At 44.2% G+C, this 72,089-nt stretch overlaps 1 protein-coding gene across 2 annotated transcripts; it reads left to right on the plus strand.

Annotated features, from left to right (window-relative positions):
• Positions 1 to 3,636: 3,636 nt before the first annotated feature.
• DNAJC15 (DnaJ heat shock protein family (Hsp40) member C15) lies at positions 3,637 to 52,771 on the plus strand. 2 transcript variants are annotated; one of them, XM_065419913.1, is made up of 7 exons: positions 3,637 to 3,801; positions 16,421 to 16,472; positions 18,966 to 19,039; positions 38,856 to 38,932; positions 47,011 to 47,093; positions 48,977 to 49,047; positions 52,532 to 52,609. In XM_065419913.1, exons 1-6 carry the CDS (start codon positions 3,700 to 3,702, stop codon positions 49,024 to 49,026), a joined length of 438 nt encoding a protein of 145 aa, XP_065275985.1. In that variant the 5' UTR covers positions 3,637 to 3,699; the 3' UTR covers positions 49,027 to 49,047; positions 52,532 to 52,609. The 2 variants fall into 2 exon arrangements, with proteins under 2 accessions (XP_065275985.1, XP_065275977.1); XM_065419905.1 differs by lacking the exon at positions 47,011 to 47,093 and having other exon boundaries at positions 52,532 to 52,771.
• Positions 52,772 to 72,089: the final 19,318 nt, after the last annotated feature.

Genomic DNA, 72,089 nt, shown 5'->3' on the forward strand with positions numbered 1-72,089 from the left:
CACGAATTCTGATATAACGCGGTAAAGCAGTGCTCCGGGGGGGCGGGGCTGCACACTCTGGCGGATCAAAGCAAGTTCGATATAACGCGGTTTCACCTATAACACAGTACGATTTTTTGGCTCCCGAGGACAGCGTTGTATCAAGGTAGAGGTGTATTACTAGAATTGGTCTGATAACTACTGAGCTGGGTGTGTGCAGGCGTGGGTTCATTAACATCTGGAGCAGAGATCCCCAATCATGCAGTGCTTCCCTGCTTTTCTGGTCCCAGAGTTCCGTGCAGTTCTTGCCTTGGAATCTCCGTATGCTAATGGAGATGCCTCTTTGTCCCATCTTCAATGCAAACGAGGCTTGAAGAGTTTCCTTAATCCTGTCATCCTTATCCCAGGGGTTTAGGTGTGTCTCCCACTGCCTTTTCATTGCTTTTTGTAAGTCTTTCTTTTGATGCAGATTTGGTTCAAGCAGAGGCTGGGGGGCGGAGGGGGAAGGTCTTTCGTGAGTCAAACAGGCTGGGTTCTGCGCCCTGGTTCTCCAAGAACACAGAGCTGCTAGGTAACACCAGGCAGGCTGTTTTCCATGGCAGTGGACAAATGCTGTGATTTGAGAGACACAGTGTAGTTAGCGCTGTATGTCCATTTCTTTTATTTAATAGGCCTCTTAAATGATTTCAACTTAAAGCTACAGGGGCAAAATTGCAATGTAGTGGATCTCCACAGCAGTGTCTCTTCATTTCAAAACAAACTTAATCTCTTCTAAATTGATTTGAAAACTGGGGAGATGCTGCCTTTCCCAATGTTGCTAAGCTGCCGGGACACTGCAGACGTGAATCAGATGGCATCATCTCTGGACAGGCTTCTTCAACACTTCCAGCAGAGGTTCCAAGAATTTGAAAGTGTTAAAGCCATCTTCCTGTTTGTAAGGCACCCATTTGTTGTACAAGCAAATGGTACTTGGTGTGATCAAGCAAAAGCATACTTTCCAGATGTTGAAAAGCAAAACTACAGCTGGAGTTTACTGAATTACAAGCGGATGAAGTGCTTAAGGTGCGGCACACTGAAACGACATCTGAAACTTTCTGGACAACCCTTGTGCTGGACTCCATGTATCCACACTTGAGGAAGGTGGCATTTAACATTTTGACTATGTTTGGCTCAACATATGTGTGTGAGTCAGCATTCCCAACAACGAACAACAATAAATCGCATAATCGCTCCATTCTGACTGATAATCGTCTGTGCAATTGCCTCCGTCTTATCTTGACTGAACTCACTCCAAATTTCAAGGCCCTTGTACAGCAGAGGACTTTTCCTACTGATGGCAGTAGTATAATTATACATCATTCACACATACTTTATTTTAAATTTGTGTTGCTGTATAAAATTACATTTTCAGTAGTGATACTACAGTAATAACAGGTATGTCACAGTAATTATTTATGATTCTTTTGCTTAATACACATGTAGGTGGGTGTGTATTTGTTATTGGAAAGACTTGAATCATAAAAGATAAAGAGTTCATATGTACTAAGTATTATTTTCTTTCTGATACTGTTATATAAACCACAAGAGGCTGAAAAGTTTTGAATATGTTTATCTATATACAGATATGCCTACAATAATTGTATTTGACAAAACTCATTCAAAACTTAAAAGTTATCTGAAAGTGTTTTAATGCTATTTGACATTTTATCTAAATACTTTTTCAAAGTCTCAGATGTAATTTATTACACCTCTCTTGGGGGTTATTTTCAGGTTACACACAGTGGTTTGATTTTATTTTTCATTTAATGCAATAACATTATAAGCAATAGGCCCTGGGTATATTTCACAGAATTTTAGGTGTTTGTTGAACAGGGGCACTTGCACTGTGAAAAATGTTTCTCTAGAGTCTGGATCTTGACCAAGAAATTTGGACCTTGACAAAAAATAATTGACTAACCCTGGTCTAGATTTACAAGAGACTTGTGAAACTTAAGTATAAAAGTGTATATCATATTTGACTAACTTGAAAGAAACACTCATGCATTTTTAGTCTCTTTCATTGTCTGTGTCTTCCCTCAGACCAGTTTTTCTTGAATTTTTCATATTTATAAATGTTTTTTCTTTTTCTTCATCTTCCTCTGAAATCTTCTATCTAGGCCAAGATTTTTTTTTCCTTCTGATTTGGCCTTTCTCTCCTGATCTCTTTACTTTCAGTGTTCTCTCTCCCCTCTCTGTTCCAGTTTCTACCTACCATTATCTCTCATCCCTTCATTTCTTCCTCTTGATCCTCCTTCCCCTCAATTGTCTTGGGATTTGGGAGAGTGAGCAGCTCATGTTGTGGGAGTGAATTACAGGGAATTTGAGTGTCACCTTCCAAATACAGGTTAATTGCCATCCAGGACACAAACTGCAAAATCCTCCCTGGCCTTAGGAAGGAATTACACCAAACCCTTAAAATCCACTGAGGGAGTCTTCCTGTCCTCATCCACCACAAATTAGTGAGGAGTCAGATAAAGGGTCTGGTAAAGAGAAGACAAACAGTTCCTAGATTTGTGCACATGGGAACAAGGTGTTCTCACTGGGGGGCCTTTTGCTCACGAATTTGCTTTCTGCTCTGGTGTGACATACCCTGAACCTGTTGACCTTCAGAGTGCAACTAGAGGCTTATCTAGGGGTGAAAGTAACTTAAAGGACTTACCGGTACTCCGGAGTCCTGAGCAGGGGGCGTGACCTCAACCAGAAGATTTAAAGGCCCCAGGGCTCTGGCTGCGGCTGGGTGCCCCGGGGCCTTTAAATCACCCCTGGAGCTCCCACTGCTACCACAGCGGAGCTCAGGGCCCTTTAAATCACCATGGGAGCCCTGCCGCCGCTACCCCAGGGCTCCGGCAGTGGGGCTCGGGTGGCACTTTAAAGGGCCTGGGCTCCCCACAGGGGCTGGAGCCCTGGGCCCTTTAAATCCCAGCCCGAGCCCTGGCGCTGCTACCCCGGGGCTCCGGCAGCGGGGCTTGGGCGCCGCTTTAAGGGGCCCGGGAATCCGGCACAGCGTACTGGCTCTTGCCGGTACACCGTACCGGGTCGTACCGGCTTACTTTCACCTCTGGGCCTATCCCTTCTTTTGGGGATTGAGGGGTGGATAGGTAGAAAGGTGATGTAATTTATCATGTGGACATGGGAGTCTTAGCGGTGACAACACTTCACGATGAGCCATGTGTATTATTTTACATTTTTAAAAACATAACGATGTGAAAGGCACATTTTAAGATTGGGGGGCAGGGAGACTCTGTGGGGCCAACCAGCTTGGGAGGGGGCAATAGCTGACTCTGGAAGGCACTAAATGCCCCAGGGGGCTGTGTTCACAGGCCCTGACTACACTAGCAGCCTCTTTCTGTCCCCACCCCAGCCCAGTGACAGGGTCAGAGTGTGTCCTATGAATGCCCCCTTTGGGTGCCCTCCTCCCCCCAGGGACTGGACTAAGTTTAACCCTTTCGGGCACCCCAGCCCCGCCTGGCTGCCTCACGCGCACACTCCACCGCTCTGATTCAGGCGGGGAGGTGCTTGCACAGGCGGCTGACGCCCGCACTTGGCCCCGCCCCTCACAGGAAGGGCGAGTGGGGGAGGGGCTGGCACGGCGCGAATCGCGCTTGTTTAGTGGTCTCCGCCCTCGGAGCTCGCTTGTCCCTAGCGGTGCCCCGTACGGCGCCCTCATTCTTTCGGCCTGTCATGGAAGGTGCCGGGGCCCCCTCGGAGACCCTGCGCTACGTTGAGTACGCGAGGGTCCTCGGCGGCGGCCGGCAGGGTGAGCCCGACATGGACAGGGGGCTGGTAAGTGTGGGGCAGGGAGCCCGCGTCTGTCGCGCTCCTTCCCCTCCCCCAGCCACTAGGCTGGCGGTTACCGCTCCGCGCCCCCATCCCGCGCCCTCAGTCCGGCCCTTCCATGTCCCGCCGCTTTGTGCCGCGGGGAAAGGGGCCCCGAGTGGGACTCGCCGCCCGAGGTCACACGCGCCGCAGCCGTTAGGGCTAAATCCTTGGCGCTGGCTGGAAAATTCCGGGGGGCAAAGGAGCCTGCCTGGTTCCCGGTGCCCGGCGCTGGGCACTGCGGGAAATCACGCTTGTGCGTGGCGGGGAACGCCGGCGTCAGGGGGTGGGAAGGAAAATACACCTGAGAGGGTAAATGGGTTAGTGACGAGTGTCACTCTGGCACGTGTTCTGTGCCACCACTGCTCACACGCTACAGCTCCACCGGTGGGAGCCAAATTGGGAGCCCTGCCCTAGCTGGCTGCTACCGCCAAGATGGTGCTTAAAAGGGGTGACTTGACTTGATTATAGTCTGTGAGCATCTACAAATATTTAATAATAGTTGTTCAGTCTAGCAGAAAGTAACATGATCCAACAGCAGGAAGTTGAAGCAAAACAACTTCAGATTAGAAATAAGGGGTATTTTTTTTTTAACAGTGAGTGATAATTAACCATTGGACCAGTTTATCAAGCATCATGGTGGATTCTCCATCACTGACAATTGTAAAATCAGGATTGGATGTTATACTAAAAGATCTGCTCTAGGAATTATGTTGGGGGAAGTTCTATGGCCTGTGTTATACAGGAGATCAGACTAGATGATCACAATGGTCCCTTCTGGCCTTGGAATCTAGGGGGGAAAAAGCTTGTTTCAACAGTATGGGGCCTGTGTACACAGGAGTTTCCCCCACTTCTATTCCCTAGTAGAGACAGGGCCTAGGATTATTTTATTTGCATACCATAAAAGGCATTATCTGTAAAATTCTCTTCTGATGTTTTAGTTTTATTACTTTAATTCTAAATTTAAATTATTTTCTGAGGTCTGAGAGTTACACTTAGGAAATTTAATTCTCATCAGACAGAGAGCCCATGAAGCACTGGGTAAATTGGGGAGTAAATGGCGGTAAAATGCCTGCTGAATTTTAGGTAATATAGGGTTACCATTCGTCCGGATTCCCCCGGACATGTCCGGTTTTTAGAGTTAAAAATAGCATCCGGGGGGAATTTGTAAATGTCCGGACTCCCCCCCCCCCCCCCCCGCAGAGCACGCGCTGCTGACAGGGCAGCCGGCCGGATGGTGCCACTTACATGGGGCTCCGACAGCCAGAGAGAGCCCCTCCTCCACTTCCCCCTTCTCTCCCCTGCAGCTGAGAGCACTCCCTCCCTCCCTCCCTGCATTCGCAGATCACCAGCTGGCCGTTCGCACCGGCAGTCTGGAGCTCCTCCCCCTGCTCCTCCTCCCTGGCACGCTGGTCTGAGCGGCAGAGTAAGGGGGCCAAGGGGCAGGGAGGTTCTGGAGGGAGCAGTCAAGAGACGGGGGGGGGGGGTCGGGCGTTCGGGGGGGCTTTCTGGGGGGGGTGGATAAGGTTTTGGGCAGTCAGGGTACAGGTAGGGGGTAGGATCCTGGGGGGGCAGTTAGGGTGGGGGGGGTCTCAGGAGGGGTCAGTTAGGGGACAAGGAACAGGGAGGCTTAGGTAGGGGGTGGGGTTCTGGAGGGCAGTTAGGAGCAGGGGTCCCAGGAGGGGTAGTCAGGGGACAAGGAGTGGGGGGGGCTGTCAGGCGGCGGGGGTGGGGAGAGGGATCGGAGCAGTCAGGGGACAGGGAGCAGAGGGGTTTAGATGGGTCGGGAGTTCTGGGGGGGGGCTGTCAGGGGGTGGGGAGTGGTTGGATGGGGCGTGGGCGTCCCGGGGGTCTGTCTGGGGGTGCGGGTGTGGATAAGGGTTGGGGCAGTCAGGGGACAAGGAGCAGGGGGAGGGTTGGGGGTCCTGAGGGGGGCGGGAAGTGGGAGGGAGTGGAAGGGGCGGGGCTAGGGCAGGACTGGGGCGGGGCTAGGGCAGGACTGGGGCGGGGCTCCTCCCATCCTCTTTTTTGCTTGCTGAAATATGGTAACCCTAGGTAATATGGTTTAGTGAAAAGATTTTGTACCCTTATCTTGTGTCTGTTTATGTGCGTTTTGGTGATCAGTTCATGGAACAGTGAAAAATAAAATTGAAGCAACTACATGGATCAGTTTTTAAAACATTGGCCACAGTTGGCATTACTGAAAGTAAACATGCTTCTAGTGCAATGGGGAAACTTTCACCACTTAAAATATGCCCTGTGATATGTTTTGCTCATGTCATTATTTGTGTTGCTGTAGCGCAAAGAATTTTTCTACTATGAAGGGACACTATCAATTTTTTAAAAATCACTTCTGTATGAATTTTTCATCCACTGTTGTTACAAGTTAAGATTACTATAATTTTAGAGCTTCTCCTCCCCCCCCCAACCTCTTCATTTCTTCAGTAGATTCATTTTGTGTGCTTTTGACAGCACTTCATGTATAGTTAGGTTCACTGTTTTCTGTGTAGTCTCTCTTAGGGTTTTATAACACTGCCATCCATCATTGTAGTAGCTGAGTGTCTTCCACATAAAGTGAATAGCAATAGTAAAACTCCTAGTGGATTTGGTAGTCTCTGAGTAGCAGCCGTGTTAGTCTGTATCCGCAAAAATAACAGGAGTACTTGTGGCACCTTAGAGACTAACAAATTTATTAGAGCATAAGCTTTCGTGGGCTACAACCCACTTCTTCGGATGCATCCGAAGAAGTGGGTTGTAGCCCACGAAAGCTTATGCTCTAATAAATTTGTTAGTCTCTAAGGTGCCACAAGTACTCCTGTTATTTTTGGTAGTCTCTGGTTCTTCTCCCCTTTCTGGAGAGGGGAGACCAAACTCCACTTCGGGTATTGTGTGTTGTGCTTGTGTTGTTTCATTGTGTGTGGGTTTTTTGTGGGGGGGGGGGGAGGATGATGTGAATGTCTTTCTTGCTATGGTAAAACAAAGAGGCAAGTTCTGCAGTATTTTCTAGAGAGGGTCAGACTCAGGATTCACCTAATCCCCTTTAGAAGTTCATTCCATAGAGTCTATGCCAGGGGTCGGCAACCTCTGGCACACAGCTCGCCAGGGTAAGCACCCTGGTGGGCCGGGACAGTTTGTTTACCTGCCGCGTCAGCAGGTTCGGCCGATTGCGGCTCCCATTGGCCACGGTTCGCCGTCCCAGGCCAATGGGGGCGGCGGGAAGCCGCGGCCAGCACATCCCTCGCCCGTGCCGCTTCCGACAGCCCCCATTGGCCTGAGACAGCGAACCGCGACCAGTGGGAGCCGCGATCGGCCAAACCTGCCGACGCAGCAGGTAAACAAACTGGCCCGGCCCGAGCCACGTGCCAGAGGTTGCCGACCCCTGGCATAGACGGTTCCCCTCAGCTGAGGATCCCTTTGTTCCCAGCTCTCATGTGCTTCATCCTGGGTTTTGTGATCTGCATTGTCCTTGCACTGCTGTCAGAGTGGTTCATAGATAGAAATTGCTTTGACGATTAGCAGCCGAGCCTTAAAGTGGCATCTGAAACTGAGTAGGTGCGAGTGTAGGGATTTGAATTCAGGCCTTACGTGCTCATGGTGATCTAGAACCTGGAGAAAGCGGGCAGCCACGTTTTGTACTATTTGAAGCCAATCCATTGTCTTCACATTCAGCCATAGGTGCTGAAACTAGGAGTGCTGGGGGTGCTGCTGTAGCTCTTGTCTTGAAATAGTAACCAAAATACATGGTTTCAGTCTTCAGTATCCACACTATAAAAATTGTTCCAGTATCACTGCATTTTGCTCCAGTGAATGGCAGTATTCCAGCCTAGAGCTGAAAAATGAATGGATCACTGTGGCCAGGTCCTTGTTGGAAAGGAAGGGTGGAAGTTTCCTAGAGTGCTGGAGGTGAAAGAAGGCATTTTTATTCACTGATGCTACCTGATCATCCAAGCTTAGTGAGAAGTCAGATTTTAGAAGGTGGCTTTGCAGTGATTCAATGAATAGGGGTTGCATGCCTTCAATGGATGGTGTCAACTGTATCTCAGCTAGTTCTTCAAAAAGTTTCATCATTTTCAGTCTTGCTTGGCATTGGTTTGAATCAACTACACTTAATCCAAGAGCTGATGTTCTGTAGGCTTTGTGATATCTTAGTGAGGATGGTTGCATCAGTGGTGAAAAATCTTGTAGCTGAGTGTCATCAATAGGGCCCAAATTCACAGTCCATTTTGATCAATTTCATGGCCAGGGGATTTTAAAATTAGTCATTTTCTGTTTACATCTGAAATTTCACAGTGTTGTAACCGTGGGAGTCCAAACCCAAAAGGCGGTCAGGGTCGGGGGAGGCTGGGTCACAAGGTTATTGTAGGGGTGTAGTGGGATTGCCACCCTTACTTCTGCCCTCCTGCCTTCAGAACTGGGCAGCTAGCTCTAAAGCCAGTGCCACCAGCACAGAAGTGTGGGTCATCAGATCTGGGGGCTGGGTTACCATATGTCTGGTTTTCCTGACAGTCTTCCTGACAGTCTTCCGCCCCAGTGTTTGGAGGGGTGACAGCTGGAGATGCAGCCTCACCATGTAGGGGGTTGACTGCTGCAGCCAGGGGAGGTTCCTGGAGGTATGTCTGACCCGCCCTGAGAGCAGCCCCTGCCAGGGAAGAGAAAGTCTTGTCCCGCCTCATCCCCAGCTGGGACTAACAGCTGGAGCCCTGCACAGGGTAGGAGCCCCCGACTGAACACCAGATTTCATGGAGAAAATCAGATTCGTGGTTCATGAGGCGTTTTTCACAGCCATGAATTTGGTAGGGCTCTAGTCATCCGCATATTATTGGCAGCTGAGCCGACAGTATGTCACTATTTCTCCCAGTGGTTTTGTATATATTGAAAAGCAGACAGGGGTGATCTGAATCTCTCTGGGATTCAGCAGGTGAGGGCATATGGAGAGAAGGAGTAATAGACATCACTATTCTGAGGTCTGTTGGAGAGGAATGATTCGAGTGACTGTAGTGCTGTACCATCTACTCCTGTTATGCCAGTTAGGCAGGTTAGCATTATCTTGTGGTCTGGTGTGTAGCAGAGAAACCCAGCAATATGAACATGGGCATTGTGCCTGTGTACGTACCATGTCCATCTTTTAGGGCCACTAGGACTGTCTCTGTGCCCTAGCTTGAATCTGACTGAAGCATCCAGGATGCTGGCCATCACATTATGTAGGAGATTCTGTTGTGGGTGAGTCAGCTTCTGTGGCCTGCATCATGCGGGAGGTCAGACTAGATGACCATATTGGTCCCTTCTGACCTTAAAGTCTATGAGTCTATGAGTCTATGAGCTTGATGGTTACTACTTTCTGAATTATTTTGTCCAGGAATGGGATTTTGGAGACAGGATGAGGTCTCCAGGGTTGAGTGATGACTTCTTGAGGATTGAGCTAGTTATTCATTTTTCAAAGAGTTTGACTGATACTGCTCTCTAAAAGAGGTATTAACAGAATATATTGGTCAGCTTCCCCTGTTTCAGCATGAAAGACGCACACAAATGTGTGAGAGAGATGTTTCTAAAAATAGGAAAATGTGATTGTAGAATTACAGAAATTGGCATGGGACTTGCCAGATGGGGTACCTGAAACTACTTCTCTTTCACTTTTTGAAACTGATTAGATTTCAAGTTTATTTCTTTTACAGTTAATTAAAAATCAAACTAAGGGACATGCCTAAGTCAACTTTGATTTCAAAGGGACTACTTACATATTTTAAAGTTAAGCACATGCTTAAGTAACTTGCTGAACTGGGTCCTAAGCCAGTATCAATAGCCAAATCTTATCAGTTCTGATGGGCTAGATAAGTGCTTTCTCTTTCCCTGTCCTTTGCGATAGACTTTAGCCTCTTAAAGTCCTAAAAAACAGTAACACAAGAAGTCCACAGAAGTGAGGGAGGGAGAGGGGAAGTCTGTGAGAGAGTGCCTGCGTGTGTGTGTGTGTGTGTAGGGGTAGTGTGTGAGAGACGGTGTGTGTGTTGGGGGAATGTGTGAGTGGTTGTGTATGTTGGGGGACGTATGTATGTCCGGGGAGTGTGTGTGTGAAAGAGAGAGAGAGAGAGTGTGTGTCGGGTGACTGTGTGTGTTAGCATGCTGTCTCTTTAAGCAGAGCACTCGCCAGCCTGAACACTTGTTCAGATAGTGGTAGGCAGCAGCCACTCCTGAGCCAAAGGCTGGTGCAAAGACAGGCACCCGCCCCTGCTCAGTGTAGACCAGGTTCACCGGCAGGAGGGACGGGGACACCCAAACATTAGCCCTCTGCCCCCCGGCTCTGCGCAGCAGATCAGGAGGCTCCTGAGGCTCCCAATCCGGAGCAGCTTGACTCTCTTTAAGTGTTGCTGCACGTAGCTCTGCGTGGTCCTAGTGCTGGGGAGAGCAGGATGCCACGTTAATATTTCGATTCCATGATTCCGTCCATGTTCTTACTAATGTGAATTTCATAGTGCCCTACTCATAGGATTCAAAGCTCCATGCTTTGACTCTTCTGTGTAAACTGATATGTCCTAAAAAATTAATGTAGAGACTGGTTTTACATTAGTATCAGGTGGTTCTGTTAGTACAGGGCCATTGTTATTCCTGCACAATAGTCCTGCAATAAAACTTTACATGTGGCCGGAAATTCGATATAGTCAATGTTTTACTTTTTCTTTCCTCTAGTCCTCTCATTGAATGGAACATCACAGAATTATGGATTACAGAAATTTTACATTTATAGATCTTTCTTCAATTGTTCTCCATGTCCACTGAGGGGAGGACAAGAAGCGATCTGGCTTAATATGCATCAAGGGACATTTAGGTTAGATATTAGGAAAAACTTTCTAATTACAAGGATAGTTAAATACTGGAATAGGTTACCAACGGAGGATGTGGAATTCCTGTCAATGGAGATTTAGAAGAACAGGTTTGAGAAACATCTGTCACCATAAGTGCCGATGCTGTGGGTGCTCCAGGGCTGGACCACCCACGGGGAAAAAAACAGTGGGTGCTCAGCACTCACTGGGAGCCCTGTGGGTCAGTGCCTGCCCCTTCCCTGCCCAGGGCCTCCTGCCTGCTGGAGGCCCACCAATTAGTGCCTCCCAGTGCCTCCCGCCCGCCGTGGATCAGCTGTTCTGCGGTGTGTAGGAGGGGATGGGGGGAGATGGAGGAGCGAGGACAGGAAGAAGTGGGGAGGGGCATAAAGAGGTGGGGGGTGTAGCCACAGGTAGACCTGGGCGGGCCATGGGCTACCTATTTAGCATCCAACAAGGCCCACCCTAATCGAGGCCGAAGCCCCTTGAATCCACAGGCTGGGACTCCCGACCCTGGCTTGGTGTCTGTTGGCCTGGCTGCGTCCCTCTCCTGCTGGTGCTGCACACTGCTGCCCCAGTCTCTGGCCCCCACGCCTGGAGTGTGCCTTGTTGGGGTGGGTTTGGGCAGGGCTAGCGCTGAGGCCGGAGACTGGGGCAGCAGCGCACGGCGCCGGCAGGAGAGGGAAGTGGCTGGTCGGGCAGACGGACACGGAGCCGGGGTTGGGAGGGGCAGGTGGATGGAGCTCAAGCCCCGGTGGGCCCCTCCCCCCTACCCTATGGGCGCACCCCACAGTCTGTGTGCCCCTGGCAGCCTCATCTTCGGGTGCCTGCTGAGTGCTAAGGGCCAGCTGGAGGGGGTGGGGGGAAATAGGTGCCCCTTCCCTGCTACCACCCCCCCCACCCTTGCCCGCCCACCCAGTTTTCTTGTCCGAGCTATGCTGGGGCTTGGTAGAGGCTTGGAGCAAGGGGTGGAGTGAGGGCTGGGCAACCCCCGGCAACTCAGTAAGTCGGCGCCTATGTCTCTCACATCTGGTCTAGGTATAGTTGTCTCTGCCTCAGCGCAGTGAGATGGACTTCACTAGATGACCTCTTGAGCTCCCTTCCAGCCCTTTGTTTCTGTGATTCGTTACTGCTGTTAATGCAACACAGTAGATTGAGAATTTGTGGAGAGAGGAATTAAATCATTGCATCTTTTTGTTGTGTTATACAATAAAAGCTGTTGAATAATACATCTTTAAAGGGTCATGAGTTGGCCTCTGTACACTTGCAGTATATGAAGTTGTTTGAATTGATATAATGGAAATAACATTTATTTGGGGGGTAAACACTTTTTCATCCTTTATTTATTACCTAGCAGTGTGTTCTGTCATGTCTGAAGCAGCCTTTCTAATCTCTCTTCTGGTCTGCATTTCTTTAAAAAAAATTTTAAAAAAATCCAGCCTTTGCTGATTCAGCAACACTTTCCTTGCTGTTGTCTGAATCCAAAAAGCTTTGTTATTGTACATTGAACTAAATAGTAAGAATAAAAATACTGAGATCAGCACAATAGGATATATCAATGATTAACCCAGGAGAGCTGATGCACTAAAAAAGAAAGAAGTGTTTGTGGGTCAGCTGCTTTTCTCTTCTGTTCCATTACAGCTTCATACATCTTTGACATTAATTTGTTACTTGGCTGTTAAGGGAATACTTTAAATGTAGCTACATCTAAAGCCTATATTTTACAAATTCCTTAACAGTACACTTTTCAAAATGTAAACCTTAAGTAAGCATGCTGTTGAAAGTTAATGACCCTTTATTCATACAGTTTCTACTATGCTGCATGTATAACTTATTTTCAAGCAATGAGAGGAAAAAATAGTTTCGTGGTACTAGTCTCATATAACATAAATCTCTTTGTCCCCTTGAGAGTGCTAGTAAATTGCCTTTTAACATCAACAAGAAATCTGTGAGCTTAATTCAAGATTTGTGCTTTTGATATCAGTAATACTTAGCACATTACAGTTTCAAAGCAGTGTAGAAACTGATTATTCTTTAAAATATCCAGCTGAGATAAGTGGGTACAGATGGGGACACAAAGGGAAGGCTAAACGATTTACTCCAGGCTACTCATTGAGTCATTAGAGGTACTTGGAGTTACTGTTCATTCTACTGGACCTCATGATCTGTCATTTAATGACACAGTATTTTTATGTATAGATTTAGATTCATCTTGGGTCATGTGGAAGAATATAGAATTATCAACTTAGATTTTTAGTGGATTTCTCTACAGTAGAAACTTCAGTTTACACTAAAAATACTGAAATAACAGTTGAGTCCTTGATTAGTATATGGAAGATTTCAATAATATACTTCCATAGTGTGCCTAAACCAGTTCAACTGAATGACTCTTTAATATTTATTTAAGAAATCTGTACCCATTTTTATCCAGCAAACTAAAAAATTATACCATGAGCTGTTTATCAGATTTTTTTCAAGATACAGTTAACCTGGATACTTCTGAACCTCCATTCACAACTTCTGAAAAATGGTAACATTCCACATTAGGACTGGTGGTGTTTATCAGTTATCTGGAAAAGTGAACAGTAAAGTGGCAATTTTACAGATGAAAAAATATTTTGCTTATTCAAGAATAAATAAAACTGAGGAATTTCAGAGGGACCTAAGAAAGTTAGGCCAGTATCCAGCACAATGGCAGGTGAAATTTAATTTTGACAAATACAAAATAATAAACATTGGATGGAATAAAGAGAACTACTCTCACATGTTGCTGGGCTCTTAACTCAGAAAAAAGATGTAGCTGTTACTTGGACAGTTCAATGAAAGTCTTTACTTAGTACACAGCAAAACAAAAAGGATACTAAAAATAGTATAATGCAATTATGTATCAATATGATGCCTTCTCCTGAAATACAGTGTCAAGTTCTGGTCACCTGTCTCAAAAGAGATAGCAGAAATAGAAGAGGTTCAAAAACAGGTGTGAAGTGATTAAAGGCCTGACGAGACTTCCGTGTGACACATGGTTGAAAAGATTGTGACTTACATTTAGAGAGGAGATAAATAAGAGGGAATATAAAAATAATAAATGGTATGGTGAAAGTAAATTGGGTGCTCCTATTTACCCTTTTCCATAGTACAAGGGGAAATTTCATGACACTAAATGGCAACAACTGTAAAACTGATTATAAACTTTTTTTACACAATTAACATGTGAAACTTTATGCTAACATTGAGACCAAGAGCCTAATTACATTCGAAGTAGGATTAGATATTTAAATAGATAATGAGAATGTTGACAATTACAGAAAAACTAAATAAAATATAGGAAGAAAACCTCCTTTAGGACCGATATAGATCCCATGCTTCAAGCAGAATCCAATGACTAATTGATAGAGGTTAGGAAGAAGCCTCTCTTATTGGCGGTTATTAAATATTTGTTTATGAAGTTTAATACACCTTTCTCTGAAGCATCCATTACTGGCCATTGTCAAAGACAGGATACTGTAATAGATGGACCACTGACTTGGTATAGCAGTTTCTATGATTTTCCTCTCTCCTCCCCACCCCCCCCCCAATCCCTCTGTTGCCGGCACAGAGGCCCAAGGACAGCAACAGCGGGGTTCGTTGCCCGGTGTGCTTTGCGCCAATAAACATACCGGGGTGGAGAAGCAAACAAAGTTTATTTGAGATCTTAAAGTGGTGCAAGGAGACAGGCAAGTCTCAGATCAAGCACACCAGCAAAAACAGTTTTTCTTTTTTTATACGTTTTACAACTAAGCCCCCCCCTTCCCCTTTTTACCACCCCCCCCCTTTATTTTTCTCTTTACTTCCCCTTCCCTTTTTACCGAAGGCATGTTTATACATTTAAGCCGTTAAATCATTCTAGGGCTATAAATTTAGCTTGTTAGTAACCTTTTTTTAAACTGTTACCTGGTTTTGTTTACCCTGGGTTTATTACCTTTTCAGCCAGAAACATTCAAACCTTATCATTATCGCTTGGTACCTGGTATGGGGGGGGCGGGGGTTGTAACTGATAATTGGCTGTTTACACATTCCATGCATCTACCTTTTGAGGTCGATTAGAGCTGAACTTTGGTTCACTAGGCCTAGTGTCATCAACACCTCCAATTCTGATCTTTACGGGGGCGGGGGGGAGAAATCCCATCTGTCTCCAAAAGTTTCAGATCTCTAATGACTTGCCTGGGGAGTCAGAAGGAATGGGGTTTCAAGGTATGAAACAAAACAAAGACTGCAGGCTGATGCTTGCCAGGAGGAATAGGAGCCAGGAGGACAAGTCAAGGGCTCCCTTTGAAGCAGGAAGACAAAGGTAGCTGCTTTGGGGAAGAACATCGAGTTTCAAAAATACACCCCCATGAGCTTCCTCTCAGCTGCTGTGCCCCATGTGGAGGTAGTGGGAGGGAAAACAAGGCTTCCGGAACTTTTTGCCTTGATGGGGTCTGTCTTAAGTCTGAGGGACAGAGGACCTAGAAGGCCCTAAGGCAGTATTATACTCCCAGCTGCATTGTAGATCTCCCAGGCTGAATAGACTAACGCACTAGCTCTGTTCAAGCTAGTGTGCTAAAAAGAACAGTGTGCATGTGGCGGCATGGGCTAGCCACCAAAGTACAGACCCAGGGTGGTTGGATCAGCCTTGTACTTGAGAAGCTAGGTCACACCATCTCCCATGCTACAACATTCATGTTGTTTTTTGAATCCGCTAGCTGAAGCACAGATAGTATGTGTTTGTTCAGGCTGGGAGGCTCCCAGCTGCAGGGTAGACATATCCCTGTAGACCCTATTTTACCCCTGTGACCTCAGCTGTAGCTGATGCTGATTGCACTGGGGAAGGAGTACCAAAGGTTGGGAGTTCTCCCAGTTATTACTGTGTAAGTCTAGGGCAGGGATTGGCAACCTTTGGCACGCGGCCCGCCAGGGTAAGCACCCTGGTGGGCCGGGCCAGTTTGTTTACCTGCCGTGTCTGCAGGTTCAGCCGATCGCGGCTCCCAGCGGCCGCGGTTCGCCGCTCCAGGCCAATGGGGGCGGCGGGAAGCGGCGGCCAGCAGATCCCTCAGCCCTTGCTGCTTCCCGCAGCCCCCATTGGCCTGGGACGGCGAACCGCGGCCAGTGGGAGCCGCGATCAGCCGAACCTGCGGACGTGGCAGGTAAACAAACCGGGCCCACCAGGGTGCTTACCCTGGCGAGCCACGTGCCAAAGGTTGCTGATCCCTGGTCTAGGGACTGTGCCTGAGTTAATACTCCCTTTCCTAATCCCAGAAATTCTGTCATGATGAGATTCCTGTGCAAAGCCCTAATGCAAACTTTATTCCATTCATAATCACAATCCAACCACCCAGTTTTTTTAGTTATTATAGGGTTTTCTGTTATCTGTGTCCTTTTAAACTAAATTGGAGTTTTACTGTGTGAATTATTTCAAGTAACCCTAGCAGAATGGTTTGCGTGTCATTTCATTTTCCAGTGTTTTCTGTGTTTCTAATTTCATGCATTAAAACGTATCCAAGATTTTATTACATTTTTACACACTGCACGTATTGCTGCATTCCAAAGTTAAAATACATGGAGAAAAGGTTGTAATTTCCTTTTATAAGAAAATAATAAAATATTAAACCTTATTAGAAGATTCACTAAAGGGTTTACAGAAGTAGACCAAATGGTATGCACATTCAGACTTCAGAAATGCTCGCTGTTGCAACAGATTTACAATTTATTTAAAATCAGAACTTAAATTTTATACTGACTCAATTTTTCTGTTATAGGCCAGAACTATGATGGCAGTTGGCCTGGGTGTTGCAGCTGTTGCATTTGCAGGTAACTGAACAGCCATCTGAACATGCGGTCCCAGTGTGATACTGTGCCCAAAAGGGCTAATGCGATATATAAGCAGGAGCATAAGAAGTTGGAGTAGGGAGGTTCCATGTGCCACTGGTGAGACTATAACTGGAATATTGTGTCCAGTCTTAGTGTCCACCCTTGAAGAGGGATGTAGAAAAATTGGAAAGGTTCCGAAAAGAGCTACAAGAATGGTTTGATGTCTGGAAAACCTGACCTAATGAAGTTGAATGTGTTTAGCCATCAAAGATAATAAGAGGTGACTTCATCACAGTCTACAAGTACCTACACAGAAGGAAGATATGGGATAATAGAGTGCTCTTTAATCTAGTTTACAAAGGCATAACAAGATGCAGTGGCAGAGAAATGATGCGTCTTTTCCCCACTTTGAATTTGTCTAGCAAGTTTTAGCAGTGAAGGTAATTAACCATAGGAACAACCAGTGTTCCCTCTAATTTTTTATGTCCATGTGCGGAATGAATTTTGTTATGTGTACCAATATGGAGGTGATGTGTGACAAATCACCTTCATATTGGTGCACATAACAAAATTAATGTGGTGGGGGTAGGGCCGAAGGGTTTGGAGTGCGAGAGGGGGCTCAGGGCTGGGGCAGAGGGTTGGGATGCGGGGGGGGGGGGGAGAGTGAGGGCTCTGTCTGGGTGGGGCCGGGGATGAGGAATTTGGGGTGCGGGAGGGGGCTGAGGGCTGGGGCAGAGGATTGGGTTCAGGGGGTGAGGGCTCCGGCTAGGGGTGAAAGCTCTGGGGTGGGGCCGGGGATGAGGGGTTTGGGGCGTGGGTGGGGGCTCAGGGCTGTGGCAGAGGGTGGGAGTGCGGGGTGTGTGTGTGCAGGCTTTCGGCTGGGGCCAGGGATGCAGCTCGGGGCCGGGGGAGAGGTGCCTCTCCCCAGTCACAGCAGCTCCAGTGGGGCTGGGCTGGGCTAAGGGAGGGGCTCCTCTCCCCTGGCTGTGGCAAGTCCGGGGCAGGTCCGCACTGGCGCCGGCGGGGAGGGGCGCCTCTCCCCACTGGGGCAGGTCCGCACTGGAGCTGGCGGGGAGGGGCGCCTCTCCCCACCGGGTCAGGTCCACGCTGGGGCCGGCGGGGAGGGGCGCCTCTCCCTGTCGGGGCAGGTACGCACTGGGGGAGAGGCATCTCTCCCCACCGCAGCCCTGAGTCCCTGCGTGGGGCTTAATAGGCAGCTGTGCGGACGTGCAGCTTAGAGGGAACTTAGGGAACAATTTACCGAGGGAAGTGGTAGATTCTCCATCTCTTTAAATCTTTAAATCAAGATGAGATATTAATTTGAAAGATAGATTCTAGTTCAACCACAAATTATTGTGTTTAATTCAAGAATTACAGGTTGAAATTCTATGGCCCATGTTACGTGGGAGGATCAGGGGTTCCTTCTGGCCTTGAAATATACAAATTGATTTCTGTTCACTTCAGGTAATCAAATCAAACCATATTAACTTGATTTCTTTGTAAACCTAAGCACACACTTGCATGATTGAAATGACCTATGTAGACATCTTGATCGTTAAGAATGAAAGCAAAATGCTATCTGGCTAAAGCATTATCTTATTTTAAAAAATAATTAAAATTGCATAATGGTGACTAAATTTTCTAGTATATAGTAAGCAAAAAAACAACCACCACCACCAAACAAAACAACAGCCAAACAAAAAAACTGATAATTCCTACCATGGCTCTGATGCAATTTCAGACACTGAACTTAGTAGACTTACTCCATTCTTTCCCAAATGGAGTAGAATTTACTGACTGATTAATAGAGCTCCATCCAGTCTGTTTTGTATTTAGCGAAGGTCATGGCTATGTTGGGTCTTTAATGGTGCTGGATCCAAAAAGACTCCGTTTTTCACTAAATAAATAAAATAAGAATGCAAAGAATTACCATTCAGTGTGATATTGGTGCAAAGTTGTATGAACACTGTAAGGAGTAGATTTGGAAACAACTTTGAGCTGTACTTATTTTGGTGAATTACATTACAAATACAAGCTATAATTGCTAATTGCAGTATTTCCTACAATTTACAAGGCAAATATCTCAGTTTATCCTAGCCAAACATATCTGAATATATTGGCCTGGGGAAACAAACATTGTGAATCTTGCAATTCATTATTTTCTTTTTAGATAAAAACCAAACTTTCCCCCTCTTCTTAATATAAAGATTGAAAAATGCAACCTATTGCAAACTCATCAGGGAACTGTTCTGGGCCTGACTACAAAACTGACTGCTCAGGGAACATCTTGAAAAGCTGTAAAGTGTTACAGTGCTTGCCAGCAAACAAATGACATGAATAGATTAAAAATGGAGATGGCTTTGATTTTTAGACTAAAAGTCCTGTACTGGTATTATACTTGCAAAATAAGTGTTTGCACAGGTAAACATCTGTAAAGGTTTCTTTTTTTAAGTGAAGTTTGCTTTTTTTAATTGTTATTTAATTGTTTTTCAGGTCGCTATGCTTTCCAGGTCTGGAAACCACTGGAACAAGTATTCACAGAAAGAGCAAAGAAGATTGCAACCGCTGTAAGTTTAGAGGTTATTTTACCATAAAAAAATTAAAATTATATTTAAAATCACAAACATGATTTAAAATTGAAGAGAAACATTTTAGGATATCTAGTTAGGTTTTCCAGTGCAAGATTATTCTCAGTGCTACATGCTCCAGTGCTTTGTTCGGTGTAGTTTTAAATGCTTCCAGATGAATTTTTCCTCGACATAGGGGCAAGTGGACAAGGTTTCTCAGGTGCTATGGGGCAAGGGGTTCTACTCCCGCTATTTCCTAATCCCCAAGGCAAAGCGGGGGTCTCAGACCCATTCTAGACCTGTGAGAGCTCAACAGGTTCATGGTGAAGTTGAAGTTCCGCATGGTCTCCCTCAGCACTATTATCCCTTCCCTGGATCCGGGAGATGTGGTATGCCGCCCTTGACATGAAAGACGCATATTTTCACATAGCTATTCGGCTGGCACACAGACGATTTCTGCAGTTTGTAGCCAGCTACAAATACTCTCAATTCACGGTCCTCCCCTTCGGTCTGTCGACAGCCTTCCGAGTGTTCACCAAGTGTATGTCGGTCGTAGCAGCATTGCTCCGCAGGAGGCAGGTGCAGGTATATTCCTACTTCGACAACTGGCTACTCATGATGCGCACCAGGGAGCTGGTGGAGTCTAAAGTCTGACTAGTCAGAGCTACTTTTGAGAGGCTGGGACTCCACAGCGTGAACAAGTCAACCTTGTCACCGACTCAAAGAATAGAATTCATCGGTGCGGTGCTAGACTTGGTGCAGGCAAGGGCGCTCCTGCCAGAGATCTGATTTCAGACCATGACAGACATTATCCAAAACCTCAGGAGGTAGCTGACCACTACTGCGAGGGGATGCCTGAGTCTCCTCGGCCACATGGCAGCCTGCACTTACGTGGTCCGGCATGCCAGACTGAGGCTCAGACCATTTCAAGCATGGCTCACGTCTGTATACTGCCCGGGGCGCGACAGCCTGGAATCTGTGGTCACGGTGCCAGACCAAGTACTCGAGTCCCTCCAGTGGTGGCTCAACCTTTGCACAGTGTGCAAGGGAGTCCCCTTCAAAAGCCCCCAGCCCTCCTTGTCCCTAGTAATGGACACGTCAGTTCTGGGCTGGGGGGCGCATCTGGGAGAGCTCCAGACACAAGGATTATGGTCGCAGGACGAGCTCTCCCTCCATATCAATATCAGAGAGCTCAGAGCAGTATAGCTAGCATGCCAAATCTTACTATCCCGGCTCCAATTCCAGTGTGAGGCGGTAATGACGGACAACACCTCAGCCATTTTTTACATCAACAAGCAAGGTGTAGCCTGCTCTTCCCCCCTTATGTCGGGAAGCCCATCAGCTATGGGAGTTCTGCATAGAATGCCTCCAGGTGAATGGAGTGGGCTATCTCCCAGGTGTGCAGAACAAACTAGCGGACTATCTCCGCAATCACGAGTGGGCCATGTGTCCGGATGTCATATATTCCATCTTCCAAAGGTGGGGGTTTCCCCAAGTCAATCTGTTTGCTACCAGGAGCAACAGGAGGTGCCCAATGTTCTGTTCCTTTCAGAATCACAGCCCGGGTTCAATCTTGGATGCGTTCCTGCTTCCCTGGGGAGACCGTGTCATGTATGCCTTTCCACCATTCCCACTCGTGCACAGAGTACTACTAAAATTCTGCAGAGACAGAGCTGTAGTAATTCTGCTGGCCCCAGTGTGGCCCCGTCAACATTGGTACACCACGCTTCTGGAGCTGTCAGTGGACACTCCTATCGTGTTACCACTCTATCCCGATCTGATCACACAGGACCACGGTCACCTTCACCACCTGGACCTCCAGGCCCTCCATCTCACAGCTTGGAGCTTTATGGCTAAACCCAGTGAGCTGTGCTCGGAACCTGTAAGAAAGGTCCTGCTCAGCAGCAGAAAACCATCCACCAGGGCCACTTATCTGGCCAAATGAAAGTGGTTCACTTGCTGGTGTGCCCAACATCACACTCCTCCACTCCAGGCGTCTATACCACTCATCCTGGAGTACCTTCTTCACTTCAACCAACAAGGCCTGGCAGCGTCATCCATCAAGGTACACCTCGCTGCTATCTCGGCCTTCCATCCGGTCATGTCTGGACGCTCCATATTTGCTAATCCTATGGCAGGACGTTTCCTTAAGGGCCTGGAACGGCTATATCCTCAGGTTAGACAGCCTCCTCTGGCATGGGACCTTAACCTGGTCCTCTCCAGATTAATGGGACCCCCATTCAAACCGCTAGCAACTTGCTCCCTTCTCTACCTGTCATGGAAGGTAGCCTTCCTGGTGACCATCACATCAGTCAGTAGGATGTCGGAGTTAAAGGCCCTTACCTCCGACCCACCCTACCCGGTCTTCCACAAGAACAAGGTGCAACTCAGACCTCACCTGGCTTTTCTCCCTAAGGTAGTGTCACAATTCCATATTAGCCAAGACATTTTACTACCTATCTTCTATCCCAAGCCCCACAACAGTACCCAAGAGCAAAGGCTGCACTCATTGCATGTTCAGTGCGTGTTAGCATTCTACATCGAGCGCACAAAGCTGTTCAGGAGGTCGAACCAGCTGTTCGTGGCAATGGCAGACTACATGAAAGGACTCCCGGTCTCATCTCAAAGATTATCTTCCTGGATCACAGCCTGTATCCGCACATGTTGTGAGCTGGAAAAGGTCCCAGCCCTGCATCTTAAGGCTCACTCCACAAGGGCACAGGCTTCGTCAGCTGCGTGCTCCTGGCCCAGGTCCCGATACAAGAAATCTGCAGGGCAGCTACTTGATCCTCGGTGCATACATTCACCTCTCACTGTGCCATCACACAGCACGCTAGAGATGATGCAGCTTTCAGCACAGCGGTGCTCTAATCAGCGATTCCTTAACTACGACCCCACCTCTGGGGTAAAGCTTGGAAGTCACCCGATTGTTCACGTCGATTCCAAGCACTCGAAGAAGAAAAAACGGTTACTCACCTTCTTGTAACTTGTTCTTCAAGATGTGTTGTTCACATCCATTCCAATACCCATCCTCCTACCCCTCTGTTGGAGTAGCCAGCAAGAAGGAACTGGGGAGGGGCCAGGTTGGCAGGGTCATACATTGAGCACTATGAAGGCGCTACTCCAGGGGGCTCCACAGCTGACCCGATGGGAGCTACTGGGGGAAAAATTTTCGGCAACTATGCACATGGCGCGCGCACACCTGATTGGAATGGACGTGGACAACACATCTCGAAGTACAACAGTTACAAGAAGGTGAGTAACCGTTTTTTTCCTCCCTTCAAATTCCTTCTTTAAATCTTTATTTTGGTTAGCTTTGCAAGGATAGTCTCCAGTCAGTGCAGTTTCTTTCTTCTGACTTGTCCTACTCTATTTGCAAACTTAAAAATTTCAAGCATCATACTCAGCATCTTTCACATGTTCAGTGTTTATTTGTTATAACCTTCATCCCTCTGTTTTCTTCCTTGTTTGCCATTATTTCCTCTGTGTGTCTTATTTAGATTGTTTGTTTGCCAGGGCAGGAACAATATCTTTTGTGACAAAGTTCCTCCTCTATCTTGGTGGGTCCTGCGCTTATTGGCGGATTTTCTTGCCTCAGAGATTCACCATGTGGGTTGGGGAACAGCCCAGAGACCTTCCCCTCTGGAAGAACCCACAGTCCAGGTCAGTTGGGAGGTTTGTGGGGAACCCGGGCCTGCCCTCTACTCTGGGTTCCAGCCCAGGGCCCTGTGGACTGCAGCTGTCTATAGTGCCTCCTGTAACAGCTGCATGACAGCTACAACTCCCTGGGCTACTTCCCCATGGCCTCCTTCAAACACCTTCCTTATTCTCACCACAGGACCTTCCTCCTGGTGTCTGATAACGCTTGTGCTCCTCAGTCCTCCAGCAGCACACCCTCTCACTCTCAGCTCCTTGCGCCTCTTGCTCCCAGCTCCTCACACTCGCACCACAAACTGAATTGAGCTCCTTTTTAAAACCCAGGTGCCCTGATTAGCCTGCCTTAATTGATTCTAGAAGCTTCTTCTTCATTGGCTCCAGGTGTCCTAATTAGCCTGCCTGCCTTAACTGGTTCTAGCAGGTTCCTGATTACTCTAGTACAGCCCCTGCTCTGGTCACTCAGGGAACAGAAAACTACTCATCCAGTGACCAGTATATTTGCCCTCTACCAGACTCCTGTACCCCACTGGTCTGGGTCTGTCACACTTTGTTTTTCTCTAAAGTGCATTGTAAATTTATGGTCCAGTATGTGTATTAAAAACTGTCCAACAGCAACCAACATTTTTTGGCATTTCTGTTTTACAAGTATCTTCTTTCTCTTGAGTATCGGTGTTGGGATATGTTTTCCCAGAATGTATCAATTTAATTATTTTCTGCCTGTGACTCAGAAGATGTGGGCAAAGCAGAACAAAACTGATATTTCCATCTTCCAACTGTGGAAGGAGATAGCATATAGGGTACCCTTTCCCTAGGATCCTGCAAAAGCCCCTGCTCCCCAAACTCCTTTGTGCTCTATCTGTATGGTTTTTGTGAAGAGGGATTCAAAGCTAGAGAACGTAATCAATAAGAGAGTTCCTTCTAGTACTCTCTGTCTTCAACCTATTGCTTTCCGGACAATGTTGACTACTGAACTAGTAGCTATCACAGCAATCATTACTTCTGCTCATGCTGCTGGAGTATACATTTAATAGTAGCATAGTTGTCTATGGTTAATGTTATCATAGAAGAGACTAGCTGAGCACATGGAAATTTTGGGACCCGTGGGTATGGGCTATAGTTCCCTGTGGTTCACCTCAGGCTCTGTATAATCAGAGACCTCACCCAAATCCTAATTTTATTTATGTTTGCAACAAGTCCCAGTTAATTACAGTCAAAGAGTAAACCACATATTGATTTTCTTCCAGATCACTAACTGAACCCATGCTGAGTGATTATTAAATGGTCATTTAAAATGCCTGTATCTTGTGTCTCTCACCTATTTTTTATGTAAGCAAAAAGCATGAATAGTCAAGAATTCTGGTAAACTTTTAATTAAGATTATTAACTGAAATGTATTGAAATTTACTCTGAATCACTGTAACTTACGGCAGTTCAGTAGTATTTTCACTTATGTATATATACTTAAGTCCAGCCTTCAAGTTTCCACTGTAATATGTTATTTCAGTGAAAGGATTAGAGGAAATATTTTGTGTTTTTTAGGGGATTTAAGTGTTTACCTCACCTACCATCTCCTGTAATGCGGCTTTTCCAGAGAAACACGTCTTTTCCAATTAACTTAGCTTTTCAAAGTGTCATTTGCCACTGATGTCACTAGTGCTGCTTACACTGTTCTGCTAATTCTGTGGTGACATGAGTCTGTTGTCACCAAAAAGAGTGAAACATTAATTAGTCATTGGTTTGCATTACTGAGGTAGATATTACTATTATTATAACTTCAGTCACTTTTAAAATAAGAAATAAATGAAAAAGAGGTATTTTAATGACACTACCTTGTTGAATTATTGATACATATGAAGACTGAGCTGTAACAATATTAATTCTAAGACAAAATGAACGTCCATGACCCTCAGTACTCACAATCATGGAAATTCCCTATTCCATAATGAATATATCCCCTCTTTAGCAAACATGGAGTACTACAATAATTAGTTTGCAATTCTCTCCTTTCCAGTCGGAGTTTGGGATTCTACTCAGTCAGGCTATCATGTGACTGTCAGAGTCTAGGAATGAGATTGGGGGATCACCTCTTCTGTGGTTCATATAACTCAAGTCAGCCGTTCTAACACAATGTATAAAGTAAAGATGTTGAAAAGTCTGGGAAGAGGAAATGAATCTTGGGATTTGCAACATGTGCAGTATTACAGTGGTACCAGAGTGCCACAGTAGGTTGTATCATGACATCTTTTTAAAGGTTGATCTTTCTAAGTTCTCTAAAATTGACTTGCTTAGTTGGATTTCTTTGAAATTTGGCATACTTCAGGGGGATGCATGGTAGAGTTAGTGAGCCAAATTTTGAGTCATTTGAGCATGGGATTCCAGAGAGAGAAGCCCTGAAAAATGCTGCATATTTTTATTTTCTCAGAGCTAGAGATCAAACTTTTGATGATGTGATGTGGGTCAAAATGATTCAAGCTGTCAAGCTTTACGCAAGGTAATGCATGGCACCCGCTAAATCATTTTTACACTGTGAATATGCCAATACAGAAAAACAGCTAGTGGGTTTCCATTCCTGCCATTCTGCATGCTTTTAAAGCTCAGTTCTTATAAGTGCTGTGAAGTCTGAATGGTGAATTGGATTGCTTTGAAATTCGGTGTGCCTTGTGAGGGTGCTGGGGTAGGGTTAGTGATCCAAACTTGGAGTCATTTGACCCATGGGTTCCTGAGTTACAGTCCCCGCCAAAAAAATAGTTTCCTTCTGCTGCCTTTTTCTGTTTCACTGAAAAGTACTGATGACTAGATGAATCACAGACCTCCTTATGGCTGTGAATTCACCCTTCCATTAACGTAACTAAGGATAAGTTCCTCATTTCCCTCCCCTCTATTGTCCCACCCCAGTGACCAAAGACAAAAGGAGTTTTGGACTGAGTGGCTGGAGGTTGGCTACAATTTATGAGTCATGGGTAGTAATTTCATTTTGGGTGGTGGGGTGTGTAATCAAAGTAATCAAGGAAAGAAAATTGTACATGTGAATGCTTCCTGAGAGGGAAGGTGTATTGAGGGGTGGAGGAGTGGGGAAATATGATGAGAGGGGTTGGGGATGCAGTGAAGAGAACAGGGTTATTGGAAGGGGCATGAAGGGGGATGGGTGGTGGTGGAGGGGAAGAGCTTGGGGGCTCGGGCGAGGGAAGTGTGGCACTCCACAGCTCTGCCAGTGCACCCCCACCTAGTGCATGCCACAACTCTGCCATTGCCCACGAACCACCCTGCACCTCCCAAAGCCTTTGGGGAAAATTTAGAGATGTCAGTTCTACCTGAGAGGGAAGGGGTAATTAGGGGGCAGAGAAGTGGGGGGGAAAGGAGGAGAGGGGTTTCGAGCTGCAATCAGGTGAAAGGGGAGGGGGATAGGGGGATGAATGGAGGTGGGTGGTAGGGGAGGGAGGCTTGGGGATTAGGGTAGGAGAGGTGGGATAGTGGGAAGGGGGACAATGGGTTGAGTGGCAGGAGGACTGGAGGAGAATAGAGGCAGGGATTCTTCCTTCCCATGTATGTGCCCCGATATGGGGGGGCTTTTTCCCCTTTAGCGAGTCCTGAGCCTCCCTCCCTGCCCTCCTCATATGAGCCGGGGTCTGGGGCCTTGCCCCTCTGGGAGTGTCAGAGCCCTTATGGCTGCCCCGCCAGGATCTGCGAGGCAGCCAGGATCTTCTCTAAGGGTATGTCTACACTACGAGATTACTCCGAATTTACAGAATTCCATTTTTGGCAACCGATTGTATAAAGTCAAGTGCCTGCGACCACACTAAGCACATTAATTCGGTGGTGTGAGTCCATGTACCGAGGCTAGCGTCGACTTCCGGAGCGTTGCACTGTGGGTAGCTATCCCATAGTTCCTGCAGTCTCCCCCGCCCATTGGAATTCTGGGTTGAGATCCCAAGGCCTGATGGGGCAAAAAACATTGTCGCTGGTGGTTCTGGGTACAGCCTCACCCCTCCCTCCATGAAAGCAACGGCAGACAACCGTTTCGCGCCTTTTTTCCTGGGTGAACACTGCAGACGCCATACCATGGCAAGCATGGAGCCCGCTCAGCTCAAGACAGCAGTCATGAACATTGTAAACACCTCGCGCATTATTGTGCAGTTTATGCTGAACCAGGACCTGAAAAACCAGGCGAGGAGGAGGCGGCGACGGCAGCGCGGTGACGAGAGTGATGAGGACACGGACACAGAATTCTCTCAAACCGTGGGCCCCGGCGCTTTGGAGATCATGTTGTTAATGGGGCAGGTTCTAGCCGTGGAACGCCGATTCTGGGTCCGGGAAACAAGCTCAGACTGGTGGGACCGCATAGTGTTGCAGGTGTGGGACGATTCCCAGTGGCTGCAAAACTTTCGCATGCGTAAGGGCACTTTCATGGAACTTTGTGACTTGCTTTCCCCTGCCCTGAAGCGCCAGAATACCAAGATGAGAGCAGCCCTCACAGTTGAGAAGCGAGTGGTGATAGCCCTGTGGAAGCTTGCAACGCCAGACAGCTACCGGTCAGTCGGGAATCAATTTGGAGTGGGCAAATCTACTGTGGGGGCTGCTGTGATGCAAGTAGCCAAAGCAATCACTGAGCTGCTGCTACCAAAGGTAGTGACTCTGGGAAATGTGCAGGTCATAGTGGATGGCTTTGCTGCAATGGGATTCCCTAACTGTGGTGGGGCGATAGATGGAACCCATATCCCTATCTTGGCACCACAGCACTAGGGCAGCCAGTACATAAACCGCAAGGGGTACTTTTCAATGGTACTGCAAGCACTGGTGGATCACAAGGGACGTTTCACCAACATCAATGTGGGTTGGCCGGGAAGCATTCATGACGCTCGCATCTTCAGGAACACTACTCTGTTTAAACGGCTGCAGCAAGGGATTTACTTCCCAGACCAGAAAATAACCATTGGGGATGTTGAAATGCCTATAGTTATCCTTGGGGACCCAGCCTACCCCTTAATGCCATGGCTCATGAAGCCATACACAGGCAGCCTGGACAGTAGTCAGGAGCTGTTCAACTACAGGCTGAGAAAGTGCAGCATGGTTGTAGAATGTGCATTTGGACGTTTAAAGGGTTGCTGGCGCACTTTACTGACTCGCTCAGACCTCAGCCAAACCAATATTCCCATTGTTATTGCTCCTTGCTGTGTGCTCCACAATCTGTGTGAGAGTAAGGGGGAGACGTTTATGGCGGGGTGGGAAGCTGAGGCAAATCGCCTGGCCGCTGGTTACGCGCAGCCAGACACCAGGGCGATTAGAAGAGCACACCAGGAAGTCTCAAAGGGGCGATTAAGAAAAAACAGAAAGCATACAAAGAATGGAAGAGGGGAGGGATCAGCAAGGAAACCTACCTTATTGAGGTCAGAGCATGTAGGGATGCAGTGAGAAAGGCCAAAAGCCGTGTAGAGTTGGACCTCGCGAGGGGAATTAAATCCAATAGTAAGAGGTTTTATAGCCATATAAATAGGAAGAAAACAAAGAAAGAGGAAGTGGGACCGCTGAAGAATGTAGATGGAGTGGAGATTAAGGATAATCTAGGCATGGCACAATATCTAAATGAATATTTTGCATCGGTCTTTAATAAGGCTAATGAAGGGCTTAGGAATAGAGGGAGCAGGACAGAGGGGAATAAAGGAGGGGCGATTGACATTACAGTATCAGAGGTGGAAGCCAAACTTGACCAGCTAAATGGGACTAAATCGGGCGGACCGGATGATCTTCATCCGAGAATATTGAAGGAACTGGCGCGAGAAATTGCAAGCCCCTTAGTGATAATTTTTAATGAATCTGTAAACTCGGGGGTGGTACCGTTGGACTGGAAAATAGCTAATGTGGTTCCTATTTTCAAGAAGGGGGAAAAAAGTGACCCGGGTAACTACAGGCCTGTTAGTTTAACTTCTGTAGTATGCAAGGTCTTGGAAAAAATTTTGAAGGAGAAAGTAGTTAAGGACCTTGAGGTGAATGGCAATTGGGACAAATTACAACATGGGTTTACGAAAGGCAGATCGTGCCAAACCAACCTGATCTCCTTCTTTGAGAAAGTAACAGACCTTCTAGATAAAGGAAATGCGGTGGATCTAATATACCTCGATTTTAGTAAAGCGTTTGATACTGTGCCTCATGAGGAATTATTGGTTAAATTAGAAAAGATGGGGATCGATATGAAAATCCAGAGGTGGATAAAGAACTGGTTAAAGGGGAGACTGCAGCGGGTAGTACTGAAAGGTGAACTGTCAGGTTGGAAGGAGGTCACCAGTGGGGTTCCTCAAGGTTCGATTTTGGGTCCGATTTTATTTAATCTATTCATTACTGACCTCGGAACCGAATGTAGGAGTGGGCTGATAAAGTTTGCGGATGACACAAAGTTGGGAGGAATTGCCAATTCGGAGAAGGATCGGGATATTCTGCAGGGAGACTTGGATGACCTTGTAAACTGGAGTAACAATAATAGGATGAGATTTAATAGTGAGAAGTGTAAGGTGATGCATTTAGGGATGACTAACAAGAACTTTAGTTATAAGCTGGGGACGCATCGGTTGGAAGTGACGGAGGAGGAGAAGGACCTCGGAGTCCTGGTTGATCGCAGAATGACTATGAGTCGGCAATGTGACGTGGCTGTGAAAAAAGCTAATGCGATCTTGGGATGCGTTAGGCGAGGTATTTCTAGTAGGGACAAGGAGGTGCTGCTTCCGTTATACAAGGCGCTGGTGAGACCTCATTTGGAGTACTGTGTGCAGTTCTGGTCTCCTATGTTTAAAAAGGATGAACTCAAACTGGAACGGGTACAGAGAAGGGCCACTAAGATGATCCGAGGAATGGAAAACCTTTCCTATGAAAGGAGACTTGAGGAGCTCGGTTTGTTTAGCCTAACCAAAAGAAGGCTGAGGGGGGATATGATTGCTCTCTTTAAATATATCAAAGGGATAAATACCAAGGAGGGAGAGGAATTATTTCAGCTCAGTACTAATGTGGACACGAGAACAAATGGATATAAACTGGCCATGGGGAAGTTTAAGCTTGAAATTAGACGAAGGTTTCTAACTGTCAGAGGGGTGAAATTTTGGAACAGCCTTCCGAGGGAAACGGTGGGGGCGAAAGACCTCTCTGGCTTCAAGAGTAGGCTAGATAAATTTATGGAGGGAATGGTTTGATGGGATAACGTGATTTTAGTCAATTGGGCATTAACGAGCCATCGCTGGTAAAATAAGGGTCCGGCTGTAGAATCTTGCCTGTATGCTCGGGGTTCTACTTATCGCCATATTTGGGGTCGGGAAGGAATTTTCCTCCAGGGTAGATTGGCAGAGGCCCTGGAGGTTTTTCGCCTTCCTCCGCAGCATAGGGCAGGGGTCGCAGGCTGGAGGATTCTCTGCGACTTAATTTAAAGACTTCAAGGGAAAGTGGGTGGGTCAGCTTTTGTGGCCTGCATCATGCGGGGGGTCAGATTAGATGACCATATTGGTCCCTTCTGACCTTAAAGTCTATGAGTCTAAGCGCTGCGCATCAGAGAAGCTTTGAAAACCAGTTTCATGCAGGGCCAGCTCTGGCTTTTTGGCCGCCTCAAGCATTAAAAAAAAAAAAAACAAACCTGCGGCGCGGCCGGAGCGCGGGTGCAGGGGGTCTGGCTGGGGAGGGGGAGGGAGCGGGCGGGAGAGAGAGGGAAGGGGGTGGCCAGGGCTACAGCAGGGGCGCTGCCATGCGGCCCCTCCCGCTGAGCCGCTGCCTGCCGCGAGGGCTCCGCTCCGGTCGGCGGGGAGGGAAGGAAGAGGACTGCCCTGCAGGGCGCTCTGGTTCTCCGTGCCGCCGCCCCCTACAGGGTGGCCGGAGCGGAACAAAAAAAAAAGCGGCCTTGTCGCCCTCGGATTGGGCAGAATGCCGCCTCGAACAATCTGCCGCCCCAAGCACCAGCTTGCTCAGCTGGTGCCTGGAGCCGGCCCTGGTTTCATGACTGGCCAGGCTACGGTGTAAAAGTTCTGTTTGTTTCTCCTTGATGAAAACCTGCCCCCTTGATTGACTCATTCTCTGTAAGCAACCCACCCTCCCCCTTCGATCACAGCTTGCTTTCAAAGGAAATAAAATCACTATCGTTTAAAAATCATGTATTCTTTATTAATTGATTATAAAAAGAGGGAGAGAACTGACAAGGTAGCCCAGGTGGGGTTTGGGAGTAGGATAGGAGGGAAGGAAAAGGCCACTAAAAAAGTTCAAAATAATGACAGCCTTTTGCTTGGGCTGTCCACTGGGGTGGAGTGGGAGGGTGCACGGAGCCTCCTCTCCCCCCGCGTTCTTACACATCTGGGTGAGGAGGCTATGGAATATGGTGAGGGGGGAGGGTGGTTATACAGGGGCTGCAGCGGCACTCTGTGATCCTATTCAGATTACATAGCACATGTGATTTTGGTACAAGGTCGTATTTTGCATCTTAATATTGAGTGCCTGCGGCTTTGGTGTTAGAGATCACAGACGCAGGTCTGGGCAGCAGAATTCGGCTTGCATGCGGCCATGGTAAGCCATTGTCTTTCGGCTTCTGCAGCCTTCCTAAAGGCAGCACCCTCCTTTCCCACATACCAAGCAAAGCCCGTTGAGTGCTGCGGTTTTCCTGTTAACGTGCAGCAGCAGAAACCAAACTACCCCCCCCCCCCACCTATCCAATTCTCTGGGATGATCGCTTTACCCCTCCCCCCACCGTGTGGCTGGTATCAGGGAAGATCCCTGCTAGCCAAACGCGAAAAGCTCAGTGTCAATGATTCCCGCCTCTCTCTCCCCCCCTCCCCCCCCCACTTGGCTAACTGCAGGGAAGGATTTCTTTTCAGCCACAGGCGAACAGCCCAGTAGGAATGGCCACCTCTGTCCCCTTCAGTAAATTCCCATATTTTAACCGGGTTACCATGAACAATATCACTTTCCTGAGGATAACACAGCGAGATAAAGAACGGATGTTGCTTGAATGCCAGCAAACACTGGGACCATACGCTGCCAGGCTTTGTCATGCAATGATACCAGATTACTTGCTACTAGCATGACGTGGTCAAGTGTCCTACCATGGAGGACGGAATAAGGCTGCACTGCCCAGAAACCTTCTGCAAAGGCTTTTGGAGTACCTCCAGGAGAGCTTCATGGAGATGTCCCTGGAGGATTTCCGCTCCATCCCCAGACACATTCACAGACTTTTCCAGTAGCTGTCCTGGCCGCGAATGCATCCCAAGTCCTCAGGGCAAATTAATCATTAAAAAACACTTGCTTTAAAACCATGTTTTATATTTACAAAGGTACACTCACCAGAGGTCCCTTCCATGGCCTCATTGTCTGGGATACTGCCTTGGGAGAGTTGGGAGGGTACTTCAGTCAGGCTGAGAAAAAGATCCTGGCTGTTGGGGAGAACGGAGTGCTGTGTGCTCTCCGCAAGCTCATCGTCGTCCTCCTCCTCCTCCTCATCTTCCCCGTCCGCAGAATCCTCAGGCATGGCTGAGAGTACTCCCTCCTCAGAATCCACGGTCAGAGGTGGGGTAGTGGTCGCGGCCCCCCCCCCAGAATTGCATGCAGCTCAGTGTAGAAGCGGCATGTCTGCGGCTCTGACCCGGACCTTCCGTTTGCTTCTTTGGTTTTCTGGTAGGCTTGTCTGAGCTCCTTAACTTTCACGCGGCACTATAGTGAGTCCCTATTGTGGCCTCTCTCCATCATGCCCTTGGAGATTTTTTCAAATGTTTTGGCATTTTGGCTTTTGGAACGTAGTTCTGCTAGCACAGAATCCTCTCCCCATATAACGATCAGATCCAGTACCTCCCGTATGGTCCATGCTGGTGCTCTTTTTCGATTCTCGGACTGCATGGTTACCTGTGCTGATGAGCTCTGCGTGGTCACCTGTGCTCTCCACGCTGGGCAAACAGGAAATGAAATTCAAAAGTTCGCGGGGCTTTTCCTGTCTACCTGGCCAGTGCATCCGACTTCAGATTGCTGTCCAGAGCGGTCACAATGGTGCACTGTGGGATAGCTCCCGGAGGCCAATACCGTCAAATTGCGGCCAAACTAACCCTAATTCGAAATGGCAATGTCGATTTCGGCGCTACTCCCCTCGTCGGGGAGGAGTACAGAAATCGATTTTAAGAGCTCTTTATATCGAAGTAAATGGCTTCGTTGTGTGGACGGGTGCAGGGTTAATTCGATTTAACGCTGCTAAATTCGACCTAAACTCATAGTGTAGACCAGGCCTAAGGTGCCACAAGTACTCCTCATTCTCAGAGCTATTGTTTCAGGTTGTATTAATCTCCATGAGGTGTTCTCATTCAGCTGAAAACACCTTATTGAGGTGAATTGGCCACTTCACATGTTTCAGAGCCTCTTGTGCTGCAGATGGATGGGCACAGAGCCTTTTCCCTCCATTGTCTGTCTAGCCTTCCTGTTTAGAGGACATTTCTAAGCGCTCTAAAATGTTTGTGCTTGTATAGATTTTCTTGAAATTTGCTATGCTTTGTGGGAGTGCAGAGTATGGTTAGTGATACCCCCCCACCCCCGGGGTTGTTTGAACTGGGGTTCCAGATATATAAGCCCTGAAATAACAAAAATATTTTTCTAACGGTTTCTAGTGGGGTTTGCACAGTACTAGTGATCAATCTATTGCTGTGACGTGGGTCAGAGTGGTCTCTGTTGGTCAGTTTTACCCAAGTAGTGCATGGCAGCCACTAAGTTTTGGGGGGACCCAAATTGTGAATTTAAGTTCACTTTTAACTTGCATAGATGGTGGATAGTACTCTGAACTGCACAATATAGGAAAGGGATAGAAAATGAGACAGAAAATATGATAATGCCCCTGTATAAATCCATGGTATGCCCACAGCTTGAATACTGCTTGTAGTTCTGGAAACCTCATCTCAAAAACGATATAGAAGTGGAAAAGGTACAGAGAAGGACAATGAAAATAATTAGGCTTATGGAACAGCTTCCATATGAGGAGAAATTAAAAAGAGTGGGACTGTTCAGCTTGGGAAAGAGATGATGGGTGGGAGGGGGGAATTATAGAGGTCTATAAAATCATGAATGGTGTGGAGAAAGTAATAGAGAAGTGCTGTTTACCCCTTCACATAACACAGAACTGGGGGATCGCCCACTGAAATTAATAGCAGCAGGTTTAAAACAAACATAAGGAAGTTCTTCACATAATGCAAGTTAATCTGTGGAACTTGTTGCCAGGGAATGATGTAAAGGCCAAAAGTATAAATGAGCTCAATAAAGAGTTAGATAAATTGGCTGTGGTTGTGATATCTGGAAATCTGTGTTTTGCACCCTCTGAAGCATGTGAGGAAAGGGAAGACCTGCATGTGTACCTGCAGGATGCATCACTTTTATGTAGAATGGCGTAGGTTACGTCAGTAACAAGGCACAGGGCTTTTATTAAATGGGAATTGTCAGTAGTGAGGTGGAATAGGAACGGATTCCAATACTTTAATGATGGCTGCATGAAAGTGTAGGTTGAGATGGCATCCTGTGAGTAAGTGTAAGGGAGTTCTAAAAGGCCGTGAAGTGATTCTTAAATTGTACACGTGTGGTATTCTTTCTGGGAAGTTGGCTGTATGGGTGAGTGTACACTAGGATCTGGAACCTCCTGCATGTTATAGTGCCAAGAGCCAGTGTGAGTATGTGCATATGGATATATTGCTTGAAGGGGTAGAGGGCAGGTGGTGCAGGCAACTCCACCATTTCCCCCCTTTTTGTCCTTTAATAGTGTCAGATGGAATCCTGTGGCTGAGTGTGAATGGGTGGTTAAAAGGAGGTGAAGAGCTTGTATATTTCAGCAACTGTGGGGTTGGCAGAGTAAAAGTGTGTGTGCAAATAGGGTGGGGGGTGTTGAGGCATTGCTGAAAGAAGGGAGAGCCATGGGTAACCTTCACTCTTCATTTCCTGGTTTTCAGAAGTTTGAGTTTTGTTCAACTCAGCATACTGCAAGGGGACAGCTTACCATCAAGCAACCTTAAATCTGCATTAACATAGTTTTTCCCCATAAAATATTCTTAATATCTAGCAGAATATATATAATGGCTTTTTTATTTTGTGGAGTTATGTATCGTCTCTTCAGTGAGAGATTGTGGCGACTTGTGGATACCGAAACACGTACACATTTTATAAAAACCATAGCTTCTATATAGACAGGGTGTGGTGATTAGTCTCATAAGGACACTGGGATATCTCTTACTGGTGCAGAAATTGTAACAGAAAGGTAGGTTATGCGAACCAGGGAAGGTCTTTAAAGACGTCACAGCCCAAATAAATTAGGCTTCCCTATCGGACAGCCCTTTTCTGGAGATTGCTGAGGGAATCCATACACTTATAGAGTGGGCCTAAAGCTATTTACCATTTTCTTTTAATAGAGTTCATGCAAGAAACTGAATTAACTATCATGGGCTGTATAGGGCACAACATGTAAGGAAGACCTGCCTAGAAGGTTAAATGGGGCCCAAAATATCAGAAGTATCAGGAAGTGGAGAGCTCACTTTTGTGATCTTTCCAGCCCAGCAAGGATTGCAGATGTGGTAGGCTGATTTTAATATTGTAGGGTGCCTGAAATGTCCTTCCCTTATCACTATGAGTTTTCCTAACAGGAAATATCAAAAGTAGCACTGCTTCATGAAAACACTTCACTATTTAAGTCCAAGTAGCACGTGTAAGTTAGATGGATAATCAAACTTCTTTCTTCTTTAGTAGCTAGAAAACTGCCCTTCTACCTTTTTTTTTTTTTTTAAGGAATGTTCTGTCCTCACTTGCCCATGCCTCTAACCTAGACAAAGATGGCTTTTAGTCTGATTTCCTTTGCTTTAAAAAGGAAGCTTCAAATCTCTTTAGGACTGGGACTTTCATTAAAAAAGGGGCTGTTTGTGCCATAAGTGTCCTCTGAGAAGGAAGCCATTGTCCTTAATGACCTAGCTGTGATTTTAAAGGTCCAAGACAGGCCTGAGTGTCTTCCTCTGAAAAGAACAGGGCAAAGCACTTGTTTAATGCCTTTTGGAAACTATAAAGATCAAGGCTCCCTGAAGTAAGCAGTCTAAGCAGGGCCTGTCTTTTGTGTATTATATCTAGTGCTGTGGGGTCCTGCTCCATGACTAGAGCTCCTAGGCGCTAATAATAAGAAGAATAAGAAGAATGTTTACAATTATAAAAAGGGAGTTTGTATTTTGTCATTGTGACGGTATGAGTGTAATATAATATCTCATTGAAAGATGACAGGGCCAGAAAGAGTTAATTAACTCACAGACTGACCTGACCCATGGGTGAACCTTAAGGACTGGTTAGGAAGATAGGTAAATGAATAGAGCTTTGAAATGTAAGTCTGCATTGTTAGAAGGTTAGATGTTTGCTCAGGTCTTGTAATATAAGCAAACAATTCTTGTCTATTGCTATAGCTTTAATTTAAAGATCAAAAAAGGAATATTAACATTTATGATGATAGTTGAGTGAAATAGTATTATTGTCTATATGTCTCTTTGAAGGTTGTGGTAACCTGTATCTGAACTGTTTAATGGATAAATTGCCCTGTGCTAATTGCCAGGATGTTTGGGAGAAGGAGAGTTAAGCCTATTGTTTTCTCAGGCCAAAAGGCTGCTGGAAATGTATAAGAACCTTGGGACACGATCCTACTTCATCTCAGATCTGCTTTGGGTTTCAAGAGGGGGAAACCTTAAGCCACAAGGATTGAGATCCCCAGTCATTGACTGGAGCCACCCTAAATATGGACATTGGACTATAACCTATGAACTATAGCTAAAAGGACTTTTGGCAGCTACAAGCTCACCTCTGCTATGTATCTGAACCTCAAGAATTAAATTCGTCTGTATGTATATTCATCTTTTAACCAACCCTCTCTCTCTTTTCTTTGTTAATAAATTTTAGTTTAGTTTAGTTAATAAGAATTGACTATAGCGTGTATTTTGGGTAAGATCTAAGTTATAATTGAACCTGGGTATGTGGCTGATCCTTTGGGATTGAAAGAATCTTTTATTTTATGTGATGAGATAAGATTTTCAGTAATCATCATCATATCTGACAGGTGTGTCTGGATGGAGGCCTGAGGCTGGGCACTTTAAGGGAACTGCGTTGTTTGGACTTCTGAGTAACCAGTGCGGTACTATAGAAGCTGCTTTGTGCTGGCTTGGTAAAGCTAAGTATTGAAATAACCACGAGCTTCTGGGGTTTGTCTGCCCCGTTTTGTTTGCAGTTCACCCTAATTGAGTGACCTCAGCTGGCTCCCATGGGCAGCACCATCACAGTCATGCAGCCATACTACTTAGGCCAGTGGTGGGCAGCCTGCGGGCCGCATGCGGCCCGTCGTGGTAATCCGCTGGTGGGCTGCAAGAGTGTTTGTTTACATCAACCGTCTGCAGACATGGCCACCCACAGTGGCCGCGGTTTGCCATTCCTGGCCAATGGGAGCTGCGGGAAGTGGTGGCCGGCCTGCGCTGCTTCCCGCAGCTCCCATTGGCTGAGAACGGTGAACCGCAGCCACTGGGAGCTGCGGGCGGCCGTGCCTACGGACGGTAATGTAAACAAACTGTCTCACGGCCCACCAGCGGATTACTCTGATGGGCCACAGGTTGCCCACGACTGACTTAGGCTGTGATCTCAAGTTAAGGGCCAGGCATATTTTAATTGTGGGTAAAAAGCACAGTTCTGAAGCCAGACTTCACTTTGATGATAAAAGGATGAAGCTTACTTTCTGTAAAGCTTACTTGTTGATAAATTTGGCAGTTAACAAAACTTCAGTCTTCTTAACTGACTTCTGGGCTCCAGCTCCCAATAGTCAGGCTGTTGGCCGCCTAGGGGCTCGAGGGGACAACAAAGGTCCGTGGCCCGGTGTGCTTAGCACCAATAAAGACACCGAGGGGAGAAAGCAAGCCAAGTTTATTTCAGAGCTCTGAAATGGCACTAGGAGACCAGCATGTCTCAAATCCAGTGCAACAAATACAAACAACTTTTACCTTTTATACCCCAAACTGTTTGCATACATCTCTTTGTCTGGCTGTTCCCCCTCACCCCTCCCTTCCAGACAACTGTTATAATAAGCTCTACATAAGCGTGTGAGAAAACTTTCCCAGTCTCTGCGACCTTGAATTAGACATCTGCAAACTAACTACCCCTCTGTTCCCTCCTCCTTATCTCTATTATTTCTGCTAGTGTGAGTAAAACTGCAGCCATCTGCTAGAAACGCTGACCAATACATTTCTGCTTCAGCCTGCTACAGAGCATGTAAAGCAGTGAGCACAGAAGTAGGTGAGAGTTCACAAGATGGGGTTTGGGGGTTCAGATAGGCCCAGAGCAAAAGAGTTTCATCGACACTTTGGTCTTCCGCTCTCCCGAGTTACCTGGTAGCTATGCCTAGTGGACCCCAACAAGGCTGTCTTGGAACTACATCTGTTGTCTCTGGGGCTTGTTTGACTTAGAGGGCTGAGGCTGTGTGATGCTGGACTCGTCCCTAATTCTTTTTATTTAAAAAAACAACAACAACACTGATATCTTTAGTTAGTGTAACTGGCTATGGTATTTCAATAATTTATTTTAACACATGGTTGATAGGCACCAGTTTTATCCTCACTCCCTTCCCTGGACAACTATAGTTTTTGCTTTTAAAAAATTCATCACACCTCACTCTCCAAAACAAGTTTTCTCTTTCAGTTGTTTTAAACAGTGGTTAAAATCTCAGTTTCTGATCTGGGAAAAAAACAGCAAATAATCCCAATTGGCAGGGGAAGTTGTCAGCATGAATTTATGTGCACATGAAGCTCAGGGCAGTGCTCATGTGCAATTTCCTTCTACCCAGCATTTAGACAATTAGGGTTCCCCTGCCAAAGGGCAGGGAGACTCTCAACCCTACAAATCAATGGCTGCAACAATTAATGTCTTTCATTATCAGTGGGACACTGTAAAAACACAAACTGTAACTTTTAAGAGGTCAGATTTTCAGTGTTTGACAGAGTTCCTTTTAAACCATATTTGTTTTTCAGTAGTTTCATCACTTGAAATGAATTCTAATCAAATGCCAATCAACCTTGCTAAGGTAATAGAATAGCATTGAGATCATGACACCTATGTACCTGGAACTAATGATTTTCCTCTCTCTCTCTCTTCCCTCCTCCCCCTTCCACTCCCCCCATAGAGTTTTTCATCCTACTATAAAGGAGGATTTGAACAGAAAATGAGTAGACGAGAAGCGAGTCTTATTTTAGGCATAAGGTAGGTGTGCTGCATTAATACTGTTTCTGTTCTATCACCAGACTGAATGGAGAAATGTAAGGTGAAAGAATAGGGCTATATGGTGCTCACAGTTGTAACTTGTTAGAATGGCATATGGAACACAATTTTTTTTAAGACTGTATTTTGGTTGGGAAAAAAAATACAATAAAATGAGCAACCATGCAACTTTCGTCATGCCTTCAGGCCCCTTACAGCAATAGAGGGCAAATGCTGTAAATATAAATCAGAACAGCACATACTATGCTGATCAACATGATCATCTACTCTGATCTCACTACAAAATAAAGATTTACAATACTGTGGATTGTATTAATGCATCAATAATGCAGAAAGCAATTCATTGAGTCTGTCATTTCAAATGTATGTGTAATCTCTCTTCACATCTTTTTTTATTGTGGTTAAAGGAGTTGAGGATGCAATACAGTGTATTAGGATGAATTTAAGGGTGAGCCTAGGCATGTGTAACTTACGGGTGAAACACATTACAGGGATATTGTGATTATGCCCAATACCAAGCATTACAAACCCAGGCAATTAAGAGTTAAGATTACACTTAAACACAGGGCTGGCGCTTCCATTTAGGCGACCTAGGCGGTTGCCTAGGGCACCAGGATTTGGGGGGGCGGCATTTTGCCGCCCTTGGCGGCAATTCGGCGGCGGGGGGTCCTTCCGTGCTCCGGGTCTTTGGCAGCAATTCTGCGGCGGGTCCTTCACTCGCTCCGGGACCTGCCGCCGAAGTGCCCCGAAGACCGGGAGCGCGGAAGGACCCCCCCCCGCCGCAGAATTGCCGCCGAGACCGGGAGCGCGGAAGGACCCCTGCCTAGGGCGCCAAAAACCCTGGCGCCGCTCCTGCTTAAACATGTTTGGATTTCTTTTAACATATGGAAATGCACAACTAAGGCACACAAACCACCTTTATTCTTCCCAATAGCAACTCCAGGAAGGGAGAAAAGAGTAGGGGGAGCCCTGAATGTCTTTAAAAATAGTTTAATCTAATCTAATCTGGGGCCACAAATGCTAAAATGTCTTAATCATAATTGCATGATTATTGCAGGAAGTCACTATAGGCCAGAGTTAAAATTGTTTGGTTCCCTTAACTGTGCAGTTCCATATGCTAACATGTTTGGATTTTTGTTTGTGTAACCTTAACATTAATTAGACTTTAATTACAGGAATGTTGTAATGATGCCTAGCTAACCCTTATTAATCCAGGCAATTGAGAGTTAAGGTTACATTTAAAGTTAATTACAACATTCCTGTAAGGGTCTTTAACTGATATGTCCCAAAATTATGTCGTCCTTGATGTATTTTTTGTCTTGCAATTTCCTTAGGTTTTGAAAATAGTGTGTATGTATGAAATATCTAAACAAGAAACCCAAAGAGAATGGTACCATGTGGTATTTTGGGTGACTTGAAGAAATGCATTAGCAACCTTAAATCACTTATTAAAATTAAACTTATGGGCAGATTCACTGGTACACCAGAGTAGTGCATTGCAGCTAGAGCTTACTGGTCCATTTAGATGGCTTTAAAGTTGGTTTACTTTGACAGAACAGTTCATAGCAGTCGATGTACTGGTGATTCTGGACCTTAATTTGCAGTTGAATTGTTGTTTTAGAGGTCTGCGTTAGAGAACAGGTGCTATGTAAAGGAGGGATGGGAGATCCTAGCCCCATAATTCCAATGTCTATGCACTTTAAAGGTATCCTTTATGCTCTGCTTGTTTCCCCAGTTAGTACTATCTTAGTGTGCAGTGGAGAAAAGGCAAGAATGCCATCCTGTGGGGAGCCTTTTAAAGTACTGATGCCCCAGCCAGTATGTGGTCATGGAACTTTTACTTGTCCCAATTGTCACTTCTCCTTAATCTGCCAACAAGAATTTTGAATTAGGGCTGTCGATGAATTGCAGTTAACTCACGTGATTAACTAAAAAAAATTAATCACGATTAATTGCAGTTTTAACCGCACTGTTAAACAATAGAATACCCAATTGAAATTTATTAAATATTCTTTGTTGTTTTTCTACATTTTTAAATATATTGATTTCATTTTCAATACAGCATACAAAGTAGACAGTGCTCACTTTATATTGTTATTTTTATTACAAATATTTGTACTGTAAAAATGGCAAAGAAAAGAAATAGTATTTTTCAATTCACCTCATACAGGTACTGTAGTGCAATCTCTTTATGGTGAAAGTGCAACTTACAAAGGTAGATTTGTTGTTGTTACATAACTGCACTCAAAAACAAAGCAATGTAAAACTTTAGAGCTTACAGGTCCACTGAGTCCTACTTTTTGTTCAGTCAATCGCTAAGACAAACAAGTTTGTTTACATTTACGAGAGATAATGCTGCCCGCTTCTTATTTACAGTGTCACCTGAAAGTGATAACAGGCGTTCACATGGCACTTTTGTAGCCAGCATTGTAAGGTATTTACGTGCGGTATGCTAAACATTCATATCTCCCTTCATGCTTCGGCCACCATTCCAGAGGACGTGCTTCCATGCTGATGATGCTCATTAAAAAAGTAATGCATGAATTAAATTTGTGGCAATTCCTTGAGGGAGAATTGTGTATCTCCTACTCTGTTGTACCCACATTCTGCCATATATTCCTTGTTATAGCAGTCTTGGATGATGACCCAGCACATGTTGTTCCTTTTAAGAACACTTTCACTGCAGATTTGACAAAACGCAAAGAAGGTACCAATGTGAGATTTCTAAAGATAGCTACATCGCTCGACCCAAGGTTTAAGAATCTGAGGTACATTCCAAAATGGGACGAGGTGTGAAGCTTGCTTTCAGAAGTCTTAAAAGAGCAATACTCCAATGCAAAAACTACAGAACCTGAACCACCGAAAAGAAAATTAACCTTCTGCTGCTGGCATCTGACTCAGATGATGAAAATGGGATTGGTCCACACTGTTTGGATCGTTATCGAGCAGAAACCATTAGCAGCATGGACACATGTCCTCTGGAATGGTGGTTGAAGCAGGAAGGGACCTATTACTCCTGGGGGAATTTTGTGTCACTGCACGTGTGCAGAATTCATATCCCCTGCAAATGTATTTGCTTCCCCACAGAAAAATGACTTTCTGACAGGGAAGCAAAGGGAAGCTGCAAGAGCAGTCACGCACCACTCCCTAGCAGCACAGGTGCATCATTTCAGGCACCCGGAGCAGCCAGCGGAGAGGTAAATCACCACGGGGTTGGGGACACCCCAGCCAGTGGCTCCTACCCTGAGCCGGGATCAGCTACTAGTCCTGTCTGGGCTGGAGGTAGGAGAGGACGGGGGTAGGGGTCATTGTACAGGGAGCTGCTCCCCCATCCACTCAACCCCTATGCATCCAGACCTCCTATACCCAGGCACCCCCGCCTAGCCTCACCCCATACATCCAGAACCTCCCTAGTCCTCCATACCCGAAAACCCCATTGAACCTCAACCCCCGCACCTGGAGACCCCCTGCACCCAGACCCCCTGCCTCCAGATCCCCACCCCTGAACCCAGACCACTCCCCACTGAGCTCCCTGCACTCAAACCCCCTCCCTGATGCTCCACCCCCTGCACCACCCTGAGCCCCCACATCCAGACCCCCACGCCACTGACCCCCCAACTAGCTGCACCCAGGCCCCACTCCCCCAGCATCCAGAGCCCTGCGTTGAACCCCTCCGCTGAGACCCCCACACCCAGTCCCCTGCGCTGAACCCCAACCACCTTTCATCTGGAAGCCCCTGCAGAGTCTCGTTGCCTCTGCACCTGGAGCCCCTCAACGAGCCTCCGTGCATCCAGATCCCCCCACACCTAGACACCTTACTGAGCTGCCTGCACTCAGATTGTCCCCCACAGAATCTTCTCACTCCACACCTGGATCCCCCCCACACTGAGCCCCTCCACACTTGGATCCTGCTTGGTTGAGTCTGCCTGCCCCGCACCTGGCTCAGGGGAGCAGGGTCCCAGGGTGTTTCTAGGGCAGGCCCTGGCATTGTGCTGTGTCAGGGTCGGGTGCAGCCTCACCGCTGAGTCTATGTCCCAGGGGTGGAGGAGCTGCAGGGTGATCTCCCACCTTTGTGCAGCCAGTGGCCTGTGTTCCCCACTGCCATGCTGGAGCCTCTGCATTTATTTATTGACAAATAAAACATGCAGAATTTTAAAATATTGTGCGCAGAATTTTTAAATTTTTGGCACAGAATGCCCTCAGGAGTAACATATGAATCTTTAGTGCATCTGGCACATAAATATCTTGCGATGCCGGCTATGACATTGCCATGCGAACGTCTGTTCTCATTTTCAGGTGATATTGTAAACAAGAAGTGGGCAGCATTATCTCCTGTAAATGTAAACAAACTGAGCAATTGGCTGACTAAGAAGTAGGACTGAGTGGACTTGTAGTCTCTAAAATTTTACATTGTTTTACTTTTGAATTCAGTAATTTTTTTGTACGTAATTCTACATTTGTAAGTTCAACTTTATTATAAAGAGATTGCACTACAGTACTCGTATTAGGTGAATTGAAAAATACTATTCCTTTTGTTTTTTACAGTACAAATAAATAAAAAGTGAGCAGTGTACACTTTGTAGTCTGTGTTGTAATTGATATATTGGAATTGGAAAAGGTTCAGAAAAGGGCAACAAAAATTATTAGGGGTATGGAACGGCTTCTGTATGAGGAGAAATAATAAGACTGGGACTTTTCAGCTTGGAAAAGAGACAGCTAAGGGGAGATATGATTGAGGTCTATAAAATCATGACTGGTGTAGAGAAAGTAGATAAGGAAGTGTTTACTACTTCTCAACACAAGAACTAGGGGTCACCAAATGAAATTAATAGGCAGCAGGTTTAAAACAAATAAAAGGAAGTATTTCTTCACACAACGCACAGTCAACCCGTGGAACTCCTTGTCAGAGGATGTTGTGTAGGCCAAGACCATAACAGGGTTAAAAAAAGAACAAGATAAATTCATGGAGGATAGGTCCATCAATGGCTATTAGCCAGGATGGGCAGGAATGGTGTCCCTAACCACTGTTTGCCAGAAGCTGGGAATAAGCGACAGGGGATGATTACCTGATTACTTGCTTACCTGTTCTGTTCATTCTCTCTGGGGCACCTGGCACTGGCCACTGTCAGAAGACAGGATACTGGGCTAGATGGACCTTTGGTCTGACCCAATAGGGCCATTCTTATGTTCTTAATCAATATATTTGAAAATGTAGAAAATATCCAAAACTACGTGAATAAATAGTATTCTATTATTGTTTAACAGTGCAATTAATTGTGCGATTAATTTTTTACAATTAATTGCGATTAATTTTTTTAATCATTTGACAGCCTTATTTTGAATGTGTCCAGTTTTCCTCATAGCACTGACTCATTATAACTAATCAAAATGATGCATTCAAATTAGCTGTAGGGAAACGGTTGTGATTTGTAGAGTTATCTCTGTCACAAAGCCCCACTTACAAGTTAACTGAGCTGTTAACTGGACCTTGTGTGTTGTTTTTATAAATGTAACAATTAGATACAACACACATTATTAATATAGCTTAAATACAACCTAATTTCTTCTAACATAATTTATTCACAAGATTTCAACAAAAATTAACTCAATGGATAATCTGAAGAGTCTGTGTTGTTCCATTACTAAGATCATTTGGGACAAACACTGACAGATGCTAAATTTCTTAGAGGCTAATTTTAATGAATTTTTAACTTACACTAATTATCAGACTTGTAAATTCTCAGAAAATCCATTCTGTGCCCCCAAAATAAACAATCATTTTGTGGAGGCTGTGGACGTAAAACAGGATTAATCTGTACTTTAAATGCAAAATGGAATTCAGCATTAACTATGGAGCAGTAACTGGTGTCTCCATAATCAGGGAAGAAAAATGGTATTGTGCTTGGGTCTTGTGATTCCCTATTCTGTGGCATAAAATTTCTGTGACTTTTGGCAAGTTATTTTAATCTCTGTCCCTCATCTTTGTCGTCTGTAAAAAGGAAATCCTTAGCTCACAATGGTTCTGGAGCTTAATTCAATTTTGAAATTTATGAGGAAGGCATTATAAGTGAAGTATTATTATGGTAGGCTCTATGTTAGCTGAGGTAACATCTGCTGTAGCGAAGGTAACAAGACTTAAATCATAAGCCTTTATTTTCAGTAGTTCGTAACTTGTGCTCTCATCTGCAGCTATGATAGTTTTTAGTATCTGTGGCCCAATCCTGCAAACACCACATTTGAATGGGACTACATATGTAAATAGTTACTCATGCATATTTGTAGGATTGGGCCTTTAATTATTTAGCAGCATAGCTAATGTCTGCATAGACCGTTTTCAAATTTAAAAAAGTCTGGGTAGATAGATTTCACTGACTCTGCATTTAAATATAGTGCCACAAGAGGAGATTGCTCAGGAGGACCAGGGAGTAAAGGGAACGCCAGTACAAGCAGACTTGGTAAAGTGCATCTGGCCCATCAGGCTTCTTCCCACTGCAGAAGGGTGTCTTGCAAATTTGACTAGCCCAAAAACTCTGGATTATTTTTTAAAAGGAGATTAACATACGCAACCAATTAATGTAATTTGCTCAGAAGTTAGGAAATGCAAAAGCTACATCTGGATGCACACCCTTATCAGTGCCTCTTTTTATTATTTATGTAATGCCTAACACATACTAGTGCTTTAGAGAATAAATACAAATAAATGGTCCCTGCCTCAGAATGTAGTTGAACTTAGAAGTGATATGACCTTCTTCTTTAGCGTATGCACAATGTGCCTTGGGTGGCATGTGACCAGGATTCATCACTGAATTTGGTCTGCTGGTTGGATCATTAGCTTCCCCGGCTCAGGCCGAGTGCTGACGGAGAGTGTGACATGAATGCTGATCCGTGTGCCCCAGTGATATGATGATACACATAAAGAAATACAAAGGTTACAGTACTAAGATCAGTGCCTACTTAGTTTTTGTATGTGCATATTTTGATGGCTCTGTGAGAGTTTAGGACTTTAAAACTGACTCATTTCTTGTGGGTGATGCTTATTACATACATTGTTGCGTATAAGTATTTCGAAAGTGTTAAATATGTGATCGCATCTCAAATGCCACTTTCCAATGATCTTAGATAGTCTGCACATGTACCATCTTGTAGTACTTTGTGTGCTGCTTTTGTGTATGCTGGAGAACAGTACAATAGAATCTCAGAGTTATCAACACTAGAATTACAAACTGACTCGCATTCACACACACACACGCTTTCTTTCCTTCCCTATCGCCTCTACCTCAAGTTTGGGAAGCCTCTGCTCCATATGGAGAGAAGGGGAATAGGTTGCTGGGGCCAGAGGGTGGTTTGGGAAAGCCTAGCCTGGCTCTCTTCTCATCACCTTGGGAGTTGGGGGAACTCTTGTCTCTAGGTGATGCCCATGAGGAGGGAAATTGGACAAATAAAAGGCACTTCTCTAGTCCAAAGGTGTTCCCTCTGCCAAATAGCAAAAGCCTGCTGCAAACAATGGAGTTGTGAGAGCTTTTCAAAGAGAAGTACACAAAAACCTTTTATAATGGAAAATGTTAGGGAATCTAAATATAGTAGATGCTACCAGCTCCCCCGTATTACGCAAACGTCCTGAGCTTTCCATATTTACAGAATAAGTCCAATGAGAATTGTAAGTTAGCTAGTTCTAGATGAGAGAAACTCAAAATGTACATACTGTTTTCTCTACAAGACAACTTACCAGATAAAATAAAGATTTTTTTTCTCCAAAGGAAATCTTTATATTATTTTAATATGTGGTATGTAAGTGGTGACAAAAGTATTGATATGTTAGCTAGAAAAATTGCATAGTGTATAAATCAATAAAAATATTTATGAAATAATAAAAAGATAGCAAGAATATACAATAGAATCTAAGATTGTAGAAAATGCTAAGATGTTGCATTACAGAAGTAGTACAATAGATTGCATAATCAATGCATACACATGGGGCAAAGTTGAGGTTGTGTATTCAACCTTCAAGTGTGATTATACTCTGAAAAATGACAGGAAAATAGCATTACGTTACTCCACAGATCTGTTCCTACGTGTATCCAGAGACATATGGCTGACCAAATGTACAAGGCCAATCAGTTACCCCTGTGTAACCTTCCTGAAGGTAATGAGTAAGGTTGCACTAATGAAATTGAGGCTTGGCAGTGTAACTTGCAATGCAGAACCTTTTTTTACTGGTGATGTTTAAGAAAGGATTTTGAGTTTGCAGGATTAGTGACATCTGGTTAAACTAAGCAAACTTGATGTTACATGCCATTTTATCAGTCATTTTTCAGAGCAGAACTGCACTACTTTAATGCAATTTTGCCATAACCTAACTCTTGAGCATTTAAATTTCTAACTTAACAATACAATAATACTCATTTTTGGATTCTAATAATACTTTGCACTTAGTGCCCTTTAGCAATATAGGTCTGAAATCCCCTGACAAAGGTGGGTAAACATCATTGTCCCTATGAGAACTACGCCTGTGGGATAACTGGAGTATATAGATTGTTTCTTGTCCCAGGTTACACAATGAGTTGCAGAACTGGGAACAGAACTCAGCTAAACTTGGTTCTAACTGTGCGCTCAATCCACTAGATTACAGCAGCCTATTTATTAACCGCTTTATAGGTTGAAATAATGGTAAATTGTGATCTTTAACAGTTTGATATAAAAATTATTTGAAATATAAATAATCTTATTTCTCAATTATTATGTAATTTTCAGGGCCTCTGACCACCTAATTTTTATTCCCATCGCCTTTTCTTCTCTAGTGCAGTTCTGTGCACCACTTCTGCAACATATGTAGGCTTTGATTTTTCCTGTGATTGAAGAGTAACAATTACAATATTTAGGGGAGTCCCCCACAAGAATATAGTTAGGCTGAGACCTGGCATTCCTGCACAGATAGTGGAGTTAGGTTCTTTAAGCCTTCGGCTAAAAAGAAAAGGCAAGGGCAGTATGTATTCGCCTTCTATGGTGAAATTTTGTACCACTAAAAAGTGTTACCCCATAACACTCTTTAGTGGAGCGACAAAAAGCTGCCTTCCTCTGGCTTCTCTTGAAGTGGTAAATGCTGCTGCAAATGATGGCTACATTTCCCATGTCAACTAATTTAAAAAAAACTAAACCATACAGATTCAAATAGAAATGTTCCTCTGCACACCAGAAGGAACTCTGCTACTGTGCTGGCACAATGCTTCCATAAGTGGCTATTTGCTGGTAAGATACACACTTAATTTAGTTGAAGTACATATTTTATCTTCCTGTCACTGAAAGGAGCAGCTTTCTGTAGCATTTGTAAATTGACATGTCCCTGAGTGTAACACATTGAACAGCTTTGGAAAAACAAAAAATGCAGAGTTTTCTGATCTCACCAGAATGAGGAATTATTTAATATTGCCATATTTTAATAATACTCTGTACAGATACATAGTTACAACAAATATTAGATATTTTGTCATTGGTCGTAAATAACCGTTTTCCAGGAAAAGGATCATTTCCCCCTGTTCACTGGTGGAAAAAACAGTTAAATCTGTGTAAGGCTTTGTCTGTAATGAAAAGTTATATTAGCATAGCTACATTGATCAGGGGTGTGAGGGAAGAGGGCTTCCGTTGACCTAGCTAATGCCATCCAGGGAGGTGGTGGTCCTACGCTGACAGAAAACCCCCTTCTGTCAATGTAATGCTGGCATAGCTATGCTGACATAACTGTGCTGATACAGTCTCTGTAGTGTATGTGGCAGGAACTGTTGAGTTTTGAGGATACAAAAGCTATCAGTATTCCTGCACTGTACTGGCTTAAAAAAAAAAAAAAAAAAGTGTACTTCCTTAAATGTCTTAAAAGGCTTATTAAAATGTTACATCCCGAAAGGTGCAATTGGGTGTTTTGTCCACAAGATGGTGAAAACCTCTAGTTTTAAATTGTCTGAAATCAGTGCAAACTGATAATTTACAATCTGAATTTGACACTATGGTAAGCACTTTAATTTATTTCTACAGTACATCTGCTGACAAGGCCAAGATTAGAACAGCTCATAGGAGAATCATGATTTTGAATCACCCTGATAAAGGTACACTGTTGTTTTCATTAATATTGGGTGGAAAGCGCATACTACGAGCTCCTTTCAATTTACTTAGACTGGTTGTAGCTAGCCATTTATGTAATTCATGAAATTATGTGCTGTATATTTAGTAGTGAGACTTAAGCCTTTATATGTTGTTGTTTTCTCTAATAAATAAAGCAGACCGATATCCAAGATCCGCGTGCAATAGCAGCACTAGGTTACTCTGCTGCCTTTTGAGCTCATTTTCTAGATCAGCACTTCACTAGTGGTTAGTGTTCCAGGAGCTTTGAAGAAGGGAAAACACTAGCCATGAAGTTCCCATTTACGTTACATAAAAATGCTTGAACTGTTTTTTTTCTGGCCATAAATATATGAGCACACAAGTCTCTGAGGGACATGTGCTATAATCACTAAATATATCAGATTCTGGATTTCTTAAACCCATCCTGGAAAACTGTAAAGCTGGGCACAGTTGCTTTAATTGGCCAGGTTTTTAATGTAAATCTTACAGAGGCTTATTATTATAATTTTAAGTACACTACAGCTGCTTGAGAAAGAGAGCCCATATGTTCATTCCTGTTTCTACTTTTCAATAACAGATGGTAGAATTGCACTGTATTTCAAAAGTCAAAAGGGGGAAGTGAAGTTTTTTATTTCTTGTTGACAGATTTACAGGATTACTTTTTTTCCTAACCATCATAATAAAAAGATAACTGACCTCTAGCAATATAAGGTGTTGAGTAAGCACTTTTCTTTCAGCCGCCTTATCTCGTTGGATTGCTAATGGCTAAACAGTCCTGCTTAGATGTTATCTGTCATTCTGCTTTTTAATTTGTTTTTCTATAAAGTGAGTATACGCTGTACTCTGAAAATAGGAAAGGAATTCTCTGTTGTATTTGTAATATATTATGGTGGTCAGAGGTACAGTTTAGTGTACAGTATGTTAAAAGTTTAGATTAACAAACATTATCATTTGTATTGCTGTGGCACCCAGAGATCCCCATCAGGATCTTGGTTCCTTTCGGCTGGGTGCTGTACCACATATTAAGACAATCCCTGTTCTGAAGATACTATACGCTAAAGTCTCCCACTCCCACAATTGATAGCATCTGAGCCAACAGTTGCACTTGCCTGGAGCTCTGTAGACTTCAACAGGGCATTGTGTAGACTCAGCAGCCCACCTGTGCACTACCAATTGCAGAATTGGGGCCATAGGTCCTAATCCTGCATCTACCCAGGCAGGCCCATATACCCACATAGAGCTCCTTTGACTTCATTAGGGCTCTGCCCATCTGGCTCCAATGGCAGGGTCGAAGCCTAAGACAATACACAGCTTAGCAGATAATTGGAGTTAGTGGGAAAAGGACAACAATGGAAACTGATTAAAACTACAGTTATGTAGGCTAGTTATGAGAGAACTATGGGATCTGAAGACACAATTTTAAATCAATCAATCAAAATCAAATGTTTTTAGAGAAATAATATACACAACGAAAGCCACAAAAATTGTTGCACTGAGTATCGAAACTAAAATTACAAATAATTGAATTGCATGATACCAGTTTCTCTCTCATTGGAAGGCAACGAAATAGGTTGTGCACTTAATGATGTAAATGTAGCAAAAAATGCTTCTAGCAAATTTGACTTTATTTTGAGAAAATTCACTTTTGGCATTTAAACAGTGTATAGTTAATATTTCTCTAGCTTGCATTGCTTTTTGTAGTTTATCATTTTATTTTTCATTCCTCTGCTCTCAAAGGGGACTAGACAAGCTACATTCAATTCGGTAATCCCCACTCCTTACTAAAACCCCAGTTATCAGAAAAACTTTACATATGTATTGGTAGGCATTCTCCCCCCTCCCCGCCCCAAACACACACACAACACAGCACACACTTAAAAAATATGGACTTCATTTAGTTGTTCCTGTATTAGATCTGGGAATAGGGTTGCCAACTGTCTAATTACACAAACCCAAACGCCCTTGCCTTGCCCTGCCCCTTCTCCAAGGCCCTGCCCCGCTCACTCTATCCCCCCTCCCTCCATTGATTACTCTCCCCACCCTCACTCACTTTCACTGGGCTGGGGTAGGATGTTGGTGTGCGGGAGGGGGTATGGGCTCTGGGGGGTGGGACTGAGAGGTTTGGAGTGTGGGAGGGGGCTCTGGGCTGAGCCTGGGGCAGGGGGTTGGGGTGTAGGAGGGGGTGAGGGGTGTGCGCTCTGGAAGGGAGTTTGGGTGCAGGAGAGGGTGTGGGGTGCAGGCTCCAGCCTGGAGGCGCTTACCTCAGGCGGCTCCTGGTCGGTGGCGCAGCGGGGCTAAGGGGGCCACAGGCACGTGCCAGCAGCTTTAGGGAGCAGCGCAGAGCCAGGGCAGGCAGGGAGCCTGTCTTAGCCCTGCTGCCGCCGCCAGACTCCAGTGCCTAAAATCTCCCTGTTTGGCTTCAGTAGCCTCCAAGAGAAAAAGTGCGTGATTCCGGGGGACTCCCAGTGAAACCAGTAGGGTTAGCAACCCTATCTGGGAATGAGCGTGTAGTGGTTTAGACTCCTGATCTAAAAGTCACAGTGAAGTCCTCCAGCCTTGGAAGCCCCATCTCCTTCTGTTGCCAGGCATCTAGAACTGATACTTGTCCTTTCTGTATCCTTAAATTTTATTCATACTTTTTCATTCATCAGAACAGATGCTTAGGAAAGGGTTGTTCAGGGCACAGTGATGTTTCAACCACATTTTAGTGTACAAAGATAGAGGTGTGTTCTAGTGAGTGATGAGCTACTGATACAGATCTTATAATGTTGTTTTTGGTGACTGTAGGCAGATGGTTGGCACTCAAGGGGAGAGTAAAAAAACAAACACAAAGACCACTGAACTGTAATCAGATTGTTAGATGGAGCGTAAAGCAATGACACTGTTCAGGACCAGAAGTTAGAAGGCATACCATGTTTAAATAGCTTTAATGTGACATTTTTTGGCTGGTATTTCTGTGTCTCTGAATCTAGAATGGAATAGGCTTGGTGTATGTTCTTAATATTCTGTATCAAAAATTTACTTATAACATTTTGCCTCTAATAATTTCCGGGGGGGGGGGGGGGGGGAGAGGGAATCCTAGCTGTTCTCATTAGATGAACTGTTCAGGGTAGCTGACCTTGCTTAACAGGTGCAGGAACAATGCATTCAGTCTAAATCTTGCAGGTAAATGCCAATATAAGATGATTTCAGAGAATAACTTTAGACTTTTCATGAGGACTTCACTTTAATAGGAGATTGCTGCTCTGCATTATTTTTCACAGTGATTAAGATTTTATTTCATGTTTGTTCTGTTTATTTATCCACTAGTTTAATTTATCTCTGACATATTCACGTAAGCTTATGAACTATTTTTTTGGAGGGGGAGGAAACTAATAAACCACATCACCAATAATTAAAGGGATGCTCTAAGTTAAATGGTTTTGTATTTCATACTGATATAAATCTATTTTTTCTCCCTTTTTTCAGGTGGATCTCCCTACTTAGCAACAAAAGTAAATGAAGCAAAAGATTTGTTAGAATCCAGCACCAAAAATTAATGTCCAAGGACGTCGGTGATAGAACTTTTTATACATTCCTTTCTACTGGAAATCCTGTAGATATATTGTGCAATAGCTACGTGCTGCTCTATATAGCTGCATAACACTGGATCAAATAGTCAGTTATCTATCTTCATTATTAAAGATCTAAGACTATTTAAAAAGCAAACTGATACATTTTACAATGTCTCATTTCTAATATATTTTTCTCCCTCAATCTGTTTTGACTCTAAGCGTTGAAGCTGGTTCTTCATTGACTGTTCTTAAAAAATGGTTTATTACAGGTTTGTTCAATAGGGCTGGACTGCTGGAACTTATATTTTTTAAAATGGAAACATTTGTCTGTATTATAATATAGGCTTTATTTATTTATTTATTTATTTTGATAATGGTGATACTGTATAGCGCTGTCACTTGAAGTGGCTCTAGAAGGTAAAACTGGAAGGCTTGCCACATGTTGGATTCCTTTCTTTTGAAATATTGGGATTTGCAGCATAGATGCTGTTTCAAAGCTGCTGGTTGGGACAAAATGACTTGAAGATTACGCCAAAATGCTGGTTTCCTTATCTCTGTATTTGAGGGACGTAGAAATGTAAAGGAGAATATCAGCCTGATTTTTTTTTTTAAAGGTGCTTCGACCTTTTCCATGTTAAAACAGCTTTGAGAAAGATAGCTTTCCTTAAAATCACTGTCTATTTATGCCTCACTGCACTGCTGGCCTTTGGGAAAGCCAGTGCCACAACTCTCTTTGTGAGGACTCTAGATCAGTTTGCGAATACGAGGGGCAGTGGCATCCAAGATTCATTCATGGTACTAGTGCTGCTGTAGGTTCCCCCCCAATCAGCTGTCTGCAACTGAGCTAACTCCTCTGAGTAGCCAGCATGACCTCTTCCCGGATGGAGCAACAGAATTCCATGAGAAGTCACCCGAGAAGATTAAGAACAGGGAATTCCTGTTTTCTAATTCAACACTGACTAGCATCCCTTTTGTGACCATGGTCAACTGATTTAATTGTTATGCCTTAGTTTCTCTATAAAATACTAGCCAGAGGGAAGAGGGTTGGAACAATTACTGTTGATAACATGTAGTGTGATAACATTCAGCAGAATACAGAGTGCCTAATGGCCCCTAGGTATCCATCTTACTTGGACAGTTTTTTCCTGAGAGAACTTTTTTTTTTTTTTTTTTTTTTTTTAAATATTGGCAACTAACCACAATCCTCCACAGCTGGGCTCCACTTCTGTAACTAGAGACTGTAGGGTGTCTTGTCTTCCCATTCTTTCCTACACACACACACTTTTGTGTTAAAATGTGTAGTTAAGCAGAACACAGCCCCATTTTACTAATCCTCCTAAAAATCCTTAGATTAGTCCTCTGTGTAGCGCAGTAATCATTGTTAATGGAGTCTGATGATGGGGAAGAGTGTGAAACTGTTTTGCCAGCCTACCCAAAAAAATGCTAAGGCCAGCTTTGAAAGAAACCTTGAAGGGTAGGTTTGAAGGGTAGTCATACTTCCTGCCCGTCACAGATGCAGGATATGTAGGAGACTGCGTGAATTAACTTAAATCAATGTGATGAAAATCATGATTTAAATCACCAAGTCAAAAGCCTCAATTTAAATAATCGATTTTAATAATTTTTCCATTTCTACTTGTTTTCTAAAGAGAGGTGCATTTTTTTTGGTTGGCATAACCATTAAAACATGTTGATTTACAAATAAATGGAGCCTTTATACTAAATTTGGTACATCTTTTTCTACGTACACAGTATAACAATGTGCATTTATTTAAGCAATTATATAGCTTTATATTTGCAGTTTCTTATTAATTGTACATTTTTAGTATGTCAGAAAATGGTGAATGATGTATTGCTTTTGTACGAGATAGTTAACTTTTGGTCATGATTTGTGTCAAGCTGAATTAGGATGTGTCATAACTATAAAGGGAAGGGTAACAGCTCTCCTGTGTACAGTACTATAAAATCCCTCCTGGCCAGAGACTCCAAAATCCTTTTACCTGTAAAGGGTTAAGAAGCTCGGGTAACCTGGCTGACACCTGACCCAAAGGACCAATAAGGGGACAAGATACTTTCAAATCTTGGAGGGGGGAAAGGCTTTTGTCTGTGCTCTTTGTTTGGTTGTTGTTCGCTCTTGGGACTGAGAGGGACCAGACATCAATCCAGGTTCTCCCCATCTTTCTAAACAAGTCTCTCATATTTCAGACTTGTAAGTAAAAAGCCAGGCAAGGCGTCTTAGTTTTACTTTGTTTTCTCAACTTGTAAATGTACCTTTTACTAGAGTGTTTATCTTTGTTTGCTGTACTTTGAACCTAAGACTAGAGGGGAGTCCTCTGAGCTCTTTAAGTTTGATTACCCTGTAAAGTTATTTTCCATACTGATTTTACAGAGATGATTTTTACCTTTTTCTTTAATTAAAAGCCTTCTTTTTAAGAACCTGATTGATTTTTCCTTGTTTTAAGATCCAAGGGGTTTGGATCTGTATTCACCAGGGAATTGGTGAAAGGTTTCTCAAGGCTTCCCAGGGAAGGGAATTAGCTTTGGGAATGGTGGCAGCGGACCAGATCTAAGCTGGTAGTTAAGCTTAGAAGTCTTTATGCAGGCCCCCACAGTTGTACCCTAAAGTTCAAAGTGGGGATACAGCCTTGACATGGTGGCATAGCGGTGGGAAACATTTTAAACCCAAAAGCCAGTAAGATTTTTTTTCCCTTCTAGCTGCTTGGAAAGCAGAGCTGAAGGTAGATGCATATCTTATCTCTCCTTGCCTGAAGGCAGAGGTGTTAAGTTTTTTTAACAAGGGCCTTTGTTAAGAGAAGGGTTCAATTAATGAGCAAACGACTGGTAAAAGGAATTTACAAGCTGAATTGTTTTTTTTTCTTTTTACATCCTCGGGAGTAGCTAGTTAGAAAGTCTCTGTTAACTCAGCAGCAGCCAGAGCTGAGTGCATCCCAGTTTCAGTCAACTGCAGAGGGGTGTGACCCAGCACAAGAAAACAGGAAAATGACTACAAAAGAAGAAAAAGCCAAAGAGGAGGCCCACAAGAGAGCTATGGAGCTGAAAGAAAAAGAGAGAGAGCTGAAAGAAAGAGAAGAGAAAGCCAAAGAGGGGGCCCACAAGAGAGAGATGGAGCTAAAAGAAAGAGAAGAGAAAGCCAAAGAGGAGGCCCACAAGAGAACTATGGAGCTGGAAAAAGCCAAAGAGGAGGCGAGAGAAAAAGAAAGGAAGCATGAACTGGAAGTAGCAAGGGCTAGGCCGGATGCACCAGCCAATCCTAGCAACTCCTCTCCAGGTACCACTTCCCATCCCAGAAAATTCCCCACCTACAAGGCAGGCGATGATACTGAGGCTTTCTTAGAAAATTTTGAAAGGGCCTGCCTTGGATACAGCATCACTCCAGACCAGTACATGGTATAGCTGAGGCCGCAGCTCAGTGGACCCTTAGCAGAGGTGGCGGCTGAAATGCCTAAGGAACACATGAACAGTTATGAACTTTTTAAAAACAAGGCCAGAATCAGAATGGGGCTAACACCTGAGCATGCCCGTCGGCGGTTCAGAGCCCTAAGGTGGAAACCCGATGTGTCATTTACCCGACATGCCTACCACATTGGGAAAAATTGGGATGCCTGGATATCAGGAGCAAATGTTAAATCTACGGAAGAGTTGCCCTTCCTACTGCAAATGGAGCAGTTTTTAGAGGGTGTTCCTGAGGAAATAGAAAGGTACATCCTAGATGGGAAGCCCAAAACTGTAACCGAGGCGGGGGAGATTGGAGCCAAATGGGTGGAGGTGACAGAAAAGAAAAAATCTAGTAGCAGTTGGAGCGAATATCAGAAGGGGCAAGCCGAAACAAAACCTTACCACCGGGGACAACCCAAGGCCCCACCCACATCCCAAGGGAAACCCCAGACGCCTTCTCACCCCACCACACCAGTCTCCACCAACCAACATCGCCCCGGTGATACCTTAGCAGGGCGATGCTTTAAATGTAATGAACTGGGACATATAAAGGCTCACTGCCCCAAGAACCCCAATCGATTACAGTTCATTACACCACAATCACACCCAAGATCCCCAGACCCAGATGCCTCTCTCATACCCTCGGAGCGAAGGGAAACCTTGAGAGTGGGCGGAAAGAAGGTTATCGCTTGGAGGGACACTGGGGCACAAGTGTCAACTATCCACCAATCCCTAGTGGACCCCAAACTCATCAACCCGGAGGCTCCAGTGACAATTCAACCCTTCGTGTCACAGTCTGTAACCTTGCCTACAGCCAAGTTGCATGTCCAGTACAAGGGCTGGTCAGGAATGTGGACTTTTGCAGTCTGACAATTATCCCATCCCCATGCTGCTGGGGGAAGACTTGGCCAACCATGTAAAGCTAGCCAAGAGGGTGGGAATAGTCACCCGCAGCCAGGCTAAGCAAGCTTTCACCCCCATCCCTGTTCCTGAGCCGTCCACCAGGGCCCCGTCTGTGTTACCAGAGACCCAAACAAAGGTGGTGGAACCGGATCCCCTGCCAACGACTGCAAGAGCCGTAGTGGATCCAATCCCAGAGACCCAGCCAAAGCCAGTCCCAGAACCGGAACTGGCAACGCAACCAGCACCAGAACCATTGCTAGCACTGAGTCCAGCGCTTGCAAACCCGTCTACAACTCCAACGCCAGAGGGCACCAGCGAGCCTGACCTGGCGGAAGCAGCAGATAACCTTACCCAAGAGGCTCAGCCAGAGCCTGAGATACCACATAGTGCACCAGCGGACAGCGGTTCACAGTCAATGGAAACAGCCCCAGCACCTGCATCGCTTCCAGAGGGACCAAGCCCCAGTCCACAGTCCAAGGAGGAACTGATGTTTCCAGCATCAAGGGAACAGTTCCAGGCTGAGCAGGAAACAGATGACAGCCTTCAGAAAGCTTGGGCGGCGGCGCGGAGCACCCCACCGCCTCTCAGCTCTTCTAACCGATCCCGGTTTGTTGTAGAACAAGGACTTTTATACAAGGAGACTCTTTCTGGTGGGCACCAGGAAGACTGGCATCCTCAAAGACAGTTGGTAGTTCCCACTAAGTATCGGGTAAAGCTCTTGAGCTTAGCCCATGATCATCCCAGTGGCCATTCTGGGGTGAACAGAACCAATGACCGGTTGGGGAAGTCCTTCCACTGGGAGGGAATGGGCAAGGACGTTGCTAATTATGTCCGGTCTTGTGAGGTGTGCCAACGAGTGGGAAAGCCCCAAGACCAGGTTAAAGCCCCTCTCCAGCCACTACCCCTAATTGAGGTCCCATTTCAGCGAGTAGCTGTGGATATTCTGGGTCCTTTCCCAAAGAAGACACCCAGAGGAAAGCAGTACGTACTGACTTTCATGGATTTTGCTACCCGATGGCCGGAAGCAGTACCCTTAAGCAACACCAGGGCTAAAAGTGTGTGCCAGGCATTAGCAGACATTTTTGCCAGGGTAGGGTGGCCCTCCGACATCCTTACAGATTCGGGAACTAATTTCCTGGCAGGGACCATAAAAACCCTGTGGGAAGCTCATGGGGTGAATCACTTGGTTGCCACCCCTTACCACCATCAAACCAATGGTCTGGTGGAGAGGTTTGATGGAACTTTGGGGGCCATGATACGTAAATTCGTAAATGAACACTCCAATGATTGGGACCTAGTGTTGCAGCAGTTGCTTTTTGCCTACAGGGCTGTACCACATCCCAGTTTAGGGTTTTCACCATTTGAACTTGTGTATGGCCGCGAGGTTAAGGGGCCATTACAGTTGGTGAAGCAGCAATGGGAAGGGTTTACGCCTTCTCCAGGAACTAACATTCTAGACTTTGTAAGCAACCTACAAAGCACCCTCCAACACTCTTTAGCCCTTGCTAAAGAAAACCTAAAGGATGCTCAGGAAGAGCAAAAGGCCTGGTATGATAAACATTCCAGAGAACGGTCCTTCAAAGTATGAGACCAAGTCATGGTCTTAAAGGCGCTCCAGGCCCATAGAATGGAAGCGTCGTGGGAAGGACCATTCACGGTCCAGGAGCGCCTAGGAGCTGTTAACTATCTCATAGCCTCCCCCACCTCCCACATAAAGCCTAAGGTATACCATGTTAATTCTCTTAAGCCCTTTTATTCCAGAGAATTAAACGTTTGCCAGTTTACAGCCCAGGAAACCGATGACGCGGAGTGGCCTGAAGGTGTCTACTACGAAGGAAAAAAAGGATGGTGGCGTGGAAGAGGTGAACCTCTCCACGACCCTTGGACGTCTGCAGCGACAGCAGATCAAGGAGCTGTGCACAAGCTTTGAACATATTGTTAGTTTTTATATAATCAGTAGTATGTCTAAAGGTACATGTGTCTTATTAACTCTGTTTTCTCCTAGAGCTCCAGGAAGAAATCACAGCCAGTGTGGAACCAGATGTCCAACACTATCTGTGATTTGGGGGGCGTGTCATAACTATAAAGGGAAGGGTAACAGCTCTCCTGTGTACAGTACTATAAAATCCCTCCTGGCCAGAGACTCCAAAATCCTTTTACCTGTAAAGGGTTAAGAAGCTCGGGTAACCTGGCTGACACCTGACCCAAAGGACCAATAAGGGGACAAGATACTTTCAAATCTTGGAGGGGGGAAAGGCTTTTGTCTGTGCTCTTTGTTTGGTGGTTGTTCGCTCTTGGGACTGAGAGGGACCAGACATCAATCCAGGTTCTCCCCATCTTTCTAAACAAGTCTCTCATATTTCAGACTTGTAAGTAAAAAGCCAGGCAAGGCGTCTTAGTTTTACTTTGTTTTCTCAACTTGTAAATATACCTTTTACTAGAGTGTTTATCTTTGTTTGCTGTATTTTGAACCTAAGACTAGAGGGGAGTCCTCTGAGCTCTTTAAGTTTGATTACCCTGTAAAGTTATTTTCCATACTGATTTTACAGAGATGATTTTTACCTTTTTCTTTAATTAAAAGCCTTCTTTTTAAGAACCTGATTGATTTGTCCTTGTTTTAGATCCAAGGGGGTTGGATCTGTATTCACCAGGAGTTGGTGGGAGAAAGGAGGGGGATGGTCCATTTCTCCTTGTTTTAAGATCCAAGGGGTTTGGATCTGTATTCACCAGGAGTTGGTGGGAGAAAGGAGGGGGATGGTTAATTTCTCCTTGTCTTAAGATCCAAGGGGTTTGGATCTGTATTCACCAGGGAATTGGTGAAAGGTTTCTCAAGGCTTCCCAGGGAAGGGAATTAGCTTTGGGAATGGTGGCAGCGGACCAGATCTAAGCTGGTAGTTAAGCTTAGAAGTCTTCATGTAGGCCCCCACAGTTGTACCCTAAAGTTCAAAGTGGGGATACAGCCTTGACAGGATGGTAACTGAAATTTAATTAAACACAAAATAGCTATAACATTTATTTGTATTAAACAAAACTACCTTAAATGTTTGGCTCCATAAACTTCTCTTATCAAAACATGTTTCACATTTACAGCTAAATTATAATAAGTTTAGGCCCTAACATATTTTGTATTAATTTCAGATTTCATTTTAAATAGGCTTATTTTTTAAACAATGTTAAAATTTAAATAACAAAAAAATCCAATTTAAATCAAAAGAATTCTTCTTTTTATTTTTATCCACCTTTCTATGAGATTTTGTGGGTCACATGATACATTTAAAATTAGAATAGATAAAGCACTGAAGATCATATTGAAGGAGAGACTCCTTCTCCGGCATGGACATAGACTACATAACTAATAGGCTTCTGCCTTCTAACTGGTTTTCTAATGCAAGATGAAAGCGGACCTACAAATCTATTACATTTTTAAAGCAACGTGCCTGTACTTCAGTGAGTCCTTAACAGCATCGCTTTTGAAAAAGAATAGTAGCAATTTCAAGTAGACTTAAGATTAGCTATACCTTTCACTGATCTAGTGTGCATTAGGGAAAAAAATTTGTAATTGATCTGGACCATTGCCCAAAAGCAAAACTCCTCTGCATGGTAGGTAGCAAAAGTATTCCCTCTAATGATTTTATGAGCTGACTAGCTATTGTTCCCACTTGAGAGCTTTTTTTCTTGTTGCTGAGCAAAAAACTTTATAAAAAACTTACATTTTAAAAATATCAATGGAAACAAATACAATAAAAATGGTTAATTTTGCTCTGTTCTTAATTAACTTCTCACGGCTTTCCAAGAAATAAGTTTTTTTCTCCCAGATCATAGTTTATTTTATTTCAAGTGACCTGAACCTTTCCTGCCAGATCCACTGCTTGTACCAATTGCTTTCCAGGCAGCATTTCTGTCAAGTCGTATTGATTTTTTTTTCTCCACATTTTCTTTATATCTTCTTCTTGAGTTCAGTTGTTTCCATTTTCTTTGAAATAGCTCCCTCCTGTCCCATTTGAGACTTGTCTCCACCACCCATTCTGCCAGGCATAAGTCTGGTCACTGGGGTCTCACTGAAATCTATTGGGTCCAATGAAATGTGGGACTTGACAGATATAGAGTAGCGTGAGCATCATCGTTGTGTGCTCGGGCGCATGTGTAGCAGCACAAGTTTGCAATTTGAGGCACAATCTGGTCAATAACTTTGCACATGGGGTTGAGCAGTAGAAGAAAACTAAAACTGATATTTTGTCTATTAAATCATATTTGGAAGTAAAACAAGGAAGTGAAATAAAATAACAATTGAGTCTGTCAGACTTAGCTAGTGATTTCTTAGCTTTGATCAGTGCATCAAGACTTAGGTATTTTTTCCTTAAAATTAAACGTACAAACAAACTTTCAAAAAACTAATGAAATCATATAAAATTATCTTGAATTATAAAGGAACCGTCTGGTCTATCAAGCAGATGCTATATATACTGTCTAACTTAGGGTACGTCTACACTTACTTCCTGGTTCGGCGGCAGACAATCGATCTTCTGGGATCGATTTATCGCGTTTTGTCTAGACGCGATAAATCGATCCCGGATCGATCCCGGAAGTGCTCGCCGTCAACGCCGGTATTCCAGCTCGGCGAGAGCAGTACGCGGCATCGACGGGGGAGTCTGCCTGCCGCGTCTGGACCCGCGGTAAGTTCGGACTAAGGTACTTCGAATTCAGCTACGTTAATAACGTAGCTGAATTTGCGTACCTTAGTCCGAAGTGGGGGGTTAGTGTGGACCAGGCCTTACAGTAAGTGCATGGGAAATAGTATTGGCTTACACAAAAGTTATATGCATATGTCATCCCAAGTTTTGAGCTCTCTGGGGCCCGGAAGGTCGTTGTAATGTGTGTTTGTACAGCTCCTAATAAGCTGAAACTTATTTGGGGTCCTTAGGCTCTGTTGAAACAGAAATAAGTAGCTACATTGTTTTACAATACATGCCCTTCAAATTACTATTTTATAATAGTGGAACTATCTACTCTCAAAGGGCCATATCCTGCCCTGAGCAAAACTCACTAGCAAGAAAAATGTATGAAGAGCCTCCTCCATTAAAGCACTGAGCCCCCGTTTATTTAATAAAATATGACTTGCCAGTCTCTGTACTTGCTTATCTGCCTGGTCTTTGCTACAATTCCCAGGACACTCCTCTGGAACTTGGCACTCTTCTTAGCAATTGGCTCTACTGACTTAGTACATTTCAGGAACGGATTCTGAGTGTCTCCTGGGAGATCCTGAACACCTGCAGGTCTTTCTAAGCTCAGTGGGACTTGAGAATGGTGACCACCTCACACAGTTGGAGTCCTTAGGGAGAAAAAAGTGCATGTCTGAATTACTTACTTGGTTTCAGTTTTTGCCTAACTTGGTGTCTTATGTACATTTGAGGGCAACTGGAGGACTAACAAATCCTCAATCTCTAAAGTGTTCATCTTTTGATTACCGTAACCGAATTGCTTATGAAAAGGTTTATGATCAAGTGCTTGGTAATAATTGAAACTTCTCATAATTATATTCGTAATGCCCTCTTTAGAATGATGACCACTTTTATCAGATTTTTTGGTGTGTGCAGTAGCTTTTTTCTCATTGTCTTCAGTGGATGCACAAAGGTGTTTTTTTTCTTTTTGTTGGCAAGCAGCAGAATAGACTGGCACCTGTTTTGTCCACTGCAGCCTCCAGAACTTCCAGTTTGAATAGAGATTAAATTAACATTGCTGTTTTTGGCTTAGCAACAAAAACATTGGCTTGTATAGTGCTGAGACATCTTTGTTTGTGAATCGGCATAATCAATGATGTCAGTACAACTCTGAGACTTGTGTTTTCTTGTTTAACTGTTGCAGTCAGCCAACAGAATACGTAAGCACATGACTTCTTAGGATCCCATAAAGAGTTTGTTTGGTTTGTAACATTTGTTATATAGTAGTGGAATTCAGAAAACAAAAACCCAACAGAAATTTAGAATCCAAATAGACTTTCTAAATCAGATAATTACAGTTTGAGAGTAAGTAAAACTTCCACTTTGAAATGTGTGCTTGCAATTTCACAAACACCTCCCCTTGTGCCCTTGCCAAAAAACAAACAAAATCCTAGTTAAAAGTCCCACTTTAATTATTTTCATTTAAACTTAAACTGAGAAGCCATTTGGAGATTACTGGAATTCAATTTTTTTTTCTTAAATAATGTAATGCTCTTGGACCAATATCTTTAAACCAAGTTACTGTCCGAAACAAATGTTTACAGGATAGTTAAAAGCACACCCTATATTTAAATTGAGTAATAAGCATTGCACTGTTACTACTTCCTTCAACATTTGGGGCAATACATACCAATGTTTTAGAATGAGAAAATACTGTTTTGATAATAGTATTATCAAATTTACTGAGCATTATGTATGGTACAGACAGTAATTGGTGTATAACCTCCTATGACAGTAACGTACCCTTATTGTACTATTCTATTTCCTGATTCCTATTTATACTAATTCATATAGGGAGGGGATTGATTTTTTTTTTTAATAAAACAAATATTACATGTAAAACTCTTTTAACGCTTTTAGTCAAAGCATCTCTCACAGTATAGTTTTGTGGTGTTAAAATATTGTATAAAGCCTGTCTCTGCAAGTATTGACTTCCACCAGCTCATGGAATTTATGCATGAGCCTTCAGTGTTATGTATGTAGCTGCAATTGTGCAAATAGCAATTTATTGTGAAAAATATGAGTCTACACAGTATTACAATGACTACGATCAGAAATATAAGGGGAAATCTAATGTTAAAAATAGATGGCTGGCATAAAAACAGCAGAACATGCTTGCTTGGAAAAAAAATCTGTAGAGTATGTGCAGGGAGGGTGTTTTATTATTATTATTATTATTTATTATTATTATATTTTATTAAGTCATATGCTGTAATGTTCAAGGCTCCAGTTGAATATGAAATCCTATTCTAAATAGCCTTGACTATTCAAAGAAAAGCACAGTAGCTAAGATTTGGTGGACTGGTGCAATAATACATTAGTGTATTAAAACCAGTGCTCCAGAGGATTCTGAGTCAAGCCTTGGAGTCAGTGGTCCGGTCAATACTTTGTTCTCAGTGTTGAGTCGTGAGGGGTTTTTCTTGGCTCAGTTATACCAAGAAGAGGAAAATGTGGCTTGTAAAGCTGCTGTTGGCCTAAAACAAACAGAAATCTCTGTTGGAACCATGAGCACCTAGTTAGTGGAGTTCAGCAGCAGGCCAGCCAGTAATTGTTTAGTGCTTCCCTCACTGGCATCAATGGGAATTACTGTAGTATAAATTGCTCTAGGGGACAAATTGATCAACTAAGAGAGGTTTAAAGATTTGAGTGTTTTAGGTTACTGACAGCAATTCAGGTTTCTGAATTAAGTGAGTGAATACAATGGTCATGGTTAGATTTTCTTTAGCCACAATATGGGGAGAAACAATGGGATTCCCCATTTTATAAGGCTTTAAAATGAAAGCTTTCAAATGTTTGTACTGATCTCAATATATTATTTAACCCCCAATTGACATTGTTCTCCACAGCACATAAATACCATTTCAACAGGGCCTTAAAAATATGTGAGAGCATAAACTGCAAGCCAGGTGCTAAACCCTGGCATAACATCTGCACCTTGCTTACATGCTCAATTGGAATCTTCGTACATTTATTTTACACAATTAAGTTTTCCCTTGTACAGTAAGTCAGTTTAGGTCTTCTACTCCACCTACTTTATTAAGAACACAATCCTGCAGATGTTACTGGGACTCCTGCCTTCACTTCAAGCTAAATTCTCACTTACAGTATTAATGTGCTTCATGTTCAAGATCTCTCGGTGCAGCTGTATCTGTAATTTTCACTCCATGCATCTGAAGAAGTGGGTTTTTGACCCATGAAAGCTTATGCCCAAATAAATCTGTTAGTTTTTAAGGTGCCACCAGACTCCTCGTTGTTCTTCTGTTTCAGAAGATGCATCAAAATGGTTTTACTTACCCCAGGTTTTTTTGGACAGAAGAATAAAAATGACTTATTGCAACTACAGCAGAAACTGCTGCATGTAGGTCTGTTCACTAATGAAAACTCAAATATAACATTAGGAAGTTTTCACTAAAAGTACTGTACACTATCATGTATTAAAGTGTCGTTCTATTTGTGAAAAATTACTATGTAAATGAGCATTTGTTATACAGTAACTCCTCACTTAGTCATCCTGGTTAACGTTGTTTCATTGTTACATTGCTGATAGGGCTACCATACGTCCGGGTTTCCCCGGACAAGTCCGGCTTTTTCCTCTTTAAATAGCCGTCCGGGGGGGATTTCTAAAAATCTAAAAATGTCCGGGATTTTCCCCTGGTCGGCTATTTATCGAAAGAAAAGCGGCTGACAGGGCGGCCGAGCGCCGCTCGCATTGGGGCCTTGGCAGCCAAAGTCCCTTCCCGGCTCCCCCCATCCCCTGCAACCTTAGCACGCCGCCCGGCAGCACTGGGGAGTGGGGCTGTGTGCTTGTGAAGGAACGCGGCGGCGGGGCTGGCAGCAGCGGCCAGAGCCCCTCCCCCGCTTGCCCCCTCCTCCACAGTCTCAGCACGCCGGTTGGCAGCGCTCGGGCGGGGCAGGGCGCTCCTTGGGGTGCAGAGCCAGACACCTGCTCTAAGCCGAGCGGCACGGTAAGGGGGCCAGGGAGTAGGAGAAGGGGGCGTTGGATGGGTTGGGGGTTCTGGGGGGGCTGTCAGGGGGACAGGGGTGTGGAGAGGGGTTGGGACAGTCAGGGACAGGGAGCGGGGGGGGGGTTAGATGGGTCGGGGGTTCTGGGGGGGCTGTCAGGGGGCGGGAAGTGGGAGGGAGTGGCTAGGGGATGGGGCTACCCCCCAATGGAGTGTCCTCTTTTTTGAAAGTTCAGATATGGTAACCCTAGTTGCTGATCAGTTAGGGAACATGCTCGTTTAAAGTTGTGCAATGCTCCCTTCTAATGTCGTTTGGCAGCTGCCTGCTTTGTCCACTGCTTGCAGGAAGAGCAGCCCGTTGCAGCTAGCTGGTGGGGGCTTGTAACCAGGGTGGACCGGCAGCCCCCCATCAGCTCCCCGCTCCCCTAAGTTCCCTGTGCTGCAGCTGCCCAGCAGGCTATCGATTGGGGCAGTTCAGCTGTCCCTCCCCCCACTGCCATGTGCTGCTCCTGCCCTCTGCCTTGGAGCTGCTCCCAGAGATCTTGCTTGCTGTGCAGGGGGGAAAGGGGGGGGAGCTAATATCAGGGTGTTCCCCTCCCCCCTGCTCCTGCACCCCACTTACCCCTTCTCCATATAGAGCAGGGAGGGGACACAGATGGAGAGAGACATAGAGAGCTTGGGGCAGCAGCTGCTGTCTCAACTTCCTGATCCACTTAAAAAGACAATGCACTTAAGAGTGGGTCAGCTTACTTAAAGGGGCAGTGTGCATCTCTCTCTCTCTCTCTTTCTCTCTCCCTCTCCCACACACAAGGTGTGTGTCTGTCTCTGTTTGCTATGCTGTCTCCCCTCCCTCATGTTCGTGCTGCCTTGTGTGAGAGGCTACATTAACAACAATTTGTGTTAACCCTTGAGGGCTCAGCCGAGTGCTTGTTCATCATTTAGCAGTAAGGCATTCCCTGGGAAGTATCCCTCCCTCTTTCACCCTCTAACTTCACCACCTCAACCAAGCTTCACAATCATCATAGCTGTGAACAGTATTAAATTGTTTGTTTAAAACATATACTGCGTGTATATATAATACATAGTTTTTTGTCTGGTGAAAAAAAATTCTCTGGAACCTAACCCCCCCTATTTACATTAATTCTTATGGGGAAATTGGATTCACTTAGCATCATTTCACTTAAAGTTGCATTTTTCAGGAACATAACTACAATGTTAAGCGAGGAGTTACTGTATCTTTTTGTTAATAGTTTTTCTATTTTATTCCTGTTACCTGTTGGTGCTGCAGATTTAACATTGAATAAGTTGGATTCTATTCCTTCCCCTGTACTATTGCCCCCCCCCCCGACACTCCTGCCAGGGAGCGGGGTTGAGGTGTGGGGGCTTCCCTCGCTCCACCTGCCAAGCCCCTGCACCCTGACCCCGCTCCCCGGCAGGAGTGCCGGGCAGAGCGGGTCAGGGTGTGGGGGCGCCCAATTGGCTGGAGCCCCTGGACATGGGCCCCATTGGTCCAGTGGCTAATCTGCCACTGATGGTAGGGAGATTCAGAAGCCAGCAAGTTGAGTGGGGAGCCACCTAAGCTAACCAGAGAGAAATGCAAAGAAAAGGGGTGGGATTTGGGCCCAAGTCCTCAGAAGTATTTTTGTGCCTGATAGGTGGGCCAAAAATAGGATCCCTCCCTACACTCAGGATCCTCAGCAGTGAACCCTCTCCTGGAGTTAGGCACTTAAGCCAGATCAACCCTTTTGAGTGTGGGTGAGGGGAGGAAAGAGAGAGATGCTCCAGAAAATAGTAACACAGTGATTGGGGTACTCCCCTGAGATGTGGGAGACCAGGGTTCAAATTCTAGCAGCACCTGATTTGGAGCAGGAACTTGCATTTGGGTCTCCCACATCCCACATAGGGTATGCTGGGGTGGGTATCTCAGTGTGTCATGTTGGAGCTGTTCCACTTTGTATAACTAACTATTCATTGGGCCAGAGAGAGACCGTTTCTCCAACCCAGTGGTGAGGGCGCTCACCTGGGATGTAGGAGGGTCAGGTTCAAGTTTCTGCTCCAAAGTATTCAGTGTCAGTGGTGCCTAAGTATCTTTGTGGGCCTGCTCTTAAGTTTCTGTTATGGCTATAAAGAAAACCTTTAAAATGTGACACTAGTGAAATCAACGTGGCAGTGCCTGCTGGAGTTGGCAGAGTTTGAGACAATACCTCAGAGATATGAAACTCATTATTCAGTTCAATGGTTGTTAATTCAGATGATATTTTAAATGTCAGCATTGTTAGCTTTTCCTAACTATTTCTTCAAAGTCTGTAAGAAAGGAGAATAAGTATCAGAATATGAAGACATTTTGGTTAGGGCCACTGGGGCAACACTCTACTCTTGGGAAAATGCCATGAGAAACGTAGAGTGGAGATTTGTTCCAGGTGGACCTGGCTGAATGTTAGGAACCCAGAAGTTTGTCTTAACACTAGAGAGTTTTAGTGACCCTACAGAATGTAAAATTAGTGTATGTTGCAAAAGTACCTTTACTGGTGGCTGTCTGGTGCCCAACGCTTTTGAAAGTCAGGACTCTTGTTTAGGTGATAGATTTAGGAGCCTAACTTTAGGTGCCTCCCCCTTATTTCAAAGACCCATCCACAGTAAATTGCACAATATAACCTCAGAAGAATGGAGGATTGAGCTGACCTTCCTAGGGATCTGAACTTGTGGTTCCAGGAAGTCGACACAGAAAAACCTGAAGGTTAGCTCGCTAGCGAGTGGTGAAATGGCCTTAGAATACTGGATACAATAAGAGCGGTCTACTGCACAGCTGCTGTTATCAACAGTCCCTAACGCATGAATATAGCCCTTTTAAGTTCTATTTATAATTTTAAATAGAAAACAGAATGACACAAAAGCCACTAACAATAGCAATCGGCCGAGGACCTAGTTCCACAGTAGAAAAGACAAAAATCATAGTTACAGAAGCTATGTTCAGTGTATGCCCAAAAAGAGAGAAGAACAAGATCATTAATTCACAAAAATACCTGAATTGTTCCCTTGACAAACACATGAAGAAAATGCTATCAAACTTTTAGTGACTTACTCTAAAGAATAAACACCAACAGTATGAAGGGGTGAAATGACAGCACAAAAGGAAAAAATAATTTCAATTAAAGAACTAGCCTGTACCAGGAGGTGCTAATCTCTGACTCACATTTTCACCAAATTCATAATCCAGTTTTATGTCAGCTTTAGTGGAGGTGGCTAATGATTCTACTCATACATGAGCTAATTTTCCATTAATAAACATAGGTAGATGGAAGAAGCTGTAATCTTATAGTGAATTACCCATCCCTTTGTCCCCAATTTTAGAAAGTATTGCTTGCATTCTTGAAGAGGCACTAATAGGCCTAAATACTTATCCACTTCCAGTTCCCTAATAGCTCTACACAAGAGAAGTCCATTTCTTTTCACTTCTTTATGAAATAGTCTGCTTTCCTTTTTAGTTCCTAAGGGCCATTGAATTGCTAGCACCTAGTGACTGGCAGTCAGGATTGCCTGATACTAATTGCTAAAGCTCTACTGTCTATGTTAAGACATAAAGAGAATTCTCAGCAGTGTTACTGACAGTGATGGCTTGAATATTGTGTTTTTTTCCCATAGGATTTATTAATCTCACTTCCTTTAGTGTTGTTTTATTTCCATGTATGAGGGAAATATATATGTTTGTTTTTCTCCTAGCTCTTTTTTCCCTGTAGAATAATTCCCCCTTCTCTGATACAGAGTGACAAGGCGAGAATGTTGTTCCAGTTGGTATGTCTATTCTTTTGTTCTTTTTTCATCAGTTTACCACCTGTTTCTTGTCATGCGCCCATACAAAGTTTGGTGAACCTCTGCTTTCAATTAAGTAGGAAAGCAACAGCCAAACACTTCTGACAATCCTAATAACCCACTCAGAATTACATAAGGCAAGATCCGCAACATTTATCTGAAAATTAAAGCTGTGGCATCATTCATATTTCTATCATTTAAATATCAATAGTGAAAAACTGTAATCATATTCTCATCTGAATGAGAAGCATGTATATGGAAGCACTTAAGAAATATAGGGCCAAAATTATCTTTGCCATAACTCCCTTGAATTCAGTGAAGTTATAGCGGGGATAAATTTGACTCATAATATTTGAAGACTTGAGGGGGAAATAAGTTAGAGCTTTCTACCAGAAATTTCAAATGGCTCTAAAGACAAGAGCTGGGTTAATACAACAAAAATATTCTGCTACTGTTTGCCCAGTTTTTTAAATGAATGTGTTTCATTCACACTTGTTTGCCCCTTTTTATTCATTTTCCATTAACAGCTAAGAAAACAAATTTTATTGGTCTGAATGTTCTTGGAAAGTGAATTTTGCAGTCACATACATGAGTAGTAGTGGAAACTGATTATTTTTTTATTATTATTCACACGTGAGCATTTGCATCAGATGTGTTTGAGTTTGTTTATCCATTCAGGGAACACAATACCATGTGACTTATCTAACCAATCACAGCTAGACTACAGCTCAAATATCCAGTACTGATTATTTGCACATTATCCATTAAGTCAGTAGAGTAAAATAACAACAACTGAACAACAAGTACAACTGAGGATACTTCAGTCTGCTTGCAGATATATTCTGTGAGCAGGAAAAAAGATTAATATCAGATAAAGTATTCATTTGTGAATTATTCACTTAATTCTACTGAACACTTAGGCCAAGGTAACATTTTAACATGAAATATGTATATAATGTGATACAGCATATATGTGCTTTCATTTGAAGTCTTATGCCAACTGGGCTGGAAGTGTTTTGGAATCTCTAACGTTTTGCTAAAGATGTAGATCAAGAGTTTTGGGGCCCAGAAGCATGATAAGGGAGAAATAGGAAACCCTGGTGATTGAGCTATTTGTGAGTAGGGTGCAATAAATTATTCATTGAATCAGTTGCAACATCTACAAAGGCACCAAGCCTTAGTTCCTGGCCTGATGCTGTGATAAACAAAACGCAATCTTCTGCATTGTCCATCTCCTACAGATTCCTTTTTTCATACCCATAATTGAAAAAAATGACTGAGAATTGCATCAGCATTCTCTTTCTGGGATTGGCTTTTAACCAATCTGTGGAATAATTCACACTGAAGTGAAGTGAGTGGGTTCTGTAAATGCATTTGACCTTTAAGGTGAAATAACTCCATCCATAATCTTCAATGCAAATGTTTATAGTGGCTAAACAATTTTCCCATGCAGCTGGCCATTGTTATCTCTGGAAAAACTAGTAGTGATACAAATGGTTGATTATGGTTTACAATGGCAATAAATTTCTCAGAACTGGTTGTTACCAAAATAAACGGCTACTCTGTTAAATGCTAAATAACAAGTCGTGAACTACTGAAAACAACCAATTTCTTGTGGAATATTGCCTGAATAAATTCCAGTAGGAAGTGCAGATCATTAAGCTCTGAACAAAGATCTGGCCTAATGAAATTATATATATATTTAAAAAAAGCTAGAAATTCTCCAGGCTCTGAACCGAACAGTAAGATATGGTTTATAAATGTGATTGCTGGGGCTTTATTCATTTAAAGACTGTTGTCTCCCAATACAAGCCTACTGTTGCTTTTCCACTATTTCTTCAGCTGTGAAGAAATTAGCAATTCTGTTAAATTAACCCATTTGAAAAAGGTGGAAACTAGTCTATGCAGATTCAAAACACACAAATGAAAGACCTACAATGAAATGTAAAAGTCAGTGTCTGCATTAGAATAATTACTATGGCTAATCTCAATGGCAAAAATATAGTCAAGCAATCCATAACACAGGCACCATCTTCCCTGTAGTGAGTGACAGAAAACTTCCTCACCATAGCAACCAGTGATATCTCCTAAGAATAACATTAACCTCTGTTACCAGTTTTACATTCTTAACTATAAAAGACAGTTGCAAGGCATTTGCCTTGATTGTATATTTTCACTATTTAAAATGTAGTGAGCACTTACTAACCTAAATAAAACTAAAAGACATTAATAGAATCGGAGGTAATTGAAGATCTAGAAAACACAAGCTTTAAAAATCCAGGCCTGGAAGCAGGATAATTAATGGGCAGAAAATGATCTCTTTTTTTTCTCATGAAAATTAGATATCCCCGCAGAGAGCTCTGTTTAGCTACTGCCTTTAAAATGGACCTTTAAATTGATTTTTAAAGTCCATGTATAGAAGAGGGAAGAAGGAAATGTTGCTGTTTCTTCCCCTCCTCCCTTTCACCCCATCACCACCATCCCAGGCACAAATCTGAAATCCAGGAGTTTGCACCAAATATTTAGGGGGTTTAAATTAAAGAATTGTGTATTTGTAGACTATTTCCAAAGCTTTTCAAGAAAGTGATGATAAAAAAAATCTTCATCACAGCCCCATAGGATA

This window comes from Emys orbicularis, chromosome 1 (genome assembly GCF_028017835.1).
Source record: "Emys orbicularis isolate rEmyOrb1 chromosome 1, rEmyOrb1.hap1, whole genome shotgun sequence".
NCBI classification, from domain to species: domain Eukaryota; kingdom Metazoa; phylum Chordata; order Testudines; family Emydidae; genus Emys; species Emys orbicularis.

Bases quoted from the DNA above. Each gene is read 5' to 3' on its own strand.
- DNAJC15 (XM_065419905.1), top strand. From the start codon at position 3,700: ATGGAAGGTGCCGGGGCCCCCTCGGAGACCCTGCGCTACGTTGAGTAC. The intron at 19,040-38,855 runs GTAAGTTTAGAG...CTCCCCCCATAG, and splicing joins CAAAGAAGATTGCAACCGCT to AGTTTTTCATCCTACTATAA. The intron at 38,933-48,976 runs GTAGGTGTGCTG...TTATTTCTACAG, and splicing joins AGTCTTATTTTAGGCATAAG to TACATCTGCTGACAAGGCCA.